At 49.4% G+C, this 70384-nt stretch overlaps 2 protein-coding genes across 2 annotated transcripts; one reads left to right on the top strand and one right to left on the bottom strand.

Moving 5' to 3' along the window:
* Positions 1-15011: 15011 nt before the first annotated feature.
* DHCR24 (24-dehydrocholesterol reductase) lies at positions 15012-45018 on the top strand. The gene is made up of 9 exons (XM_069480041.1): positions 15012-15350; positions 18684-18839; positions 21807-21912; positions 22608-22726; positions 26554-26817; positions 31076-31219; positions 40558-40755; positions 41184-41362; positions 42398-45018. The coding sequence occupies exons 1-9, from the start codon at positions 15120-15122 to the stop codon at positions 42549-42551; spliced, it is 1551 nt and encodes a 516-aa protein (XP_069336142.1). The 5' UTR covers positions 15012-15119; the 3' UTR covers positions 42552-45018.
* A 1720-nt stretch (positions 45019-46738) lies between these two features.
* On the bottom strand, positions 46739-67498 carry CIMAP2 (ciliary microtubule associated protein 2). Its single transcript, XM_069477988.1, has 11 exons — positions 67449-67498; positions 66624-66711; positions 66023-66187; positions 65714-65836; positions 61833-61970; positions 61553-61696; positions 59820-59981; positions 58726-58851; positions 56181-56314; positions 47279-47367; positions 46739-47180 (listed from the first exon to the last, which is right to left on the bottom strand). The coding sequence occupies exons 1-10, from the start codon at positions 67496-67498 to the stop codon at positions 47328-47330; spliced, it is 1170 nt and encodes a 389-aa protein (XP_069334089.1). The 3' UTR covers positions 46739-47180; positions 47279-47327.
* Positions 67499-70384: the final 2886 nt, after the last annotated feature.

Here is a 70384-nt window from a genome sequence, read left to right as displayed (position 1 = left end):
AGATGGAGAAAGCAGATCTACTTCCCAGGGCTGTTCTGAAAACTTAAAGTGAGAACATATGGAAAATTCCTAGGCAGTGCAAGGCACATAGTAACAAATGTTCAGTAAGTGGTAGTTGTTAATAATAACAGTAAAAGGGCGTCCAGACCACGCTGACAAGAGGACTAGAGGTCAAGCCACATGAGGACCAGGTAAGAGCCCTGGCAGTGCCTACCTGAGGAAGAGAGATGTAATAGTCATCTTCAACTATATAGTGTTGCCAAGTCAGGGAGACAGAGAAGACGCATTCTGTGTGGCTCACAAGCTCAGAACCCGGACCGAGGATGCTAGTCTGGGAGTTTCCAACCACAGCAGGTAACTCACGTGGAAGCAGGGTTTGGGGGGAGGTGTTGGGATCCTATTGCTGGAGGTTTCGCTGAGAAGACCCATGCAAGTCATCTAGAAGGAAGGAACCACAGTGATAGCTCTCAAACCTGGATGTGTCAGAATTACCTGGAAATCTTGTTAAAACAGAGGTTGCTGGGCCCACTTCCAGGATCTTTGCTTCATTCTGCCCGCGGTGGGGCCTGAGAATTTGTAACCCTAACTGGTTCCCAGGCGATGCTGACACTGGTGGCCCATAGCCTACACTTTGAAAACCTAGAGCTTAGTAGTTTCCAAATGTAGGGTCCATGCGGTTTGTCTGTGACAATGCTTTCAGAAATTGGGGCAAAGTCAGAAAAATTATGATGTGCAGCAAGCTTTTCATAATGCTCGATATTCAACTGGAAGAATTATCTTTTATTCCAAGACTGGGATCTTCCTACTATTTCTGACATTAAAATTTCCTTTCTGTCGTGGAAAGATGACAACAGTAGATGGTGATTTTTCTGGTGGTTTGTTTCTTAGTGTCTTTCTGTGCCAAAATAACAAGTTGGCAACCCTGTAGTGGGGCTTAATTTTTTTAAAAAAATCTTTGCAGCCATGAATTTCTAAAATCTAGGAAACGCTGCATGTCAGTATGTAAGAGTTTGGACTGAGTGGTTTCTTTAAAAGAGCTCTTCCAGTTCAAACTGAGCGTTCTCGGGTATCTTTTAAAAAAGCATTACACACCATTTTTGCCTGGCTGAATTCTTTCTCTGAACATATTTGACCTTTAATCGATGCTGTGAGTGGTCATTATGGACACGTATTACTATAAAGAGCTGTCAGACGCACGGGCATGCCCTCCAGGAGGCTACTTAAGAAAGGAGGACTGTTTGTTCCTCGTTAAACACCAGGCTGCGTTTCTGCCCGTGTGCAGCTACCCTGCTGCCTCTGCGGTTGACTCTCATGCCATTAGCGCCTCTTCTCCTCGAGTGGGCTTCTTCCTCCACCCACGTTCCAAGAACATCAGGCCATCAAGGTTATTAAATCAGTGCTTTCATTCTGTACATCAATGAAAGTCAATAGTCTGTGACTTTGGGACCATTTATCTCTGCCAAGGAATGAGAGCATAGGCTCCGTAAATGAGCGAAGAGATGGACTCCCTTCTGTCAGGAAATAGTAATGACAGGTATTCGTGGACAGATACTCATGACAGATACATGCCAGAACTTGTCCGGAGCAGTTGAGTAACTTGCCCAAGGGTAACAAAGGGAAGAGCCAGGGTTCAAACCCGGAACTCTGTGGGTGAAATTCGACGGCTAACCACTCCACCTGGCCTGGCCGGTGTTTTCAGCCCAGCCGGTGGGCTGCCGGGAGTCTGATCACTAAATAAGTGGGGATAGATAGATATTATATATATGTTACACTTATTTGCTAATAGTTTTTTTTTTTTTTTTTTTAAAGGAATGTTCTGACTTTGCTAGAAGAAACTGAAATGACCGTTAGTCAAGAATCAAGCTGGGGACAAGCTGACTTCAGGACACTGGCCCTGTGTTGGGCACTGAGCACACAGAGGTTAGGAGACAGCCCTCGCCCCCAGGAAGCTCCCAGCCTGATGCAACCAGCCGCCAGAGAAGAAAGGAAGACTAGGGTGTAGAAGGGAGGAGCAGGAGGCTGCCATTTTTGTTAAAATCCTTTTACTCTTCTCTGGCCTGTTGGACTACATGCTGTATCTTTTATTAAAGTTGAACAAAGCCAAGATGCATTCTGTCTGTGGGTGCCTGATTTGTGACATCTTTCCTAAGAGGTCAAATGTCCAGCACCTGGTTCCACCACTTATTCTCCTTGGACCAGCTCCCTAACGTCTCTGAACACAGATATAACAAGGGCATGTCCCCTTATAGAGTTGTTCGGAGGGTTATACTGAGATGATGGGTGTGTCATGCCTAGTACACAACAGGTGCTCAATACTTATTACTGAGTCTGAAGATTTTCCCACCTTTTTCAGTACTTCCACGGTATTGGACCACTCACAAGGTAATTACCACATTCTACTATGTACTGTTACATTGCATTTAATTATATTATCATATTATATTGAAATGTAAATATAATTAGAACTGTGCGTGTATTAGTTACAACTCTCCAGAGAAACAAGCAATAGGATGGATGAACAGGCAGGTAAGCACATAGATAAGAAGGGATCTATTGTGAGAGTAGGTTCATGCAATTGCAGAGGCTGTGAAGTCCCACGACATGCTGTTTGCAAGCTGGCATGGCTCAGTCCGAGTCTAAGTCTGACAGCCTGAGAGCCACAGGGTGTAACTTTCAGTTTGAGGCTGAAGGCCTGAGAAACTTGTGGAGGGGTGCAATGGTGCAAGCCCCACAATAGGAAAGATGGAGAACCTGAAGTTCTGAGGACCAAGGGCAGGAGAAGAAGAATGTCACAGCTCCAGAAGAGAGAGCAAAGTTGCCTTTCCTCTGCCTTTTTACTCTATCCTGGGTCCTCAACCAACTGGGTGGTGCCCACCCACACTAGTGAGAGAGGATCTTCCTTACTCAGTCTATTATTCAAATGCCAATCCTCTTCTGGAAACACCCTCACAGACATACCCAGAAATAATGCTTTACCAGCTATCTGGGTATCCCTTAACCCAGTCTAGTTGACACCTGAAATTAACCATCACCGTGCCTGATAAATTATATATGCTCAATAAATATTAACTGTTATCATTTTCAGGAGTGGCACTGCTTTTTATGCATATGCATCTTACCTACTAAATTAAGATCCACGGGACAGAGGTCCTGCTGGATGTATTGGTATTTCCTCTCCTGACCTGTGCCCAGCAGTGTTAGGCACATAGTAGTCACTTGACAAATATTTGTGGAAAGGATCATTGCCTATCTTATTTAATTATGAACATGTATGTGATATTCCCAGCATTTTTAGTGAAGGTTGAATTTGTTCTGAAGTTTGTTTGTGCTCATAAACTGCCCTGCTTTATAGTTAGCTGTTTTCATGTCTTCCCCATTGGTCCATGGCCATCCTATCAGCAAGGACTGCGTCTCCATCCTCTAAACCCAGATGAGTTTGTTGCATGTAGTTGAAGCTGGATATGCAGAAAGCATTTACATGAAATTAGTGATGCCTAAGCTTCAGGGCTACTCACTTGAAAAGAATACCTCCCAGAGCCCTGGTTAATTAGTATACTCAATTCAGAGAGTATTAATAGAAATAATTCACTACATGAGAAAATTTGAAATGCTTTGAAACCTTGTAGCTCATAATTGAAAGACACTGAAAAGAGGTTATTCCAAATTTAACAACAATCCTAAAAGGATTTAAATGGCATTAATAATAACTATTTGTATACCTAAAACTGTTCCAAACTATCAATAGTAAAAAAAACAAATTTTAATCAACTATGTTGGGAAAACTGAATTATCATTTTATTCTCTCTGTATAAAATAATATTATAGGTTGGACATGGTGGCTCGCACCTATAATCCCAGCACTTTGGGAGGCCAAGGCAGGAGGATGGCTTGTGGCCAGGAGTTTGAGACCAGCCTGCACAAGACTCCGTTTCTACAAAAAATTAAAAATGTAGCCAGGCATGATGGTGTGTGCCTGTAGTCCGAGCTACTTGGGAGGCTGAGGTGGGAGGATCACTTGAGCCCTGGAGTTCAAGGCTGCAGTGAGCTGTGATCATGCCACTGCACTCTAGCCTGAGTGACAGAGCATGACTCTGTCTCAAAATTAAAAATAATATTATTATTATAAAATTGTTGTAACATGAAGAAATGATAAAAGAGAATGTAGCCCCAAAATGTAGCAAAAAGTGTTAGAGAAGTATATCTGGCAATTTGATAAGAATATCATGTCATTCTAGATTTTGTGATGTCTGTCAACTTTTTAAAATTTGTAATTAGTTGTGTTTTTTCTTATTCAAAATAAGTAATCAAATCAAATCAAACAAGTAATCAAATGCCTCATAATGTTGTCTTCTTTTCCTTTAAGAGGGCATCCCAAATTGTATAAATCTTAGGCTCCACAAAACCTGGAAATGGCTTTGTTGATACTGATTTTTTTTTCTTTTTTTTTTTTTTTTTTTGAGACAGAGTCTCACTCTGTTGCCCAGGCTAGAGTGAGTGCCATGGCGTCAGCCTAGCTCACAGCAACCTCAAACTCCTGAGCTCAAGGGATCCTCCTGTCTCAGCCTCCCGAGTAGCTGGGACTACAGGCATGCGCCACCATGCCCGGCTAATTTTTGTCTATATATATTTTAGTTGTCCATATAATTTCTTTCTATTTTTAGTAGAGATGGGGTCTCGCTCTTGCTCAGGCTGGTCTCGAACTCCTGAGCTCAAACGATCCGCCCACCTCAGCCTCCCAGAGTGCTAGGATTACAGGCGTGAGCCACCGCGCCCGGCCGATACTGATTTTTTAACTGCAAATCTGATTATATCACTCCACAACTTTTAATAGCTCTCCTCGCCTCAAAATAAACTCCAGAATCACTCCCATGGCCTGGCCCCTGCCTGTCTCGCCACTGCTCTCCCCCAAACCTGAAGCACCAGCTCCCTAGCCCTCTTTCTTGTGGTTCCTCCCAGGCCCAAGGCCTTCCTTTGAGGGGGGCTGTTTCCTCCATCTTGACCAATTCTTGGCCCCAGTTGTTGCCTGACTAACGTCTATTCACTTTTTAGGATGCAGATTAAATATCGTTTTTTAGGACAAACCATCCCTCCTACTCTAGATAAGACCATGTGAAAATGAAGATTCTGATTCAGTAGGTCCAGGGTGGTACCTGAGATTCTATATTTCTACCAAGCTCTCAAGTTGCCATAGACTGAATGTTCGTACCCCCCAAAATTCATTTGTTGAAATCCTAATCTACAATGTATGGTATTAGGAGATGGGGACTTTGGTAGGTGACTAGGTCATGAGGGAGGGGCCTTTATGAATGGGATTAATGCCCTTATTTTAAAAACTCAGGAGAGCTCCCTTGTCTCTTCCACCATGTGAGGACACAAAGAGAAGATAGCCAGGAAGTGAGCCCTCACCAGACATCAAATCTGCCAGCACCTTGATGTTGGACTTCCCAGCCTCCAGAACTGTGAGAAATACAATTCTGCTGTTGACAAGCCGCCCAGTCTACAGTATTCTGTTACAACAGCTCACACGGACTAAGATACAGGTGATGGGGATGCGGCCTGTCCAAGGACCACATTCTGAGTATCCAGGCCCTAGACTTCAGCAAGTCCTTGCTTTACTACCCTGTGTTTCTCTACTGTGCAACTTGAGAACTACCTTTGTGATAGCTTGTTCCAGCTGTCTTCCCCTTACACAAGTGGTTCTCAACCAGGCAAGAGTTTACTATCCAGTAGACATTTGGCAATACCTGTAGACATTTCTGGTTGTCACAGCTTGGTGGAGGGTGCTGCTGGCTTCTAGCTACAAAACATCCTATAGTACATAAGACATCCCCACAGCAAAGAATTAACTGGCCAAAAACATCAATAATTCTGAGGTTGCGAAAGCCTCCTCCATGAGGGTAGGAACTAAAACGTCTTATTTTCTGTTTTATCCCCAGAGTCTAGCAGAGTGCCTGGCTCATAGCACAACACAGCCACAAGTCCCTAAGCATGGTGTCCTCCATTGTCCATCCATCCCAGTTGTAAATGTCTCCATGTTCTGCACATTTCCTTCCATGATAAAGGCTGGAAGGTATGAAAAGAGTTCCTAAAATCATAAAGTTCTACACAGAAAAAAAACCAATAACTAACAGGGAAACAAACTAATGCATAGGGACTTTATGACTATTCTGTAGATGTTTAATAGATAGTCAATGATTTATTGATTGATTTCTGAAATGAACGAGTGCTGCACTCAAGAAGATTGGTCAGAAAGTTTGTCGCTGACCTGAGCACAAAGAAGATTGTAGCTGCAAAGAAACTGCGAGAACCGAACCGTCCTTGGGGATGATAGTAAGTGGTGAAACACTCTGGCCCACTGCAGCGCCAAGGACAGAGATGGCAATGCCACTGATTTGTGCTGACTGCCTTTTGATCGCCAAGGCTGGTCAGCCTGGGACATTCACTTCAGCCTCTCTTGTCTAGAAAGCACTGAGAACTGGACATTATGGTGGACTGGAAAAGAAGATTGGCAGCTGAATTTCCTTTGTGGTGGGCTGTTCATATGCCAACTTCTTACATGTGTGATATGAGAGCTACTGGAAGGCCAGATGGAGCAACCAGCTATAATACCTGAAATTCCTGCCACTTAAACAACGAGACAACATAATGGTGGTAAGGCTATGGAGACATTGGTATTCTTACATCCTGTGGGTAGTGTTTTCAGAGAGTGATTTGGCAATAGGTTTTAAAATACAAAAAGTTTATTTCAAGAAAATTTTCTAAGTTTTTTGAAAGTTGTCAGAATCAAAATGGAGTCATTAATGTTAAGAAAATCCTGACACATAGAGCCTGGGAAGGGCATGGAGAGAGGGTCCTCATGCTTGTGTGACTGATAACAAAAAAGACTCTACAAAAATCATAACCTTGCACAAAGGCCATCACAGCCTTCCACATGCAATACTTCTGCAAGGACATCTGCCGAGCACTGCCTGTCCAACCTTGGATTGGTATTACCCTTGTTGTTGAACTTGATAGCCAAAGATAATTATTTCAAAACATTTATGTAATCCTCCCCATTTTTTTCTTTAAAAACATTTGTCTTCCTTTGTCTCCCTGAATACACACAAAGTTTGCTATGACACACACATTCCCATTGCAATGCTCTGTTCCCAAATAAGTGTTACAGATCATTAAATACGAAACGTCCGATTTCCAATCAAGAATGTAGTTTATTATAACTCAAACAAGAAGCGGTACAATTAACCAAAGTATGCACCTAAACTATTGGCACAGTTTTGCCATCTTAACGGTAGATTGTTTAATGCCAGCAGCAAAGAAGCCTGGAGAGCAAGTGGCTATGAAATCGCGAAAGGTGTTTTTCACAACTTCTTGCAAATTGAATATGTTTCCTTCCAAGAAGTGGTCCAAAGCCTGGAAGAAGTGATAGTCAGTTGGTGCAAGGTGTGGTGAATACAGTGGGTGACAGTTTCCAAGTCCAGCCTCTGTGATTTAAGCAGCATTGTTTGTATGACATGTGGTCGAGCATTGTCTTGCAAGAGGATTGGCCTATGTCTATTGACCAATCTCAGCTGTTTAATCCCAAGCATCCTCATCATTTTGTTCAGTCGGTTGCAGTAGACATCTGCTGTTATCGACTAACCAGGTTTCGTGAAGTTATAGTGGATAATACTGGCGCTGGACCACCAAACAGACATCATTAGCTTTTTTTGATGAATATTTGGTTTTGGACTGTTTCAGCACTTCATCTTTATCCAACCATTGTGCCTAATACTTGCGATTGTCAAAAAGAATCCATTTTTCATCACATGCAACAATACAGTATAGAAATGGTTTGCCTTTATGTCATGACAGCAAAGAAAGGCAAGCTTTGAGACGATTTCTCTTCTGATGCTCATTTAATTCATGCAGAACACACCTATCCAGCCTCTTTACCTTGCCAATGTGTTTCAAATGGTCCAATATTGTTGGAATAGTAACGTCAAACCTTGCTGCTAATTCACATGTAGGCTGAGATGGATTCACTTCCACTACAGCTTTCAGCTCGTCATTATCTACCTTGGTCTCAGGTCACCCATGTGGCTCATTTTCAAGATTAAAATCACCAGAATGGAACTTCTCAACCATCAGTATACTGTGCATTCACTAGCCACATCCTTCCCAAACCCTTCGTTGATATTTCGAGCTGTCTGTGCTGCATTTGTTCCATGACAGAACTCATATTCAAAAATAACACGAATTTTTGACTTATTCATGGTTTCACAAAAATTACTCTAAAACAGTTTGAAAGATTATCACAAGCCAAACCATGTGTTTGAAAGACTGAGGGTGTACCTTCATAATAAAAATAAAACAAGAAGTGTCCAAGTAAAGTTTCAGAGATATCGACTGTCAAACTTAGTACTTAAGGAAATCAGACATTCACACTTAATAACCTTAATTTCTTTTAGAGAGCCTCTCTCTGTTTATTATTTAGGCTGACAGTTTGAAAATAAGGATGATAAGAAAAATTCGCTGAAACTTTGCTCATCACAACAAACCTTTGGAAACAACTTAAATAGCCTTCAATAATAGACTGATTGAATGAATTAAGCTACACGTGTACAATTGTGCACACACACCTATATACATATGTACAAGCACACAATGGAATACAAAGAAACCATTGAAAATGTCTATAGCATATTGTTAAATTTTTAAAAAGCAAATTTTAAAAAGCCCATGTAAAGTTGGTCTTATTTTGTAAAATCATATGCAAATGTGCATATGGGCCTAGAGACATGCCTAAAAGGAATGTCATGAAAACTGTGAACTTAGCTCTGCATGATGAGATTTGAGGTGATTCTCTGTACTTTCTCGTACAGTTTGTATTGTTCAGAAGAATATATCCCGTTTCTAGAAGCAATAAAACTATTTTACGTAAAATATGTTATAACTGTTATTAGTCTCTTTTCAAAAAATATCACTCCTTCTAAGACAGCCATGCTTTAGTAAGGGGTAACTCATCAGATGAATTCACTGACATTTTGGAAAGACCACAGCACCCCTACGGGAGGGGATACAGGAAATGGGCTCCCATGGCTTTGTCTACTGCTCACACGCTGATGATGCCCAGTTACCATTTCTTTGCACCAGACCCGATGACCCCCTGACTCATCTTTCCTCCCACTCTGCCCCCAGCACTGATCCTAAACCAACATTCTCTGCTATGCTTGTAAACATCCCCATCCACCCTTGTCATCCAAGCAAAATGGCTAGAAAACATCTTTGAGTCCTCTTCTTTTCCTACCTTCTCCTTCAGTCTCTCTCAAACTTTTCATCTTCTTTCCATTTATACTGGTACTGTCGTAGCTTGTAACTCCTACCTGGCCTCACTTCTGCTCACCACTGATTCATTTTCCTTCCTGCAGTCAGAGTGATTATTTCAAATGGAGGGATAATCATGGCACTCTCTTCTAAAATCTGCCAATAGCTGTTTGAGTCAGGGTTTTCTGTTATGTGCAGCCAAAATCACCATGAATGAGAAAATGAGTGAATGAATCAATGAATGAGTCAATCCACTAGCATAAGAAATCCAATTTCCCCAGAATTGAGGTAGTGTTGCCTCGGAGACTTCAAAACTCCTTCCTGTTCTTGAGAAACTCAAGGCAATAAAATAATAAATTTTTTATTATCTAGAAGTTTGCTTATTATAGTTTTCTGGATAAACTGGGCTTTTAGAGGAAAGCTACACTTTACAAGGGGAAAGAATCCTCTATTAGGACTTATATTAAGACAAAGATAATATTCTTAGAGAAGTTCCAGGGTCAATACACATTTGGTGCGGTCTCCTAAATTTTAGCATGCACAAGAATAACTCAGAGACCTTTTTAAAAGGCAGATTCCTGGGCCCTACCTCTGGGGATTTAAATTTAGTGGGATGTGGTACAGAATAGGCTTCTGCATTTTAGCAAACATTTTGATGCAGTTACTCTGCAAACCATACTTTAAGAAATCCTATTCTAAAACTTCCACTTTATATCTATGGAATAGAACCACAAGAAATGGTTTTTCACACAATAATAAAGGGAGTAAATTCCAATGATGGAAAGATCCAGAAGATGGGAGTCATACCTTGGCATCACTATTCACCAGAATAAGACAATGATCAGGCAAGTCACTTAACCTCTCTGAGTCCAAATGTCCCCACTTATTAAAAATTACACAGATTAATAATTCCCTGCATTGCCACCCCTCAAGATGGTTGTAGAGATCAAATGGTCTCGGTAGTTATATACACAAATAAAAGAAAATGCTATTTGTTAGGACTCTGGTGTTTATCATGTTCCTTAATTTAAAAAAATAACTATTTGTGTTCATTAGGCTTTAAAAAACGCTTTAAGAAAGAAATGGAGACTCACATTTTAGAAAGATTGCAAGGTGGCCAAATTATTAATATAAGAGGGATTTTGCTTAATTTTTAATTAACCTAAAAAGTCATTACCCTGAATGTTCTGTTCCTAAGCATTCTAACTGACTATATTCATGGTTCATCAACTCTGTGAGTAATGTACAATTATGAATAGGTTTCCTGTCAAAGGGAGCTGCTTTGACTCCAGCAAAAATCAGTGGGCCCAAGGTTACAGGTGATTTCATTCATAAGGTCTGCCGGAAAAAATAAAACTATAATGATTGAGAACGGGGCAGTGGTTGCCATGAGCTAGGAGTGGGGGAAGAGTGTGACTACAAAGGGACAGCAGGAGAGAGTTTTTTAGGGTGATGGAACTATTCTGTATCCTCATTGTGGTGGTAGTTACAGGAATCCTTATACATGCTAAAATTCATCAACTGTACATAAAGATAAGCAGTTTTACTCTATGTTAATTAAAAAAAATAGGTCAGGTGTGTTGGGTCACACCTGTAATCCCAGCACTTTGGGAGGCTGAAGGGGGAGGATCACTTAAGGCCAGTTGAAGAGCAGCATGGGCAACATAGCAAGACCCATCTCTACAAAAAAAATTAAAAAATTAGCTAGGTGTGGTTACAGGAGCCTGTAGCCCTAGCTACTCGAGAGGCTTGAGGCAGGAGGATTGCTTGAGCCCAGGAGTTCAACATTCCAGTGAGCTGTGATTGTGCCACTGCACTGCAGCCTGAATGACAGAATGAGATCCTATCTCTAAAAAATAATAAAATAAAATGAATTAATTGTCCCAACTCAAAGTTATTAGGTTCATCTGTGTGGATGTTCCCTGGTCCCCTGGTTCCAAGTGTCGAGAATGAGTACTGGTACCAAGTTGAGCTGATGATGGAGTGATCACAAACACAGAGCAACTTAATGCAAATAGTTTATCACATAAAAGAAAGAGTGAAAGTAAAGGAAGCTACACAAAGGGAAAATATGTTCCAGAGAGAGTAGAATGGCTCAGTCCCCACTTGTGGAGAAAGACGCTGGAGGCTGAGCACATGTTGCCTTTTATAAGCCCACTAGTTTGTCCCGCCTTTCCCCTGGCAGGATTGGCTGCCATTTCTTGCCTTTGAGGGTGATTGACAGGTTGGTGGTCTATAACAGATCACAAGACAGGTTACATAACAGGGTAGGTTATATAACATTTTCCCTTTCTGGGCATGTGTGTTTTCTGGAATGCTCCAAGAATCTCCACCCATGATATGCTAATTAGATGGTAATGAGTTCTGTCAGTTAAAGGTTACTAGGAACTTTTTACTATGTACGTTCCCACCAGGGAACAGTTCCTAGCCGCAATTTGGTTCCTAGCTACAATTTGGTTCCCACTCTCCTCCCCTAGCCACTTCCTTGCCAGCCGTTTACCCTCCTCCAGACCTAACAAGGTGACTGTTTTCCTTGCCTACATAAAAGCAACCCAAAGGATTGGAGTTTGTGGAAAGAGTAAAGAAGAATCACAAATTATGAGGAGGGTAGGCAGGAAGGGAGAATTAAAAAAAAAAAAAAAACAGGAATGTTGAATAAACTATTGTTCTGAGTACTCTTTCATTCCTTTTCTTTTTTCCCAGAGTTTTTTCCTAGAGATCAGTTTTATCTACGTTTAGGGGCTTCCTCCTTCTCCTCCCAAGTGTAAAACTATTCTGAGTAACCAGTAATTTCCTTTGTTTCTCCTACTCAACACTCAAAAACTCAGTTAATTTTTAGGTTGAACTTTTACTTCCCAGATTGCCTTATACCCCAAAAATATTCAGAACAGAAAATAAAGCCCTCTCTAACAGTTTCAACATCTGAATTCAGACAGGACCAGGGAGGCAGTTTCCATATTTTATACTTCAGTTCCCCCCCAACTTTTTTTTTTTTTTTTTGAGACAAGGTCTTTTTCTGTTGCCCAGGCTAGAGTTCAGTGGTGTCATTATTGCTCAATACAACCTCAAACTCCTAGGCTCAAGTGATCCTCCTGCCTCAGCCTCCCAAATAACTTGAGTAGCCCAGCTAATTTTATATTTTTTTAATAGAGACTGGGGTCTTGCTGTGTTGCTCATGCTGGTCTTGAACTCCTGGCCTCAAGCAATCCTCCCACCTAGGCCTCCCAAAGTGCTAGGACTACAGGCATGAGCCACCATGTCCAGGTGGTTCCCCCCTCTTGATTGGAGCTTCTAGAGATGTAATGCAAGACAATTCTGTAATTTTTAATTTTCTAGTAGTTACCTTTAAAAAGTAAATAATGCAGGTGAAATTTATTTTAATACTGTATTTTATTTAGCTCAATATATTAAAATGTTATTTCAATGTGCAATTAATATAAAAATTATTTTTTATTAAGCCAACTTGAAATGTGAGCCAAAATAAACTCTTAGGCCCCTCAACCAACTAAATGGACCCTCTCTTGGTCAAGGGGACTCCACAAAAACCTTAAACCTGAGTTGCCAGCCATGAAGGAAGGAAGGAAGATCAGACACATCTGTAAGACAAAAGTTAAATCACACTTGCAGGTCATCAATTTACTTAACAGATCACGTGATTCTCAGTATATGTCCAGTAACTTCTCTCTGATTAACAGACTTCCTTAACTTAAAACATTCCAAGCCTTTAGACAAAGCTTCATTTCTTTAACCAATTGCAAATCAAAGAAACTTTAAACCTACCTATAACCTGTAATCCCCTGCTTCAAGATGTCCTGTCTTTTCAGGCCAAACCAATGTACACCTTCCACTTACTGATTTATGACTTTACATGTAATTCCTGTCTCCCTAAAATGTATAAAACCAAACTGCAACCCAACCACGGTTGGGCCACTTGCTCAAGGCTTCTTGGGCATGGCTTTCTGGACCATAGTTGCACATATTTGGCTTGGAATAAACCTCTTTATTTTACAGAGTTTGGGTTCTTGTCCATTAACAGGCCATCATATAAGACAGTACAGGTCTAGGCTATTCACTTTTGAAGCCCTGTGCAAACAGCCTCTCACTCTCTGGACTTTGACTGCTATTGAATATTTGAGCCCTTGCCTACAATCTTCATTCATTCATTGGTGAACAAGATGTTGTTTGCCCTAAAGCTCAGTCTGTGGGGGGTGAGAGACACATAAAGAAACAATTATGAAATAACATGAAAGAATGATGACACAGATGCACACGATTTTATGAGCACCTCAAGGGGGAAGAATATGCCATAAATGGAGCTAGCTTCAGGGGTGTGTTATGTTAGCTTTGTGAAGGGGATGGGAAAAGCCATTGCAGAGGTGCCAACTTGAAGAAAAGCACTGAAATGCGGGATGGTGAAGCCTGGAGAATGGCCTAAGAGTGCATGTCATGGGAAAGATGTGTAAAAACAAAATGAAAATCTCAGGGCCACTCCAACTCCTTATGCAAAAGGCAGGTAAAGGCCTCAGGCACCTGTGAAGAACTGGCCCCAGAGATCATTCATTAAGTAAATTCCATGCCGATTTCCCATAAGCAAAGACATGCAAATTGTAATTTTAGGTTCCCAGGCTACATATATCTCCTAAAACTAAAGTTTGTTTGATTCCACACTAATAATGAATTGCAAGTTTATCTTTACAGGTGCAGAACAGGAGACAGACAGGATCAGACATTCTTCCACCTACCCAGGGACAGCTACATAATTGATGCTTCCTTCACTCCCTTTTTCACTTCTAACAGTTGCCTAATCTTATGTAAAATGTAGATTTCTGGGCCTCACAAGAATCTAGCCATTTTGCCTCACTCCTAGTCTTCACAAATCCCCCTTCAGAAGAACAGCCACAGGTGTGTTTGCGGTTCATGTTTTCCCCAGGCACCTCCTCAACTTTGGGTTGATAAACCTTCACTGATTGAGATTTTTGCCTCAGCCACTCATTTGGAAGACAGATGAAGAAAGGAGAGGCAGCTGGAGAGGTGAGCAAGCTCAGACAGAGAAGGGCCTGGTACCTCATTTTTGACTTCTAAAACAAAACATCTTGAAGCTTCCTAACATTTCAGAAGAAATGCAAATGACACTGGATTTAAGCTTTCGCTGGGAACTACCCACCGCCCAGGACTGCTGTGTGGCTCAAATGAATTTACGGAAAGTGTCCCCCAAAAACGAAAAGGTGCCTCTTGAGGCCTTGTGCGCATGGAGTGACATGACCCGCCCAAGCCAAACCCAGGTTTCCACCTTCCCTGGCCTGGGAAACTCCTGCCCAGCTGCAGGGTGACTGACTCAGGGCCTGGGCACCTCCCACTCCTCGGGAGATAACCGGACGCGTGACCGTTTAACGAGCGTCCGGAGGAAACGCCACACAAGGAGGAAACGAAGCGGAGGCCCTGCAGCCCCGAGGGCCGGGAGCCTGGCATTCCGGCGCTGCGCCCGCCGCAGAGCGCCGCTGACCCCACCAGCGCCCCTGCCCCCGGTCAGCCCCTCCTCCCGCGGCGGCGGGGAGAAGAGGGTGGAGCGGCCCGACTCCCACAGCCAATGAAAGCAGCGGATTCCTGGTCCGATCCCCGGCGCGGCTCGCCATTGGTCGCCGCCCGGGTCTCGGCCCACCGAACCTTGGCGACCCAAGCCAATCGCGAGGCGGCGGGCGATTCCCCAGGCTGCTTAGGCGGCGGGCGGCGGGCGCAGAGCGGGCCGGGCGCGGAGCGGACGGCGGTGGCAGGCGACCGGAGCCGTCAGCCCTCCCCGCGCGGCGCGCCGCGGCACCATGGAGCCCGCCGTGTCGCTGGCCGTGTGCGCGCTGCTCTTCCTGCTCTGGGTGCGCCTGAAGGGGCTGGAGTTCGTGCTCATCCACCAGCGCTGGGTGTTCGTGTGCCTCTTCCTCCTGCCGCTCTCGCTTATCTTCGACATCTACTACTACGTGCGCGCCTGGGTGGTGTTCAAGCTCAGCAGCGCGCCGCGCCTGCACGAGCAGCGCGTGCAGGACATCCAGAAGCAGGTGAGGGCGCCGGGCGCGGCCGGGGCCCAGAGGCGCGGGCTCCGGGAGACGCGGCGTGCGCGTGGATAGCGGTACGCCGGCGGCAAAGGGATGCGCGGTGCAGCGGGAAGCCAGGACTTCATCGAGGAGCTGGCGTTGGAGGGGGATTGGAACGAAACAAAAATGTGATGGGGGGGTGGTTCCGGGGAGTTAACAGAATAAGCAAAGGCAGTGGGGAGCAAAACATTGCTCCGATGTTTATGGAGTGCCCGCTGTGCGCAGGGCACGTGCGGGCACCTGCGGGGCTGTAAGGAATCCCAAGACAGGGGAAGGTGTGCAACACTCGGGTAACTCTCACTAGACCCAAGCGTTTTGCAGGAGGAAAGGCTTCCGGGAGGTGGAGCTGGGTCTAGAGATTGGAAACTTGGGTAAATGATTGGGGGAAGGTGTGTCAGGTGAGAGCGAAGGCTGGGAACGTGGAAAGTGCAGGGACGACGGGATGGGGAGAAGGTTGGACAGTCTGTTCGGAGCTAGGTTGGAGAGAGGCCTCGATGCCAGGTTCGAGTTTGGAGTTTATTTTGTAGCAGCAAGGTGCTTTAGCTGCGTTTAGCATAGAGGACTAAAGCGAGAAAGTAGAACCCCAAGAGAAGAGCCTCACAGCCGCTGGTGATGGAGGGCTCACTCCTGGACAAAGATAGTCGGTCCATCTCCCAGTACCTCTGACATCCTCCCTGTGCCAGCACCCACGGAGCCCGCGTTACCCTGCTGCAGCTCACAGAGGAACCTCCTCCACATCCAGGGCTGGCGTGGGCATGGGGCTGGGCAGTCTCTTGGCTCCCTCTGCCCTCCTTATGTTCCTCTCTTACTGGCATCAGGTTGCAGAGAGCTTCTGTTTCCTGCAGCCACCCTACAGTAAGTGTAGCAGCCTCCATATTCTGTTTGCTCTGCGCCGGGTGCTGCGGGCAAGAGCGGGAAGATGGATGCAGAGAGACATTCTTGTGAGAGAGAAGCCCGTAGGCCTGGTGGGAGAATACAGACTCTGGAAGCACGTTGCCCTGCTGCCCTGGGTTTTGCTGGCCACAGTCACACAGCTCCAGAGCCCTGCCTACCCTCCCTCCCCAACTTCACTCTCTTTCCTAGCTCTTTCCACAAGTTCAGATTCTCCACCTACCTGCACGTCTCCTCCATCATCAGACTGTGAGCTCCTGGAAGGCAGGGACTATTATCTGACTCACCTCTGACCCGTGGGGCTTGCTCAAAGCAGCCTAGTGAGTGCTTATTAACCTAAACTAAACCAAAGGCCTCACTGTGGGCAGACATGGGGCCCAGCTGGACTAGCCCACTGCCCTGACCTGCCATGTGCCACACCCTGTGCCATTGATGTCCATTATTTCTAATCCTCACAGCAACCCTGGTAGGCCTTGGCACCTGTTTTACAAATGGGAGAAAATTGAGGTTCAAATTGAGTTATGTGCCCAGAATGACGTAGTTGGTAAATGGGGCTAAAGCCCAGGATATCTTAATCTCAGAGCCCAAACTCCAACATTTCTTCTTTCCCATGCTTCTCCCCACCCAAAATCCTGTAGGTCTGGTTCTACAACACCTGGCTTGTTGTAATAGCTGTCTGACGAGTTGCCCCTTTTCTGGGCCCACCTCACCTCTCTTTGGCCTGCACATAGTCTTCGGATACCTGCCCAAAATCTTGATTGGCTCCCATCCGGATCCAGTCCAATCAGTGTTTCAAGCTTCATGGCTTCCACATTCACTTCATGTGGCCCACCGTCCAGCTTAAATGCAGCAGCACCCCTAATCCACTCCCTCCCAGCTCTGTGTTTGTATCAAGTCCTGGGGCTACAGAGTAGGGCAAGGACAAGACCTGGTTGGTCAGGTAATTCCACCTCTCATCCCTTCACTCCCAGCTTGCAGGAATCTCTTCCTCGATACCTGCCCTTTCCCAGCTCCCTGGCCTCTGCTCATAGGAAAGTCCTTCCCCATGTTGAGCTGTTTGTCCAGCAGTTCCAATGCAGCCTCCTCCAGGAGGCCTGACCAGTATTCAGTAGGACTTTTGGTTGCAAGTTAAAGAAGCTAAATTCAAACACGCTTGAGCAAAAGGGGACTATTAGCCCAGGTTCTGAAAAGTCCAGTAGTAAAACTGGCCCAGGCATGGCTATATCAGGACCCCCTCTTCCCCATCTCCATCTGCCATCTCTTGGCTCTGTTTTCCTCTGGGTTGACTTCATTCCTGGGAGACTCTCTCCCTGTGGAGGCCCCAACAGTTTCTGGCTTATATCCAACCAGCTTAGAAACCCCAGGAAAGAGAGTATGCCTCTCCTGGAACTGGTGTCATTGACTTGAGTTGGGTCATAGGTCCATCCCTGAAGCTGTGGCCAGGAGGATAGAATCAGACCTCAGTTGTGCACCCACCTCCTGGGGCAGGGGAGTAGTATTAGCCTCACTGGACCAAAGGAAGTTGGCATTATTAGAAGCAGATGAAGAGGAAATGGATGGTGGCAGGTCAGAACGACAGATATCTACCTCTGCTGCTCTTATCCATCTCAACAGGAAAGGAGCACTTCCTCCTGTGTTCCTGATTGGCTTGTCATCCCCTGGGCCATTTATTCTCTGTGCTTTGTGCTCTGGTCACTTAGAGATTTTGCAAAAGCTGTTCCTTCCATTGGCTTGGTGGACCTTTCCTGCCCCTTCTCTCCCTCAAAGTGATACATGAATTAACACATGTGAATGCTTACAACAGCGCTTGGCACATAATTAGCCTCAATTAAGTGTCAGCTCTTATTCTGTGGAGTATTACTACAAGCTCATCTATCCCTCCAGGCCTGAAGTCATACAGTCCTGGCTGTGAATCTGGGCTCTGCCATTCACCAGTTGTGTGACATTGGCCAAGTTATTTTGCTTCTGAGTTTTCTCGTCTGCAAAAGGGTGTCATCCTAACTCCCTGGGATTGTTGTGAGAATTAAACAGGACAGTGTACAGTAGGTGCCTAGCATGGTGGGGACACCCAGTAAATGGTACATTCTTATAATTGCTATTATTACCATTATAAAACCTTTTCTGAACTTCACAGTTAGAATTAATATTTTCAAAACACTTTGATCCTGTATTCTAGTTCTTTCTTCATTGTGCCTTGTGGTACAGCAACATGTTGGCTTTTCTGCTGGCCTCAGTAGCCAGGGAGGTGCCAGAGGGTAGGGCCAGCAGGCCTTTCTTTCGATCGAGCCATTCCTTCCAGTGCCTGGACAGAGGCATCCTTGCCAGCTCCCTCTCCCTGAAAGCAGAGCTGCAAACTGCTCTGGGGATCCCAGAGGGGCCAGCTCAGCCTCTGTCCCCTGGTTGCAGGTGCGGGAATGGAAGGAACAGGGCAGCAAGACCTTCATGTGCACAGGGCGCCCCGGCTGGCTCACCGTCTCACTGCGGGTCGGGAAGTACAAGAAGACACACAAAAACATCATGATCAACCTGATGGACATTCTGGAGGTGGACACCAAGAAACAGGTGAGAGCGTCACTGTTCCCTGGTTCTGGAGCACTGCCCCTGGTGCAGGTGACTCAGGGAGATGATTTTAGCCAAGGGCATGCCAGAGTGAACAGGACCAAGGCCCGTGGTCATCACATGAGGCTTTGTCCACCATTGCTGTCCTCTAAAGCCTCACAGCCACCAGGGGGAGAGATGGGTCATAGCCCCATCTCACAAGAGGGCAAACTGAGAGCTCAGGGGGACCCTTTGGTTGTCTGCAGTTCCATAGGAAGTCAGGGATGGGGGGATTATGGGCACAAATGAGAGGCAAAAGGAAACCCAACAACCCATCCCTGGTAAGGAAACTTGCTGGTGAAAACTGGGCTACAAAGGTGGCTGGCAGGTGTGGGCCTTGTTACAAGCTTCCTGGAGATCCTCTTGTTTAGTAGCCTTAGGAATGTGCATAGTCTTTGGCCCATCTAGTAATTAACTACTTCTTGAAACTTGGTGTAAGGAGAAAGGAAATAGTCTTCAATGTAATTAAAGAGCCAACACAGATTATATCACAGCTTTATCTCTAAAGAACAACACATACCCAATAATCAGGGAGTCGTTAAGTATGGTGTATCTGCTTTCTGTCACTGTGAATTAGTTTGGATCTAGAGTTCTATATAACTGGGATCATACAGTACTCTTTTTTTGTCTAGCTTCTTTCACTCAGCATAATTATTTTGAGAGTCATCCGTGTTGATGCATGTGTCAATAGTGCATTCTGTTTCACTGCTGAGGAGTGTTCCACTGTGTGGATACATTGCAGTTTATCCATTCACCTGCTGATGGACAGTTTGGCTGTCTAATTTGGGGTCTATTACAAATAAAGTGGAACATTGTGAACAGTCTGTTTGTGGACATATGCTTTCCTCTCTCTTGGGCAAGTACTTAGGAGTGGAATGACTAGATCATATGGTAGGTGTACATTTAACTTTTTAAGAAACTGCCAAATTGGTTTTCAAGCAGTTGTACCATTTTACCCACCAGTAGTATGAGCGTTTTAGTTGTTCCATATCATCATAAACTTGGCATGGTTAGTCTTCTTAGTTTTAGCCATTCCAATAGGTGTGTAATAGTTTCTCACTGTGGTTTTGATTTGCATTTCCTTAGTAACTAATGATTATGCACATTTTATGTGCATACTTGCCATTTATATATCTGGAAACAAGTCCTTCATCAGATAAATGATTTGCAAATATTTTCTCCCAGTCTGTGGCTTGTCTTTTGAAAATCAAAGTTCTTAATAAGTCCAAGTTATTAATTTCTCCTTTTACACATTGTGTTTTTGATGTCTTATTTAAGAAATCCTTGCCTGATCCAACGTCACAAAGGTTTTCTTCTAGGTTTTCTTCAAGTTGTTCCACAGCTGAGCTCACTGTGGCACTGTTTACTTTTAAAATTCTTTTTTCTCTCTCTGTTTCATTTTGGATAGTTTCTGTTGCTGTGTATTTAAGTTCACTAATCTTTTCTTCTACAATTTCTAATTTGCTGTTAGTCCCATCCAGTGTGTCTTTCATTTGAGACTTTGTGGTTTTCATTTCTAGAAGTTTGATTTGGGTCTTTTTAATTTGTTTTTAATACCTCTATTTAAATTTTTGAATATATAGAATACAGTTATAACAACTGTTTGATGTTCCTGTTTGCTAATTCTAACATCTGTGTCAGTGCTGGTCTGTTTTCCTTGATTGATTTTTCTCCTCATTATGGGTCAAATCTTCCTGCCTCTTTGCATGTCTGGTACACTTTGATTGGATTGTGACATTGAGACATTCTGGCATTTTACCTTGTTGGGTGCTGAGTGTTTTTGTATTCCTGTATTTTTGACTTTTGTTCTAGGAGGCAGCTAAGTTATTTGGAATGGTTTGGTCTGTTCGGTCTTGATTGTTTTAGGTGAGACCAGGACAGCATTTAATCTCGGGTTAATTATTTCCTACTGCTGAGGCAAGAGCGTCCTGAGTACTAGAAAAATCATGAGGTTTTTCCAGTCTGACTTATGGGCACTGACACTATCTCCTGCCCTGTGTGAGCCCGTGGTGCTATTACCTGTTACCTTCTCTCGTGGTTTTTTTCCCCTGACTTTAGCCTCAGATAATAGCTTCATGTGTGTGCACCAACCAGTACTTCATTGAATATTCAAGGGACAGCCTTTGCAGTTTGCTGAAGTTTTCTCTCTATGCAACTCTCTCCTCTCCAGTACTCTGTCCTACATACTCTACTCACCTTGCTCTTTTGGGGCTTTCATCTCTATCTCCTCAACTCAGGGAGCCCATGGGCTACACCTGGGTTCCCCTTCCTGCACGCCTAACTGTGGGCCATTAGCTGGGCATCCATAAAGCTCACCTTGTTTGTCTCCTGCCTCTCAGGGATCACTCACTTTGCTTATGTCCCCTGTAGTGAAAACTCTTGTTTCATATATTTTGTCTGGGGTTTTTTGTGTGTTTTTTTTCCATTTCAGGCAGCAGGATAAATCTGGTCCCTGTTGCTCTATCTCAGCTAGAAGTAGAAGTCCATGTGCTTTAAAAATCATGTTTTCCAAGAATATTTAATGAACAGAAAATAGCAATATAGATATGTATGAAAAAAACAAAGTAAATACATTCCAGTATTAACATTGTAACTCTGAAAAACTAGGATGGATGATTTTTGTTTTCTTCTTCATTTTTGCTGTATCTTCCAAGTAAATGAGTATTTCTTCTATAATCTAGAAAAAAATAAACTAAGCATTAAATGTAAAGATATTTGAAGGGATGAGGTTAAACACTAACTCAGAGCTAGAAGTTGCATTTGCTGTAATCAAAGGCAGGTAGTGTTCCAGAAAGAGCCTGTAAAGACTGTATAGGATTCCCTGCGTTGAGTGTTTGGGAAGGTTTGAGATGACACCTTCTGTGTGCAGCAGTCCCCTCCTAGGCCTGGCAGCCTCCTTGTGACCCAGGGTCTCTTTTGTTCTGTCAACAGATTGTCCGTGTGGAGCCCCTGGTGTCCATGGGTCAGGTGACCGCCCTGCTGACCTCCATTGGCTGGACCCTGCCTGTGTTGCCTGAGCTCGATGACCTCACAGTGGGTGAGGACTCCATGTTAACGGGCAGGAGGAGTCAGGTGGTCCTAGGATCAGAGCCCTGGGCCTTGGCCACCTTCCATCTGGTCTAGGAATCACCGCTATTCCATCTGTGACAGAAGCTACCCTGTCTCTTACTTGCCTGCTCCAATGGCAGGGTGTTCACTGCCCACTGCTCCGTTTCTGAGCAGCTCAAGTTATCAGACAGCACTTTTTAATCTGTGGCCTGAATCTGCTCCCCTGTGTCCATTGCTCCAATTCTACTCTCAGGAACACACAGAATAAGTCTAATCTCTCTTTTCTGCCATAGGATTCATGGCCCCCAAAGTCTTTTCTTTTCCAGGGAAACACCTTCAGAACACAACTTAATGCCACCCCATCAACATGCCATTTCATTAAAGTCTTTCTTCAAATAAATGCATGCAGGTTTCTAGGTTGAGGTGGTCAGAGGTGAGGGTTCGAGCACCCTTGCCGGGGTCTGCCCATCCATCCCCTGCCTCTGAAGATGCCCTCCCCGTCTACGCCCCTCCTTCTCTCTCCTGCCCTCTAGCGTCACAGAGGTGGGAAATCTACCCTCAGGCAGCAGCCCCATTTCTGCCAGCCTGTCATGCCTCCGTTGTACTAAGAGGTCCCCCCAGCTCCAAGACACCCCCCACCCTCTACCCCACAGCACTCCCTGGCTAACAGGTGTGTCTCTGCAGGGGGCTTGATCATGGGCACAGGCATAGAGTCATCATCTCACAAGTATGGCCTGTTCCAACACATCTGCACCGCCTACGAGCTGGTCCTGGCCGATGGCAGCTTTGTGCGATGCACGCCGGTGAGTTGAGAGGTGGGGGACGGCCATGCTAGCCTGCTCTGGCTCTCCGGGGGTGCTTCATTTCAAATACACCTATTCAGTCTGGGTCTGTATCTTTAATAATTTAAAAAATTTATGTAGGCCCTTATGTGTGTTCAGGCAGTGTTGTAAATGTTTTATATATACTAAGGCATTTGATCCTTCCACAACATGATGAGGTAGGTACTATTATATCCTCATTTTATGTATAGGAAACTACAGCACAGAGAAGTTAATAACTTGCCCTAGGTCACACAGCTAGTAAATCCCACACAGGCTGGACTCTCGTAATCAGGCTCCCAGATCCTTGCCCTTAGCCATTCATTACACCATACTGCCTCTCTGGAGAAAGTCAGGCCTCAGCATCAAAGCTCTTCATCAGATTTTGTAATGTACAGTCATGTGTCACTTAATGACATGGACATATTCTGAGAAATACATCCTTAGGCAGTGTCATCATTGTGTGAACATCAGAGTGTGCTTACAGAAACCTAGATGGTGTAGCCTATCGCTCCCAGGCTGCACACCTGTGCAGCATGTTACTGTACTGAATACTGTAGGACTTGTAACAATGGTAAGTATTTGTGTATCTAAACATATCGAAACATACAAAAGGTACAGTAAAAATATGGTACAAAGGGTTTTAAAAATGGGGCCCAGGCATTATGGCTCACACCTATAATCCCAGCAGTTTGGGAGGCAGAGGTGGGCGGATCGCTTGAGGCCAGCAGTTCGAGATCAGTCTGAGCAACATAGTAAGATTCTGTCTCTACAAAATAAAATAAAATAAAAAATGGTCCACCTGTATAGGGCACTTACAGTATGGAATGGAGCTGGTAGGACTGGAAGTTGCTCCGAGTGAGTCAGTGAGTGAGTGTCAAGTGAATGCGAAGGCCTAGGACATTATTAAACGCTGCTGTATACTTGACAAATACTGTACACTTAGGCTACACTAAACTTACGAAAACTATTTTTCTTTCTTTAATAAAGTAGGCTTAGCTTACCGTAACTTTTTTACTTTATAAGCTTTTTATTTTTTTAACTCTTTTATAACACTTAGCTTAAAACACAAACACGTTGTATACCTGTACAGAAAATATTTTCTTTCTTTATATCTTTATTCTGAAAGCTTTTCTCTATCAAAAAAATATTTAATTTTTTTGCTTTTTAAACTTTTTTGTTAAAAACTAAGACACAAACACACACATGAGCCCAGGCCTACACAGAGTTAGGATCATCAATATCACTGTCTTCCACCTCCACATCTTGTCCCGCCGGAAGGTCTTCAGGGGTAGTACTACAGATGGAGCCGTCACCTCCTATGATAACAATGCCCTTTTCTGGAATACCTCCCAAGGGGCCTGCCTGAGGCCGTTTTACAGTTAACTTTTTTTTAATAAGTAGAAGGAGTACACTCTAAAATAACAATTAAAAGTATAGCATAGTAAATACATGAACCAGCAACAGAGTCCTTTATTATCATTATCAAGTATTATATATTGTACAGAATTGTATGTGCGATCATTTTATATGACTAGCAGTGCAGTAGGCTTGTTTACAATAGCATCACCACACACGAGCAATTCGTTGTGCTGTGACCTTACGATGGCTGTGACATCACAAGGCGATAGGAATTTTTCAGTTCCACTATAACCTGATGGGACCACCGTCATATATGCGGTTCATCACTGACCAAAATGGTATTATGTGGTTATTAACCCAACTAACTAACAGGGAGGGGCTCTCTAAAAGAAAAGATACTTATCTGGAAATAGAGCATTGTAATGGGAATTCCCGTACCATGGTAAACTACGTGCATATTCAAAGAAGACAAAGGTTTTTAAAGGAAAAAGTAGGAGAATTACATACTTGTTTTGAGATAATCATCCATGGCTACAAAGATCAATAACAAGGATGATGCCTCTCCAGCCTTGGACAGATGTCCTTGCAGAAGTATTTTTTATGCAAGATTGCAATGGCCTTTGTGCAAGGTTGTGGTTTTTGTAGAGTCGCTTTTGTTATCATACATGTAAGTGTAGGGAGCGCCCTGACTTCATGGCCTTCTCCGGCTCTGTTTATCGGGGTTTTCTTAGCAGTGATGCATCCATTTGAGGCTGACAGCTTCACACAGTGCATGACTCTATAACTAAAAGTGATTAACAGGGCGGTTTTAGAAAAATAAAAGACAATTCTACCACCCAAGCTGGGACACAAACATTTAAGGCATTTTATCTGAGGAGTGGGGCAGTATTGAAACTTTAAGCCACCTGAGATCTGTCGTAGCATGTGTCAGGAGCCCCTGGGATGGGAGGGACAGTCTGGTCCTTTTGAAGTGGATATTTGAGAGACCCACCACAGTGGCTGCTGTAGACAAACTACTGCACTGCTAGTCATATGAAAGCGTTGCACATATAATTATGCACAGTACGTGATACTTGGTAACAAAGGACTGTGTTATTAGTTTATGTGTTTACTATCCTGTACTTTCAATCACTATTTTAGAGTGTACTCTTTCTACTTATTAAAAAAAAAAGTTAGCTGGCCTCACAGAAGAAAGTCCAGGGAGGGGGCTCCCAGCTTGGGAGCTCTGGTCCTGAACGAGAGAGATCCGTGTCAGGAGTGACATCAGCTCAGCACATTTCCCTGAACACGTGCCTGGGCCCTGTCTTCTAAGGAGACAAACATTTGTGCCTTAGCTCCCTTCTCTGAGGCCCAAGTTCCTGACCTGACAAATGTCGGGAGGAGTAAGCAGGTGTGCAAGGCTGTATGGGAACCTCCTCGAGTAGAGCCAGGCACAGAGCGGGCGCCTCGTAATTATTGCCATGATCCGAACAGTGTGATTAGCTGGTGGCCAAGAGTGGGGCTTGGTGAGTCCAGTTCTGCTATTCCAGAGGCTTCTACCGGCCTGCTGCAGGGCTTCCTGCTCCGCTCCCCCGCCCTGCTGCATCCACCATGCCTGCCACCAAGGGCGTGCGGGTTTAGCAGAGACTGCACAGGGCTGTCCTCTTGGTAAAGGCAAGAAAAGGCTGGACGTTTTCAAAAAGAGCTTTATTCGAACCAAAGCTTTATTAGAATTAGAATGGCCAAAGGAAAAGTCAGTTGTCTGTCTCAGAGACAGATGTGAAAACTAGAAAATGATGAAGTTAGGTACAGGTTTCTGGAGTCACAAGAGGTGTTGTAGGAAGAACACTAGATCAGGGGTTAGATGATCTTGTGTGAACCCCAGCGTGGCTGAGCTGGCTTTCTGGGAAGCCTTGGGTGAGTCGTGTTCCCTCTTGGAAACTCACTTTCCTAACCTGTCATAAGTGGGTATTAATGCTCTCCCTGGGCTTTGTAGGGGGTGGGTCCCACAAGCTAATGGACCGGGAAAGGCTTTGTAAATTTTAGTAATGGCCCAGAAAGGAGGCATCTTAATGTTCCCTGGCTACCCTGACTCAGAGTAAGGGTTCAGCCCTTTTTTAGCCTGGCCTTGGACCCCTGCTCCTTAGTCCCCCATCGTGGGTCTTTGGGCAGAGCTGGTCATGACTGCTTCCTGGGTGGCCTCTGGTTCGGGGCTGTGCCCAGACGGAAGCAGGAGGATGCTCTCTCGGTGGGTGAGCGCCCCTGAGACAGAGGGCAATATTAGGTAAATGTCATGTGGAAGCTGCAGAGAGAAAACTAGAGCCCAGAAAGTACAGTTTGTAGAGTTCACTGCCTGGGTTTACACAAGATAGCGACAGATCGGGGATTTAGCCAGGCCCTGGTTCTTTGCTCCCACGACGTGGGGTCCAGGGCTCCAGCTCTCAACGTGTGTCAATTCTGTCCCTCAGACCGAAAACTCAGACCTGTTCTACGCTGTGCCCTGGTCCTGTGGGACCCTGGGCTTCCTGGTGGCTGCTGAGATCCGCATCATCCCTGCCAAGAAGTATGTCAAGCTGCGGTTTGAGCCGGTGCGGGGCCTGGAGGCCATCTGTGAAAAATTCACCCAAGAGTCCCAGCAGCCGGAGAACCACTTCATTGAAGGGCTGCTCTACTCCCTGGATGAGGCTGTCATCATGACGGGCGTCATGACAGACGAGGCAGAGCCCAGCAAGGTAGGCCGGGGATGAGGAAGGCCTGGCGGGGACTGAGCCCGTTGCCCCACCCGGGCCCTGGCAGCCAGCTGTTCGAGGCAGCTCCCTGGCCAGCCCACCTGGGTACAGGCAACAGGATCTCCCGTCAGAGACTCGGACAGTGACGAAAGCTTCCATTTACTCTGCCCCTGCCACCCGCCAGGGACGTGCTGGTCTTTTGATAGGTGTAATCTTTGGTGCTCACAGCAACCCCATTTCATAGACGAGGAACCCAGGCTCCAAGAGCTAATGTAAACTTCCACGAGGTGATGAAGCCAAGCCCTGGGTAGCTGATTGGATGCTTCAGAATCCGGATTGACACTCCTTCCCCTGACACCGTGTGATTGTTAATAGCACTTTTTCTCCATTTAGAAAGGATTTGTGCTTATTATAAAAGACTTGGAAGGTATAAACAAAAAAAGAGAAAGAAAAGCCTCCAGCTGTAAACATGACCCCAAGCCAGCTGTTGCTGGTGTGTTTGGTATGCAGTCCGCCCTCCACATCTGTGGGTTCCGCATCCGTGGATTCAACCAAGCACAGATTGAAAATATTCGGTGGGGAGAAGTGGATGATTGTGTCTGTGCTGAACATGGACAGACTTTTTTCCTTGCAATTATTTCCTCAACACTGCAGTATAATAACCATTACAGAGCCTGTACATCGTATTAGGTATTATAAGCAATCTAGAGATGGCTCAAAGTGTACAGTAGGGCGTGCGTAGCTTACATGCAAATACTGGGCATTTTACATAAGGGACTGAGCCTCCTCGGATTTGGGGAGGTCGGGGAACCAATCCCCCATGGATGCTGGGAGAAGACGATTTATTTCCTCTTTTTCTGTGCATAGATTTTTAAGTTTTTAAATTCCAAAAGTAGTGCTGGCTCCGTGGCTTAGCTGGTTAAAGCGCCTGTCTAGTAAAGTACAAAAGTAGTATATGACAATGTTGAAATACATAAAGAAAAGGTTAAAGTGCATCTCTTTCCACCCAGGATAACCACTTGTAACATCCTTTGAGACCCATTTCTGTGTGTGTGTACGTGTGTGCGCCCTCATTTCATTCCGTCATATCCCACCGTTGCATGTAAATAATTGGCCTAACTCATCACTTACTGATGAACATTCATGTCGCTCAACTTGTTTTGCTCTAACAAATAAGATTGCATTGAAGATTGGAGATTCTCTTCTACCCATCCTTGCCCTTTTGTACAAACATCTGTGTAGGATCTAGTAAAAAATAGAATTTCTGACCCAAGGCTTTGAGCACATTAACTATTGATAGATACAACTAAACAGCCCTCCGGGAGAGCCGTGCATACACCTGCTCACAGCGGCGGCGTGCGAGAACGCCTTTTCCCCTGCGTTCTTGCCAACACTGGATAGTATCACTCTTTCATTTTTGCCAATCTGATAGGGTTAAAAATAGTATCTCGTTTTATTTTGCAGTTCTTGGATCACTTGTGAGGCTGAGCATCTCTTTGCAGAGTTTTTGGTTGGTTTGTCTTTAAATGTGATCGCCCCGTTCAAATGTGTCCTTTCTTGTTTAGTGTGATAAGCATTTCTCCATGTCGTTACATTGCCTCCATAAAGTATAATTAGTAGATCGAAGGGTAGACATCTCTTAAGGCTCTTATCTATACCTATGTACTTAAAACATTTTAAAATTGGAAGGGGCTAGAAAATCATCTGGTACAACCCCCTCTCCATGTAAGGAAAAGGGGGCCAGGGAGGGAAAGAGACTCCTGAGGACACATAGCGAGGACAGAGCAGATTTAAATTCGGTCTCTGACTCCTGGTTCAGTCAGGTCCCCTGCTTATCAGCCCCGAGAACTTAGCATCATCCACAAACATTACTTCCTGTGGGACACTGTTGAGTGCTGGGGGACAGGGTCCTGGAGCAGTGGTGGCAGCAGCACTGGACACTGAGCCCAAATACTCAGGCCCTGGCCCTGCTTGACCTGGGCCAAAGCCTAGTCACCCTGTGTCATCTAGCACCTGGTCACCTAGCAAGGACGTCTAGACCAGAGGTCTGCTCTAAGGTGTTCCCTTAGAGGCTGTCAGCAGTAGTAAGGCCAAGGGAGGGTCCCAGGGGAGTCACCGCCCCCACTGTACCCAAAGCTGCTCTTCTATCATGCATTTGATGTATCTGATGCCACCTAAGGTTATGGTTGAGCAGAGGGTTTGTACAGGTTTTAAAATGCTCGAACATGTGACTTGATTTCCTTATTTCCCAAGGAGAAAACCAAGGCCCAGAGGGCCGTACCCAGAGGCTCTCCTGGCACCAGTGGCAGAGGGGCTGGGCTCCAAGGCCATGAATATTTGCTGGGTGCCCCAAAGAGCAAGACCTTGAGACCCAGTGGGAACAGGGCTGGGACAGGAGAGTGGTAGATGCCATAAGACATGTGGACGTTTTATTTTAGGAGCCTTTCTTGCAAACATTCCTGTTTGGAACGCTGCTCAGCACTGTGTCCATATGTGCCAAGTGCTGTGAGGGGCCCTCTGCTGGCACTGGCCACTGGCTCACCGCGACTCTGGGAGGAGTAGCCTGCCCCCATCGTACAGGGCAGGCCCAGAGACAGGAAGTGGCGCTATCAAGGTGTGAGGGCTGGACTGGAGCTCATTCGGCTACCTGGCCGCCTCAGCTGGCGCGTGCCCGGGAGAGACGCACATCTGGGTTCTTTATCATATCCTGGGCATTTCTGGCACGAATGGCTCCTGATGCAGGTACTGCCAAGTCTCACCTTCATTATGTAGCTGGTGCCACGGCCAGGTGTGCGCCAGGCCTCACCTGGGGTTAGATCAGGTTGCCCTGTTTCCTGTTGGGTTTCACCTTCCCTCGCATTAGCAGGCAGAGGCCAGTGTGGGGTGTCTTTTGCCCCACCCCTTACTGTCACACCGAAACTGATTTGGGTGAACAGGCTCTTTAGCCCAGTTTCCCAGCCCACCACGGCCCCCCGTTTCCTCTCTGCAGAGAAGATGACCAGCAGTGTGGTCTCGCACAGGAGGGGCTGCAGACAGGCTGCAGGTGCTGGAGGCCAGGGGTGGAGGGCAGGGGTCCCTGGCTCCAGGGTGGATGGAGCAGGCTGGCAAAGGGATGGGGTGGGGGCTGTGCCCACTGTGGGGCAGGTGCTGTGCCAGGCACCTTGTACACTATCTCCTTTAGTCTTTCCAACACTCCAGCTGGGGTAGCAATGTCTCCATTTTTCCTGTACGGAAAATGAGGCTCAGAGATTCTAAGTAACCAACCTGCCCAAGATCAGCCTAGTGTGTTGTAAGTGGAAAAAGCAAATGGGCAAACTATGTACAGGATGGTCCCATTTTTATAAAATCAGTGTGCGTGTGTGTGTGTGTGTGTGTGTGAGATTTCTAATAAGCACAAAAACTCCTACAAAGTATGTATTTTTATTGTCATTTTGCATGTGAAGAGACAGGCTCAGAGAGTGACCTGCCTAAGGTCACAGAGCTAATGGGGACTGGGCCAAGGTTTGGCCCAGCCGCCCAACCCTGGAGCCTGTGCTGTTTCCAGGATGCCCCCTGCCTCTCCCCGAGAACATCTGCCCAGACTTGTTCTGTGGATGAGGAAGCTGAGGCCCAGAGAGGCTAAGTCATCCCAGGGCACACAGCACATCGAGTCCTGACCGTTTAGGACTAGAGAAGACACCGGCTCAATATAAGACTTGGGCAGTGGAGACCAGGGGGTCCAGTGCCAGGGAGGCGTGTGGGTTTATTCTTGTGAGCTTCCTCCAGATGACGAGGGCTGCCAGGGGAATTGCTGTGCCAGAGGGGTGTGGAGCTCGGCCCAGGGACAGTAGGGAAAGTGCCATGGCCAAGCAGCATTGTGGGCCTGGGTGGCAGTGGGGGGGTGACCCACACTCAGTGTTTGTGCCAACACTGCCTCATGGAGGGCAGGAGTCAGGGAATTCCCCTGCGTGGAGCACGGCATGGTGGCAGACACTTAAACATTTGTGCTTTTGTCTGTCATCGAGAAGGAGCACCAGGCTAGGCTGGGGTTGCTGTTTGGCCCTGGCACGCCACTTAACCTCTTTGAGCTTCTGCGCTGTCTGCTGGAAAATACCCACTGGCGTAACCTTACTCAGCTTTTAAGAGTCACAAAGGTGGTAACAGACATGAAAGAGCTTTGAAAAGGCCAGGAGTGCTGAACAGAAGCCGGGTATCGCTGTTACGCCCTGATGGCATCGGGCGCTTGTCTGTGGGCTGATGACAATGCCCTCTGTCATTTCAGCTGAATAGCATTGGCAATTACTACAAGCCGTGGTTCTTCAAGCACGTGGAGAATTACCTGAAGACAAACCGAGAGGGCCTGGAGTACATTCCCTTGAGACACTACTACCACCGCCACACGCGCAGCATCTTCTGGGAGCTCCAGGTGAGGCTTGGGTTTCCCGTAGTCCGGGCTCCTCCTGGCCAGCCAGGTAGGGCACCAGGGCGGTGAACACTGTAGCCACTCTCGTCTCTCCCTTAAGGGAAGAGAGTGGCTTTGTCCTGAGGGGACTGGACGCCTTCTCAAGCAGCAACACAGTCGTTTCCTTACCAAGCATTTGCTTCGTGCTGGGGCGTGAGCCACTGGGTGGGTACTTGTTCTGTCCTTGAGGAACGGTAGCCCCGCCAAGCAGACGGATCCCTGCACTATAAAGGGCGTGGGACCCAGAGGAGGAAGTGGCTAGTTCTTCCTAGGGTTCAAGGTAGCAGTCAAGCTTGGCCTTGAAAAGTGAGCAAGAATCTGCTATTGTCTGTCTGGGGGGGTGGATGAATGGGAAGCAGTGACATTTTAAATAGGTGACAGGGGGTGGGGGGTCAAGAAAGACCCCTGAAGAGATGACTTGTGAGCAGGGACCAGAACACAGGGAGAGCAAGCCACACAGAACTCCGGGGGAGCGTGCCCAGGCAGAGGGACAGCCAGAGCCCACAGCTTGAAATGGGCTAACATAAAATTAACCATCGTACAATGTACAGTTTGGAGGAATTTAGTGCATTCACGATCTTGCACAACTACCACCTCTATCTAGTCCCAAAACACTTTCATCCCCCTAAAGGAAACCGCATCCAGTCAAACAGTAACTCCCGCTCCCCACTGCCTCACCGTGGCACTCACCGGTTTGCTTTCTGTCGCTGCGAATTTACCTATTCTGGATGTTGCATATAAATGGAGTCATGCAGTGTGTGCCTTTTGTGACTGGCTTCTTTCACATAGCATAATATTTCCATGCATCAATATTTCATTTCTTTTTATGGCTGAATAGCACTCCATTGTATGGATAGACTGCATTTTGTTTTTCCACTCATCTGTTGTCGGATGTGTGGGTTGTTTCAACCTTTTGGCTACTGTGAACAGTCCTGCTATGAACATTTAGGTACAAGTATTTGTTTGAATCCTTGTTTTCAGTTCTTTGGGATATAGGAGCGGAATTGCCTGGGTCGTATGCTGATTCTACATCTAACTTACTGAGGAACCACCAAGCTGGTTTCCACAGAGGCCACGCCGTTTTATTTTCCCACCAGCAGTGTACAAGTCTTCCAGTTTTTCTACGTCCTCACCAACACTTGTTATTTTCTGGTTTTTAAATTATTATTATAGCTATCCTAGTGGGTGTGCGGTGGTATCTCACTGTGGTTTGGATTTGCATTTTCCTAATAACTAATGATGTCGAGCATCTTGTTGCATGCTTGTTAGCCAGTTGTATATCTTCTATCAGGAAGTGTCTATTCAAGTCTTTTGCCCTCTTTTTAAATTGGGTTGTTTGTCTTTGTTGTTGAGATGTAAGAGTTCTTTATATATTCCGGATACTAGATCCGTATCAGATACATGATTTGCAAATATTTTCTCCTATTCTTTATGTTTCTTTTCACTGTCTTGGTAATGGCCTTTGACGCCCCGAGGTTTTTAATTTAGGTGAAGGCCCGTTTATCTGTTTTCCCTTTTGTTATTTGTGCATTCAGTGTCCCATCTGAGAATCTGTTGCCAAATCCAAGGTCATGAAGATTTACCCCTGTGTTTTCTTCTAAGAGTATTATGGTTCTAGCTCTGGTATTTAGGTTGGTGATCCATTTTGAGTTGATTTTCATGTATGCTGTGAGGTAGGAGTCAAACCCCATTCTTTTGCATAGAGCTGTCCAGTTGCCAGCAGGGCTGCGTGTTGGAAAACAGCAAGAAGGCTGCTGGCCAGAGCCGTAGCGGGGAATGAGGGCAGACGGCCGCCAGAGGCTAGATCTCCTGCCTGCTTGTAGGTCAGGAAGGACTTTATATTTTCTTCTAAGTGGGGCAGGAAACTGGTGAGGGCTTTGAGCAGACAAGTGACATGGCCTAACGTTTGCTTTGAAAGAATAACTTTGACAGCTAGATGGAGAGTGGGTGGCGGTGGGGGTGGGTAAGAGTGGAAGAGAGGAGAAAGATTTCTGTTGTCCAAGGCGGCAGCTGTGGAGGAGAGAAGTGTCAGATCTGAGAGATGCTGTGAAGGATGAACCAACCAACAGACATTTCCAGACAGATTGGCCGTGGGTGTGATCCAAGGCTCACGCCCAAGAACTGGGTGAACAGAGGCGTCCTTGACAACCGTGGGAGACGTGGGGGAGGGGCCTGGGAAAGGGAATCAGAAGTTTGGTCTGGGACATGTCAGCTTGAGATGCCTTCCAGACGTCCATCCGGTGGCAGGCAGTGCTGGCTACACGTGTTAGGACTTAAGGGGTGCAGCAGAGGCTGGGGCTGCACACACAAACGTGGGCAGCGGCAGCAACAGAGAAATGTCATTTAAAGCCATGGAGGTAGATGAGTGAGGGTGGACAGAAAAGAAAAGAGGTATGAGCACAGCCCTGGGACACCTGCAGGTTAGGGGAAGAGGAGCCAGCTAAAGAGAGGAGAAGATGCCACCAGGCAGAGCCAGGGAGCAAGCCAGGAGAATGCGGGATCCCAGAAGCCATGGGAAGACTGTTTCAAGAAGGAAAATGAACAGCTGCATCAAATGCTGCTGAGGGAGATGAGGACAGAGATCGACCTTGGGCCTTAGCCATGGAAAGGTCACTGTTGACTGATCAGCCAGTAAACCCTGACCACAGAGTTGGCGAGAGAACGGGAGACGAGGAAGGGAGTCGGTGAGAACAAGCCTGAGAGCCTCTCTAGAGGGAAGCAGAGGGGCAGGGCGCTAGCTGGAGAGGGTGTAGGACCAAGACAAGATATTTTGTTTGTGCGATTATTTTCAGACGGGAGAGATGACAGCATGTTTACGTGTTATGAGAATGATCCAGGGGAGAGGGAGTATTTAGAGGGTGGAGTTTTGAGCAGGGGAGAGAGGCGGCTGCTGTGCTCAGGTGGGGAGCTTGCCTTTTGATGGAGGCGTGGAAGGTCTGTCCGTCGGCAGGAGGGAAGCCGTATAAATGGGTACAGTTGCTGCAAATGGGAGGTGGGGAGTTCTCTTCTGATTTCTCAATGAGATAGGAAAAAGAAGCAAGGATTTCAGCTGAAGTGAGGCGGGAGAGGATGTTGACGGTTTGAGGAGAGAGGAGATGTAAAATTGTCTCTTGGATAGTGGGAAGTGAATGAACTGGGGAAATACCATAGCAGTGCCAGGCAGCTCCCAGCCTGCCTAGGATTCCTGATCATGAATTTACAGCGAGACCACCGTGCGGTGGTGGGTTGTCACACACGCAGCTGGGCAGTGTGGTGAGTGGGCAGGCGTGAGGAACCAAGGGCCTGGTTCTGGTGAAACCTAAGCCAGCCACGGAGGGCAGGGGCTCCCAGGGGCTGACAAGACGCTGACAGGGCAGACTGTGTGCCCCAGGGGAGGAAGCACGAAAGTCGAAAGTCGGGGTGAGGGGACATGGTGTTAAAGAGCGTGGGGATGGGCACAGGGCAAACGCCCACCATTAAAACTACAGAGACAATGAATGTGTACAAAAGGACAAAGGGGGCTGGTGGTGGCTCACGCCTGTAATCCCAGCACTCTGAGAGGTGGAAGTGGGGGGATCGCTTGAGATCGGGAGTTCAAGACCAGCCTAAGCAAGAATGAGACCCCGTCGCTACAAAAAATAGAAAACTTAGCTGGGCACAGTGGTGCACGCCTGTAATCCCAGCTACTCAGGAGGCTGAGGCAGGTGGATTGATTGAGCCCCCGAAGTTTGAGGTTGCAGTGAGCTATGATGATGCCACTGCATTCTAGCCCAGGAGACAGAGCGAGACCCTGTCTCAAATAAAAATAAAAAAGGACAAAGGGACAAAGGCTAGGTATTGGCAAACATTTTTATAGAGCCAAAGGGCAAATATTTTAGATGTCACTAGTCACACGGTCTGTCACAGACTCACCTCTGCCACATGAACGGCCACAGACAATACATAAATGAACAGGTGTGACCAGATCCAGCAAGACCTTATTTACAGAAACAGGCAGCCGGCCATATTCGGGCCACAGGCTGGCCTCGCCTCGCAGACTGGCTCCCCACTGGCAGGCAGTGCCAGCCACTGCTCTAAGCGATGACGTGGGAGTCAGTGGCCAAGGGCACGTGAAAGATTCAGCCACAGGAAAATGAAGAGAGGATTTTCAGGAGCCGGGAGGACCATCCCTGTGGGCATTAGGTCACAAATGTTAAACCTGAAGGATATCTAGGCTCGGGTGAGGGAACCATGGGTGGGGGTGGTGAGGGGGATTCCAGCAATCCAGGATCCAGGCAAAACTGGGCGTTGTGTGGGCCGGGGATCGGGTGGGGGAAGGTCTTGGGCATGTGCTTCAAAGTTGCTGGGGTTGGTTTTTAGCCCTGGGGGTAGAACAGAGATGGAGGCAGTAACTCCAGGGGGCCTGGCCTGCCAGGAGGACCCTCCCTCACCTCCATCTGTCGCACTGGCAGGAGGGTTGCCGGGGAGAACGTGATGCACTGGAGCGGGCTGTGGGGGACAGCCAGGTTCCAGCTGAGAACAAGGAGAGGCACAGCACGTCCAGGGAAGAGTGAGGACGGAGGGGCTTTGCTGGGGTCAGACCATGAGAGCCCAGGGAACCCTGGAAGGTGAGAGCAGTGGCAGATGGGGTCAGGTTACCAGGTGCCGCATTGCTGCAGGAGGTCATGAGCGCAGGTAACGAGGCACCTGGAAGTCCTTGGTGACTAAAAGAAACCGGACATGAGGCATGACAGAACCACAGCTCGTGGGCTCTCGGGTGGAGGTTTCTGGCCAGTTGTGATGTTGGGACAGGTCTCGGGCAGAATGTGGTGGGCGGCGGTCAGGGTTGCAGGAGCAGGGCATGGGGGTCTCACTGTAGCCTGGGGGCTCTGGGTTCCCTCATACCCAGGAGTCCTACTTTGGGCAATGTCAAGGCCCAGAGCAGGTGGCGTGGGCAGTTTTGGCAAAGGCAGAAGACACCATGAGTGCCTCTCCATCCCTGCCAAGAGCAGCGGCAGGTGTGGAGGTGGTTTTGTCAAGAGCAAGGATACTTAAGAGAGAAAAACAAAAAGGAGCCAGCAAGGGACCCTGAGAGTGAGCATCAGAGAGACAACAGCCGCCACTAACGCCAGCCACTCCTAAGGGGTGGATGCTGTGCCGGACACTTCACGTGCCTTATCTTAATGTTCCCAGCAAGGCTGTGAGGGAGCGACTAGTGTTATTTCCGTTTCCGTTTAGGTTATCCCAAGTCATAACAGCTCAGTAAGAGAGAGTGTATCTCTCTCGAAGAGGGTTGAAACAGCCAGCATTTGTTACCTCCCGGTATCTAAGAGTCACGGACTTGGGAGTGACCGATCTGGGCGGTCCTGGCTCAGGGTCTGTCCTGTTGTGGGCTGGGCAGTGGCCCTCTGGAGGCTGCAGGACCTGCCTCCATTCCTCGCCATGCGGGTTCCTCGAATGTCCCCACAACAAAGCACTGGCTTCCCCCAGAGCAAGTGAGAGACCAAGAAGTCTGTAGTGCCTTTTGTGACCCAGTCAAGTCATACTGGTCACTTCCAGCATATTCTCTGTTAGAACTGAGTCGCCAAGTGCAGCCCACACTCAGGGAAGGAGCAATGAGGACCAGCAAAGACTCTAGGGATGTGTTTTAAAATCACCACACACAGCCAGGATTCAAAATGAGACTTGTCTTATATTTTTGTGCTGTTAAATAAATCCTGGCCTACACTGCCTTTAGTTAAAGGAAGAATCTGGAAGGATGGGGGTTTTAAGCCTGTATTTGCATGTAGAAGTTTATTCCAGAGTGCAGGAGTAGGGAAGCAAGACAGGGAAAGGGAGAAGTCACAACAAAACCCTGGAAGCCCTCTGGGGCTGTGTCACCTTGAGGCCAGGGGCACCCGCCCCAGCAGCCATCATTGTGCAACGGACCTTGGACAAGGCAGCTCCCTCTGCCAAGGGCAGTCCTCCCCGCGTGCAGTCCTCCCTGCGTGCAGTCCTCCCCGCGTGCCAGCCTCCGACACTCCCCACCGCTGGGGAGCAGGCGCCTCTCTGGAGGAGGCATCTGGGCAGAGTGCAGCAGCATCCGCTAGCGTGGAATCGCAGAAGCCAGGACATGTCTAGAAAGGAGGAATAAACAACTTCAAATGCTTGCTTTTCCCCTGCCCTGCAATAACTCCTCCTCCTGGCAGATGGCCTTGCGCCCAGGTTCCCTCTGCCGCGTGGAGCCCTTGAACAAACCAAGTGTAACCGGGCCTGGGTGCTGAGCCCCTTAACAGCTGCCTTCTGTCACACCCGTGCCAGGCCTGGCTGGTCCAGTCACGTCCCCTCACCAGCTCGCGGGCTCAGGGCCAGCGGGCTGCTTTGCAGGGCCCAGTGCGAAAAGCAGGCAAAAGTGCTGTCAATGGCACTAAATTATAACGTTTTTTCCTTTCTCCCGTGGTCTCTCTGTTGTCATAAATATTTCTAATTTAATGTTCTACTTAAGGAAGAACTAAAAATCTAAATTACTAGCATGAATTTTACTGTTCATTTTTAAAAATGCAAACATAAGAGCATTTAACTCCTTGTGCGTGTATAGTCCCTGGTTCCTTTAAGAGTGGCGGCGTAAAGCTAACCTGACTGTTGTTTCCCTTTCTTGCTGCATGCAGGATCTGCCTCTGGCTCGCTGGTGAGGGAGGGCGGGAAGAAAGGGAGAGGGGCCAGAGAAGCCTCTCCTGCCCTTTCCTTTGCCTCATTTGCAGTGGAAGCAGTCAGCTAATACAGGGCGTTACCACCAGTGAGGAGGGATGTGAGCAGAGCCCTTGGCATTGGTGTTTCTTAGAAGGCTGTTGCCCCAGCTCTGCCTCAGGGGGTGGGAGCCCTGCAGCCGGGCAGCGCAGAGGCCACCAGTGGCAGGCTGGACACGGGCAAAGGGCAAAGTCGGCTGGACAGCAGGGATCAAGGGAGGAAGAGGCTGCAGTCAGGGCCCTTGGAGTGACTGGCCTCAGCGTGTGGCAGGGCCAGGGCCAGGAGTAGAGCCAGGGACTAGGGACCCAAGGTCACCAAGGGACGGACGGAGGATGAGTGATGGGTGGACAGAGGGAAAGCAGAAGGGCAGAGCACATGTTTAATAAAACTGGAATTTTCTGAGGCTGGGACCAGGAAAGAAGTGATTTTAGCTGATACATTTGGCTAACAATTAACTATTTTTAGGGGGGAAAAAATGCAAGTGGCTTTTAAACCTAGGAGAGGTGATGCAGTCTCACAAAACAAAGCTATCTTCACCTATCAGAGTGAACAACAGAGATCTAGAAGTTTGATAACACACCACGCAGGCCAGGGCATAGGGAAACCACCTTCTCCCCCGTTGTCTGGGAGAGTATAACATGGTACAAGCTCTTGAAACAGTATCCGTTAGAACTGCACACACCATTTGAACCAGAATTTTCCACCTCTAGGAATTGATCTTACTGACACATACATATGGGCGAAAACACAAAGGATATTCATTGGAATAATCTGGAAGTAATCTAAATGTCCATCCATACAATAGCGCAGGGGTCAGCAAACATCCTATGGAAAGGCCAGACAGGAAACAGTCCAGGTCTTGTGCACTGTAAGGTCTCTCTAGTAGCCCGACAGCAGCCACAGACAGTATGTAAAGGAAGACGAAACCGGAGGGCAGGGCAGACCTGGGGACCCCTGCAGCACCGGTTGGGCACCCTTGACAGGGGACGGGGAGGAGGTGAGGTGGGAGGGGAATGCAGTAGGGCCAGGGAGTGAGAGGAGGCCTGACCTTCATACTGCTGGAATCTCTGCTGTGGGCGTGTAGTTTCTCCAGAGATAACCAAGGAAACAGCTCCTGTTGTGTGCCAGGCATTGGCGCAGCAGCTAGGATCTAGCAGAAGGAAGCAGACAGGTCCCTCCCCCGTGGGAGTGGAGGGGGAGGGTCACTCAGCCTTCAGGGCTTCCGTGTGTGGCTGCCACCCTGGCCCCTAGGCTGATGTGGACCCTTTCATGAGCTGCCTCTGCCTCTCTTTGTCCCAGCTGTCCCTGTGCCGTAGTACAGTGGCCTGTGTCTCCCACACCTGAGGAAGCATTTTTTTTTGGAGACAGAGTGTCGCTTTGTTGCCCGGGCTAGAGTGAGTGCCATGGCGTCAGCCTAGCTCACAGCAACCTCAAACTCCTGGGCTCAAGCGATCCTACTGCCTCAGCCTCCCAAGTAGCTGGGACTACAGGCATGCGCCACCATGCCCGGCTAATTTTTTCTATATATATTTTAGTTGGCCAGATAATTTCTTTCTATTTTTAGTAGAGACGGGGTCTCGCTGTTGCTCAGGCTGGTCTCGAACTCCTGACCTCGAGCAATCCACCCGCCTCGGCCTCCCAGAGTGCTAGGATTACAGGCGTGAGCCACCGCGCCCGGCCTGAGGCAGCATTTTAAGGACAGAGACCTTGTCTCAATTATCTTGGTTCCCCAGCACCCAGCACAGAACCTGGGACCCGACCTCACAGGCACCTTGCCATCGTGTGACAAATGGAAGAATGCCCTTGGCTTCAGGGGCTCTGGGAGCTATGAGAATGAATGCTGGTGACCCTCAGGAAGATGGCAGGACTTGGAGCAGGGGGGAAGGCTGTGAGCCAGGGCCAAAGTCTTCTCTGCTGCGGGTGGGCAGGATTGCCCCCCCGGGAGCCGTGGCGGAGCTGGCGGGGGACCGAGGCCATCCTAGCAAAGCAGCAGAGGGAGCAGCTCCTCCGTCCGGCAGTTTGGGGCTTGGAAGGGGGCAGGCGCTTCCAGGGAGACTGAGTCGGGGGAGGCAGGCAAGCGGTCTAGCTGTGAGCAAGGGCTGCTGTAAACCAACAGGCTCTTTGTCGAACCTGAGGCAGACTTCACCGCCCTGGCCGTGTGACCTCAGGGAAATGGCCTAAGTTCTCTGAGCGTCCCTCCTCCGTTCAGCAGCATTCATTTCTCGAACATTTATGGAATGCCTGCCCTGCGCCAGCCACTCCGGCCTCAACAGCTAGAACAGGCATGACAGCCACCTGATCATTTTGCTCCAGGCCCTGGCTGAGTGTCGGCCTTTTGGTGTCTCATTATCAGGAGCGAGTCTCCTTTACAGATAAGGAAACTGAGTTCAGAGAAGTTCAGTGACTAGCCCAAGGTCATGACAGATGGTAAATGCCAGAGCTGAGACTCAAACGTAGATCCAACTGGTAAAGTCCTAGGTCCCACGGTGCCCCCTCCAAATAGGGGAACTACACCCTGTCGGGCTCATGTCGAGCACAGAACAAGCACCTGATCCCTCGCGCACGGAGACATCAGCCCCTGTTGGTTCCTTCTCTCCGTCCCCACCCTTGTCTCCCAGGACATCATCCCCTTCGGCAACAACCCGATCTTCCGCTACCTCTTTGGGTGGATGGTACCTCCCAAGATCTCCCTCCTGAAGCTGACCCAGGGAGAGACCCTGCGCAAGCTGTACGAGCAGCACCACGTGGTGCAGGACATGCTGGTGCCCATGAAGTGCCTGCCGCGGGCCCTGAACACCTTCCACAACGACATCCACGTGAGCAGGGGCAGGGCAGGGAGGGAGCACCAGGCACGTTCCCGCGGAGTCGACGGTCTTCTCCTCTGAACTGTGTGACCAACCTCGGTCACACATGCCCTCTGGGTCTCGGTTTTCCCAGCTATAAAATGAGGGTCTTGTCCCTATGTCCACTGAGGCCTCGGCCCGTTCAGCGATGGCCCCGATGGGAGGCAAGTCACAGGGCCTGGTAACGAGCACTCCCGTGACCTGCTCCAACTGCACCCTTCGGCGTGGTGGAGTCGGCTGTTCTCAGCCAGGCTGGGAGGGTGGGGAGTGGAGCTGTGAGCAGCCAGAGGGGTCCCTGGAGAATGCTGCAAACCTCCCTGTGGGTGGGTGAGAGTGGGCCAGCCATGAGCCTGTCACCTGTTGGAGAAAAAGCTCCAATATCCCCTCCCTGGTCTACCCAGGTCTACCCCATCTGGCTGTGCCCATTCATCCTGCCCAGCCAGCCGGGCCTGGTGCACCCCAAGGGAGACGAGACCGAGCTCTACGTCGACATCGGGGCGTACGGGGAGCCACGCGTGAAACACTTTGAAGCCAGGTCCTGCATGAGGCAGTTGGAGAAGTTCGTCCGGAGCGTGCACGGGTGAGTGGCCCAGGGTGTGGTGGGGTCCGTCTGGCTGAGGGCCCCAGGGGAATGAGGCCCGCTCTGGGCTGAGAACCAGGATGCCCAGCCTTGCTTAGGGACCCTGTGGCTGTGGCCTCTGACTCGGGAGGCGGGTGTGGCAGGTGGTCGGGGTAGACCTGCAGGACCGCCTGCCTCTCCACCTGCACCCCTCCTCCAGCGAGCACGTCGGTGCCCTCCCAGCTGCTCAAGCCGGAAAGCCGGGAGTCACCCCCCTTCCCCACGGGGCAGATGGTGGGTGTGCGCTTACGTGTGTTCAGGGCTCCTGCTCTAGATCGAACAGCCAAAGCTAAGGAGGGAGGGATTCCTGACTGTGACAACCACGGAGAGACCCTGGACAGAGCATTGCTCAGAAAACAGCCTGGAACCAACTCCTGATGAACTAACATGCACAAATCTCAAAATAATTGTGCTGACTGAAGGAAGCCAGGAGAAAAGAGTACTGTATGATTCCACTGATAGAAAATTCCAGAAAACACACATGAATCTGTAGTGACAGAAAGCACATCAGTGGTTGCCCGTGGGTGGCAGAGGAATAACAAAGCATCACAAGAAAAGTTTCGGGATGACGGATACAGCCGCCATCTGGACCATGGTGACGGTTCTTTGGTTGCATACATACGTCAAGCTTACCCCGTTGTACATTTTAAATATGTGCAGTTTATTGATGCCAATAAAAGATAGAAAACATCCCCGCCGTCCCATCAGGGGAGGCCGCGGTGTCTTGGGCCGAGCACAGGGCCAGAAGCCGAGCAGTCTGAGCTCTACTCCTGACTCTGACTCTGCCGCCCAGCCACCTCGCCCCCAGCCCCAGGTCCCCACCCGCACCAGCCGCCTCACCAGGTTGTGAGGGGGATTAAACAAGAAAAGTCCTCCTAAAGCACTTCTGAGCTGCAAAGCACGCTGCCTGTAGGGGCAGTTGGGTTTCTCTCACGCCCCTTCCTTTCCCTGCACCCCCTGTACCTCCCTGCGTCCTCACCCCGTTATCCTCTGCAGGTTCCAGATGCTGTACGCCGACTGCTACATGAACCGGGAGGAGTTCTGGGAGATGTTCGATGGCTCCTTGTACCACGAGCTGCGGGAGAAGCTCGGCTGCCAGGACGCCTTCCCCGAGGTGTACGACAAGATCTGCAAGGCCGCCAGGCACTGAGCTGGGGCCGCCTGGAAAGACAGACACGTGTGGGCGGACAGGCATCCTCCCTTCACTCTAGCTTGGCTGCTTTCCCAGATCCACACTTTCCAAAAGAAACCCCTCCAGAAACCGCACCCAGACAGCCCAGCGCCTTCCTCCGGCTTCAGGGGCAGCCCAGTGGGGCGGAAAGAACAGTTTAGCACTTATAAGCTGTGGGACCCTGGGGGAGTCCCTTGGCCCCTCTCAGCCCGGGGTCTTCATCTGTGAAAGGGGACAGTAATACTGGCCTGTGGGTTGTCAGCATCCCAGTCAAGCGCCTGTCACCCCGACAGTGCTGGGTAAGTGGTGGCTGTTACTCTGGCTTCCCGTTCAGCATTACATCTGACAAAGTGCTTTGGAGTCAGCAGATGAGTCTGAAAGGCTCCATATTAGGTCACCTGTGCCCAGGCTTGGCTGGAATGATGACGGGATGCCCTGGGGCGGGCAGGCCCAAGCCATGCTGTGCCAAAACCAGGCCCGATTCCAAAGTTCTCTCTGCCATCCTTGGTGACATTCTGCCCTTCCTCATTCACACCTGGCTTGCAGGCCCACCCCAGCCACCGCTGGGTCCACTCAGAGAGCACTGAGTTCCTGGAGGAGGCATTTCAGGGCTGAATCCTGTCCCAGCTTTGGCCTGGGATGCCCAGGTGGAGAAAGTGGCCTCCGCTCTGAATCGGATCCAGGGACCTGGGCTCATTCTTCCTGGCTTGCCAACCCTCCCAGCCTCCTCTTGTCCCCAGAAGCCACGTAGTCATGGTGGGAGTGGGTCCGTGCTGCTCTGAGGGGGGGCTGGAGTGGCCCACATCAAGTGGGAAAATGGAGTCCACCACCATTGTGTTCCCATGAGGTTCTCACTGCAGGGCTGAAAGGAAAGAGCATCAGCTTGATTTCTGCAACCACTCATCCCCCTTTTGTTCTTTCTCCCACCAACACCCTTCCCCCAGCTGTAGTTAATTTCAGTGCCTTACAAATCCTAAGCTCAGAGAAAAGTTAGCTCGTTTCTGTTCCAGAGGGAAGGGAATCTCCCTGGGCCCTCCCCCTCTTGTTATCAAAGCTTGATTGTTTATGCAACTCCATCTTAAGAACTGCCCGGCCTCAGATGCAACCAGAATCTGAGAAGGAATCGTGTCATGCAGGGAAGCTGGAATCAGGGAGCCAGCCAGGCGCAGCTGCAGCGTGCGAGTCAGGAGACCTGGGTTTCAGCCCCGCCCCACTGGCAGCGAGCCGCCATGGTGGGCAGGTCGCTTGTCCCTCTGAGCTGCAGTTTCCTCATCTGTCACACCAGTACAGACAAGACCTCCATGGAGCCCTGCTGACTGTCCCAGGCTGTCCTGTGGTTGCAAAACCCATGAAAAGCCTCATTGTGTTGAAAGTCAGAGAACAAATACATGATCCAGGTGGACATTCGGGGTTGTCCGTCATTCAAGGTCCTTCCTTCAGCCCCAAGGCCAGCTCCCATCTCATTTTCAGAAAGGTTCATCTCTGGCTTGCAGGCAAGTGTCAGTCTTGTCACTCCAGGTGCCAGAGTCCTCTTGGAATCACGCTTCTGCTGAAGGATGCTCATGGATTCCCCCCAGGGCTTGGCACACTGCAGAGTCCTGGCCTGGTCCTGTGAGGGCTGGTGCATCCATGGCACTCAAAAGGCAAAGGAACTGCCCTTACCCACTGGGCCGCCGGAGGGGGTAGAAGAAAAAAAATGGACCTCATTGTCTAGTTTGCAAAGCACGGAAATTCTGGCATTAGCTCACGCGGGCCCCTGTGCTTCCTGCTCAGTGCGAAACTGATGATTCTACTCGCTGTAGATGAATGGTTAGCATGAGCTAGGTTAATCCAGCCGCTGAAGTGCCACCATTTCGCCAGTGGAGCCTAAGTCCCTGGGACTGTGGCCAGAGATGCCAGCAGCCTCTGTCGCCCTTAGTCCCATAACCAAAATCCAGGCTTTCCCAGACCTCGCCCATAATCTGGGGCTTGGAAGGGAAAGTATTTTGGAACCACAGCAGCCTCAGGTTAATGTTGCTCCGCTGGCCTGGAAAGAGGCCGCCCCTCCAGCATGATGAGCTGAGTCGGCAGCTTCTGCTCGTAGCCAGTCCTGTCGCTGTCCATCCACACGGTGACTGGGTGCAGTTACATTTGGTGCCAGGGGGCAGTGCATGTGGAAAGAAAGTACCAGAGTAGACCTCTCCCCTCCAGAGCCCCGAGTTTCTTGGCTGCATGACGGTTTTCTGTGAAATCAGAATTGTAGCCAGTTTCTTTGGCGGGAAGGATGAAGAATGGGGAGGGGGGAGGGGAATGGGTGTGGCAGTGTGTGGCGTGTGATTCTCATTTTTTCCTTTGGTCATGGGGACCAAGGAGAAAGGCATGAATATCCCCTCTCAGGCTCTTGCAGCCACAGGCACACGTCCCAGTGGCTGTGAGGCTGCTGCTTCTGTAAAAATAAAAGTATGGCTTGGAAGCTAGCCTTTGTCATTTCTTGCTCCGGGGACCACAGTGTGGAGTTGGACCTGGGCTTGGGTGCAGGCTGTGCCACTCCGCAGCTCAGCTGCCCTCTTGGAACCAGCGTGCCCATGGGCAACGGCTGAAAGAACATGGGGGAATGACAAGCTTATTCCTATTACTGTCGCAGTGTGATCCAGAGTAGGTGTCACAGGATCCCTCTATCTGCAAGGTGGACGACGGACCCATGAGACACGACGGCTCAGGTCAGCCTGCGGGCCATGCTTTTTAAGGCACCAGACATGGTTGTCAGGAGCTCTGGGCTTTGTCACTTGGTTGTGACCAACTAATCTTAGCAAGTTAGTTAATCCTATTGAGACTATTGTTCTTATCTATGAACTGGAGAAAACTACTAGCTGTCCCTTAAAATGCATTCTTCCCTTCTTTGTACGCACAGCTAGACCACATTTCCCAGCATCCCTTGCAGTCCGGTGTGTTGAGTTTTCTCTGATGGAATGTGAACAGAAGTGGTCAAAACCTGTGAGGTCTCCTGGCTCTTTCACTGAATGCAAATGACAAGCAGGCCATAGATAATAGGAGAGCCTTAAGTTGGAGGAAACCTGGATCCCTGAGTCACTGTGTGGAGGAGAAATGCCCCACCACCCTGAAACCTACCCTAGGCTGTTAAGAGAGCAAAAAATAAACTATTGTTGAAACACTACATATCTGGAACTATTAGAGCAATTTAACTCACCCTAACTACATGGACCTTTTTTTATTATTGTATTGAATTTGTAGATCAATTTGGAGAAAAGTGACCTCTTAATATTGAGTCCTTTTTTGGGTTTTGTTTAGCCAACTTGAAATATGCTCAGAAATACTGAATCCTTTGACCCATGAACATGGTGTATCTCCCTCTTATATGTCTTTCTTTAATGTCTTAGCAGTATTTTATTGCTTTCAATGTACAGATCTTGTACATCTTGAACTCCTGGCCTCAAGCAATCCTCCTGCCTCAGCCTCCCAAAGTGTTAGGATTACAGGCGTGAGCCACTGCACCTGGCCAGATATTGTGCATCTTTAGTCAAATTTATACCCAAGTATTTCATATTTTTGATGCTATTATAGATGGTATTTTAAATTTTCAATTTTTGATTATGTGTTGCTAGTATATGGAAATAGTTGGCTTTGGTTTTTTTATCCTATTTCCTGAAAACTTGCTAAACTGACTTCTTAGAGCTAGTTGCTTTTTTGAAAATTCAGTAGGATTTTTTAAATAGATGTCCATGCTGCCTGTGAATAAAGATGGTCTTACTTCCTCCAAAACGGTTGTTCTGACACGAGTGAGAAGTAGCTGCTTTCTCTAAGACATTCACACTCTGAAGAAAGTGTTTGAAGTATTTTTTATTATTATGTAAGTTTTGTGGCTGAGACTGTGGTGCCCAGGTCTCCTCTTCCCTAGGGACAACCCACCCAAACTCTCACTGACACGAACAGCGAGGGAAGGAGCCCAGGATGCTGTGACCAGGCTGCACAGACCCCCCCGGGCTGGACAGGGTGCCCACAGGGCTGACTCTGCGGAGGGAGCCCATGTCCCCAACAGCTGGACACTGCCTGGAGGTCAGCAGTCTCCTCAAAGCATGAGGCTTTGCTGAGCTTCCAGAAGTGTCCTAAGATGGAGATAGGATGTTCCTGGAAAATCCTAGAATTGCCAAATATGCTACACTCTGCCACCCCTTTTTGGACTTTAATGACCAAGGAGCCAAGCACTCGCATTAGAATAGACAGGCTTCCAAGAGTGTCAACCACATTCCACCCCTTCAGTCCCTCTGCTGGGCCCCCATGGTCGTGTCACTGGCTGAGTCCAGTTCTCAGGATATTTGATCTCTTGTAACAGAAGATATCTGGCCCCAGGTGTCCCAGCAGGCATTGTGACCTCCAGGTATACAGCTCCAGCCAAGGTGGTCCCAGCACATCTCTCCCCTCTCCTAGGCATTCTCACGTGTCCTTTCTCTAAGACGCCCCCGTTCCCACTCCCATCCCCAGATTTGTCTTCAGGCCTTGGGCCTCCAGTCACCGCAGGCTGTCCTTCACCTGCGGCTTTAAGGAGTAGGATCTGAATTGTAATCCACCGTTGGAGGGCACTTCCCTTTAGTAAAAGGTGTGATCCTTTCCCTTTGAAAAGACAGAGAGAAAGAAAAAATGGAAGTAATCCCTCAGAAGGGAGCGGGCTCCCTGTCCCTGAGGGACACCCACAGGGGATGAACAGGCACCTGTGGCCTGTGCTCCACAGGGGATCCTACACTGGGTGAGAGGTGAAAATCAGTGACCTCTAGACCTCTTCCAACAAAACAGCCTGGTTCTAAGGGGGAGACCCGGCCAATATGCACCTAGTTCAGCTCATTAGAGAACCCAAGCTAGTTTGCAAGAAATTCAAGTAAAAAAATCATAGCGCCTGAAGAATTTTCTAGCCCAACCCTGAGAAGGAGACAGAGGACCAGGGTGAGAGGTGGGAACTTACCTGAGGTCACCTGCAGGCCAGAGTCGCACCCAGAGCTCCTGACCTCAGTCCTGTGTCCCCTCATGCTCTGACTCTTTCCGAGGTGTGGAACCCCGAGGACCCTGGTCCCCATCCCAGAAACCACTGGAAAATGGCACTTCCTAGAGCCCCTTGCTGTGTGTGTCCAACAGCAGCCACCAGCCCTTACGCTACGCATTTTACGCACTTGTGTATTGCCTGCCTTCCCCACCAGGTGTGCACGCCACGAAGGCAGCACCTGGATTTCTTTACTGGTACTTCCCCCATCACCTGTGCTTAGCAAATACCTTCAAAGGAATGAAGGTGGGAGGGAGGGAGGGCTCAGCAGGCAAAGGGGCCTCTCCCGCCATCCAGCGGGTCTTGGTGTCTCTGTCTCCTCACTCCTCCCGTGAGCCGTCCCTGGCCCGGCCCAGAGCCCCTCTGTCATCAGGACTGTCAGGACAGCGTCCTTTCCTCTGCCCCCAGCCCACTCCCCCACCCCACAATGCCACAGAGTAAGTTCTTACAACACAAGAGTTACTTCCCATTAAAATCCTGCTGAGTGGGAGAAAATATTTGTAAGACGCACATCTGATAAAGGACTGATGCCTAGGATATCTAAAGAACTCTCAGAACTTAATATAAGAAAACAAGCAACCCATTTTTCAAAATGTGCAAAAGATTTGAAAACATGAACTTGTTGGAGCCTCAAACAGGCCTCAACAGGACTTTTCAAACAGGTTGAAAAGTCCAGGCTGAGCTGACTGAGGCCACCATGCAGACCACCTGGCTATAGCAGCGTCCAGACTGCCCACGGGGACATGGGCTATACATGCTGAGGTCATTTGGGGAACAAAGTGTGCAACAGGAAGGTCAAGTGACTTGTCCTTGACCCAGCTTGTCAGCAACAGAACCCAGTCTCTCCCCAGTCCAGGGCCCATGTTTTAGGGTCTACCATAATGTTTCATAACCCCCTAAGGGCTCCCTACCTGAGCAACTGGTAATTCAGACAAGAGGAAGCCAAGGTGAGTCCCACCCTAATATTACATCCCAAGTGGCCCTTTCCACAGATTTCCTTCTGTGTCGACTGTACTTTGAAGCAAGCTTACTAGCTGCTGATTTGCAGTACGGATGTAGACTCAAAGGAGCTGGCAAAAAGGCCAAACTCCCACTTCAAGACTGCGGATCCCACTCCCATTCACCTTGCTCACCTCCAGGCGCTGCTGGCAGCCTACAACCTCCTTTCTGGGTAGACGTGGGCATTTCTCTCCGCTCTCCACACTCCCACAGCTCTGGCTGAGCCCTCCGTCATGTACCTGACGCTGAACCAGTCCCTCCCCTCCGCCCCTTTTGCCCAGGACTGTCTGACAGCAGGACCCCTGGCCCCCAGCAAATGTCCACTAAATTTAATTGAATCACAACCCTTTGCCTCCCCTGCCACCTGCACCCATCCAAGACCCACCTTTCTCCCTGGGCTTGGGTGATCCCCCTTTGGCCCATGGAAGGAGCATGTTCCCACCTCGCAACAGAATCTGCCACTTCTCCCTTGCTCATCAGCCCAGAAATATGCTCAAGTCTCCACCCCTACCCATCCCCACCAAAAATAAAGGAAGGAATTTAGAGGAAAAGGAAGGAATGAGGAAGGGAGAGTGGAAAGGAGGGAGAGAGTGCTGGAGGAAGGGAGGACAGAAGGGAAGAAGGAAGAGTGAGAGGAAGGAAGGAAGGGAGGGAGGGTGGGAGGATGGGAAGGAATAAATATGGCCCTCTCTTGCTGTCCCAATGGCAGCCACCTGACTTCCATGTTGCATAGTAAGTGTGCAGGGGATTGAGGGGAGGAGGAGGGGAACTCCACATGCCGAGCTTCCTAAGTCATCCTTCTTGCCCAAATTTCCAGATCTCTCACCAATTCAGCATATGCACAAAAGTCCAGGAGGTGAGGGCAGGTGCGGTGAGGACAGGAGGATGGAGCATGGGGAAGGCCAACTCTGCCTCGGCTTTCCTGGGTTCAAAGAGACTTCCCTCCTGCTCTCATCTTCCAGAAAGCTTCTGGGGAAAGAGTGGGGAAAGCATTTTGGATGTAGAGAGAGAAGTCCTGGGTCCCACCTTCCCTCACCCCTCTTCTCCAGCTGCCCTGTAACTGTGGGGAAGGGGGTGAGTGCCCCTCATGAAGCTGGAGCCACTCTGGGGGAGAACCGCTGTCTGGTTGTCTCCTGCAATGTCCCAGGACCCCAGAATGGTGCCTGGCACATAGTAAGTGCATAATCAGTTTTTGAGGAATGCATGCACCAACACCATTGATGAACAGTGACTTTGGAAAATCACTTTCTCTCACTCAACTACCCTTTGAAGTTATCACATAGAATAAGTACATACAAAATCACTTTGTCCATTTTAAATACACTCCAAGAATACAAGAATTTATTATGGACATTTATGATTTTAATTTTAGATTTCTGGACAAGGAATATGGCTTTTAGTTTATTTTTTTCCTTTTTTTTTTTTTTTTTTTTTTGCTTCTCCTGTCCCCATCGGCTTTTAGTTTAAAATATTAAAAAGGCAGTATGCATGCTGAAGTATTCAAGAAGAAGTATACTGATGTCTGCCATTTCCTTTGAACTTTCTCAAAAATAAAAGACAAGGCCAGGCACAGTGGTTCACAGTGCTATAATTCCAGCACTTTGGGAGGTCAAGGCAGGAAGATTGCTGGAGCCCAGGTGTTCAAGACCAGCCTGAGCAACATAGCAATACAGCAAGGCCTCGTCTCTACAAAAACTTTTTAAAAAATTAGCCAGGTGTGGTAGCATGCACTTGTAGTCCAGCTACTCAGGAGGCTGAGGCAGGAGGATTGCTTGAGCCTAGGACTTTAAGCTTGCAATGAACTATGATGATGCCACTGCAGTCTAGCCTGGGAAACAGAGTGAGACCATGTCTAAATAAATAAATAAATAAACACACACTCAGAAATCATAAAGGAGACCTTACAATTGATACCACAGAAATACAAAGGATCGTTAGCTACTATTATGAACAAGTATATGCTACCAAATTGGAAAACCTAGAGGAAATGGATAAATTCCTGGATAAATAAAACCTACCAAAATTGAACCATGAAGACACAAAAAACCTGAACAGACCAATAATGAGTAATGAAACTGAATCAGTAGTAAAAGTATCCCAACAAAGAAAAGCCCAGGACCAGATGGATTCACTGCCAAATCCTACCAAACTCATAAAGAAGGACACTCAAACTATTCTCAAACTATTCCAAAAAAGTGAAGAGCAGGGAATTCTTCCTAACCCATTCTATGGGTACAGCATTATCTTGATATCAAAACCAGATAAGCACACAACAAAAAAGAAAACAGTCCAGTATCTCTGATGAACACAGATGCAAAAATTCTCAACAAAATACTAGCAAGTGAATCTAACAACACATCAAAGAGATAACATGCCATGATCAAGTGGGATTTATCCCAGGGATTCAAGGAGTGTTCAACGCAAGCAAATCAGTAAAAGTGATACATCACAGCAACAGAATGAAGGACAGAAATCATATGATCATTTCAATAAATGCAGAAAGAGCATTTGATAAAATTCAACATCCCTTCATAATATAAGCCCTCAACAAATTAGGCATAGAAGGAACAAACCTCAACATAATAAAGGCCATATATGATAAAGCCAAATCTAACATCATATTGAATGGGGAAGGCTGAAAGCCTTTCCTCTAAGAACTAACACAAGACCAGGATATGCCCATTTTCAACATTCTTATTCAACATAGTACTGGAGGTCCCAGCCAGAGAAATCAGGCAAGAGAAAGAAACAAAAAGCAATCACATTGGAAAAAAGAAAGTCAAACTATCCCTCTTTACAGATGACATGATCTTATATGTAGAAAAACCTAAAGACTCCAAAAAACTCTTAGAACTGATAAATTCAGTAAAGTTACAGAATACAAAATTGACATACAAAAATCAACATTGTTTTTATACACCAATAACTAGCTGAAAAAGAAATCAAGAAAGCAATCCCACTTACAATAGCTGCCAAAAAATAATAATAAAATACCTGGGAATAAAGTTAACCAAGGAGGTGAAAGGCCTCTACAAGGAAAACTACAAAACACTGATGAAAGAAATTGAAGAGGACACAAACAAATGGAAAGACATCCCATGCTCATGGACTGGAAGAATTAATATTGTTAAAATGACCATACTACCCAAAGCAATGTATAGATTCAATGCAATCCCTATCAAAATGCCAATGACATTCTTCACAGAAACAGAAAAAAACAATCCTAAAATTTATATGGAATCACAAGAGACCTTTAATAGCTAAAGCAATGAATGCTAAGAAGAAAAGCTGGGGGCATCACACTATGTAACCAAAACAGCATGGTATTGGCATAAAAACAGACACATAGACCAATGGAACAGAATAGAGAGCCCAGAAATAAATCCACATATTTATAGCCAACCAATTTTTGATAAATGTACCAAGAACACACAGTGGGGAAAAGACATCCTCTAATATACGGTGCTGGGCAAACTGGATATCCATATACAGAAGGAAGAAACTATACTATCTCTAACCGTATACAAAAATCAACTCAAGATGGATTAAAGACTTAAATATTAAGACCTGAAACCTTAAAACTACTAAAAGAAAACATAGGGGAAATGCTTTAGAACATTGGTCTAGGCAAAGATTTTATGGCTGCGACTTCAAAAGCACACGCAACAGAAACAAAAAATAGACAAATGGGACTATATCAGACTAAAGCTTCTATACAACAAAAGAAACAAGCAACAGAGCAAAGAGAACCTGTAGAATAGGAGAAAATATTTTTAAACTATTCATCAGATAAGGACTAATAACCAGAATATTCAAGGTACTCAACAGCAAAAACCCACAATTAATCCCAATAAAAAGTAGGCAAAGGAGATAAACAGACATTTCTTAGAAGAAAATACAAATAGTCAACAGGTATATGAAAAAAATGTTCAAATCACTAATCATCAAGGAAATGTAAAACAAAACCACAGTAAGATATCATCTCACCCCAGTTAGAATGGCTATCATCAAAAAGACAAAAAAATAATGCTGACAAGAATGCAGAGAAAAGGGAACTCTTAGACACTGTTGGTGAGAACGTAAATTAGTACAGCCATTATAGAAGACAGTATGGAGCTTTCTTTAAAAACTAAAAATAGAACTACCATACGATCCAGCAATCCCACCCCTAGGTATTTATCCAAAGGAAATGAAATCAGTATGTCAAAGAGATGCCTGAACTCCCATGTTTATTGCAGCACTATTCACAATAAGCAAGATACGGAATCAACCTAAGTGCCCATCAGTGGATGAATGGATAGAGAAAATATGGTATAGAAACACAATGGAATATTATTTGGCCATAAATAGAATGAAATCCTGTCATTTGCAGCAACATGGATAGAAATAGAGGTCATTATTTTAAGTGAAATAAGCCAGACCCAGAAAGACAAATACTGCATGTTCTTACTCACATATGGAAGCTAAGAAAGTTGATATCCTCGAGGTAGAATAGAGTGATGGTTACCAGAGGCTGGGAAGGGGGAGGGGGATGAGGAGAGGCTGATTAGTGGGTATAAACATACAGCTGGAAGGAAACAGTTCTAGTGCTCAATAGCACAGTAGGGAGACTACAGTTAATAATTTATTGTGTATTTCAAAATAGCTAGAAAAGAAGATTTGAAATGTTCCCAACTCAAAGAAATGATAAATGGTGATGGCTACCCCAAATACCCTGATTTGATCATTACACACTGTACAAGTGTCAAAATATCATATGTACCCCATGTGATGTGCAGTTGTGATGTGTCAACAGAAAAATAGACAAAGAAAGGGAGAGGAAGTTACAAAGGATGTTACCGTGTTTTTGGGAAACAGACAGTACAGGGAGGCATGAGCAGGGCTGAGAAGCCTGAAGAGCAGGCTGCCTGCAGTAGGGGAAGCCAACGAGACCCTCCTGCCACAAAACCTCAGAAAGGCCCAGGAGACGGAGGCACCAGTATCTCAGAAACAAGTGCGAGACCAAGTTGCAAACGAGAGGGAAAACTAGACAAGACGCCCCACCAACTGCTCGCCCACCCAGGAGACTGGAGGTTTAGTTTGCGAAGAGATTCCAGACAGGAGGGGGTGTGGGGTTGGGGGAGGAGGCCGGCACAGTGGATGGAGGAAGACAGGCCCCACGGTGAGAAGAGAAAGAGCAGGAGGAAGTCCATACGCCTAAGAGAAGGACAGAGACCACCAGCCTCCTTCCCTAAACACCAGCAGCCACACCTACCCCCAGCCAGGATGGAGGATTCTCTCCTAGAAAAGCTGAATGATCCCTGAGAAAACACCCAGAAACACCGGCATTTGAGGGTCTGCCAATGGGAAGACCAGATCCCCAGCCAGTCGATCCCAGTGAAGCCACTGATTGACAGGTCCCACCCGGACTCACGGCATATTTTAGTGCTTTCCTCTTAAATACAAACAAACCGGTGAAAGAAAAAAAGGAAATTGGAAGAATTGGAAACAACGTAGGGGACAAAAGAACTTGAGGGAAACCGCAACTCACACCCTTAGATAAAAGAACATGCTACATAGATGACACAGAACTGGGTGCTATTAAAAGGGAAAAAAAGAAGCTAACCACAACAAAAAACAGCTGTTGGAAATTAAAAAATATGATAGCCAAAATTTTAAAAGGCAATAGTAGGGTAGATAAGGACAAGGAAATTTTACCAGAAAGTAGAAGAGGAAAGGCAGAGATGGAAAATAAGAAAAAGGGGGGGAAAAAGTAAGCAAACTAGAGTGCCAAACAAGGACATCGAACATTCACCTAAAAGATTCCTGAAAGGGAGAAGAGAGAACACAGAGAGGAATCGTCAAAGACAAAAACTCATACAAGATTTTCCCAGAATAGAAGGTGCTGAGTCTCCAGATGAAAGGAACCCAGTGAGTACCCAACACAATGGATGAAAACAGATTCACATTAAGACCCATCAGAATTTGAGGGACAAAGAGAAGATCCTAAAAGCTTCCAGAAAGGAAAATGCAGGTCACATACAAAGGACCAAAAACCAGAATGGCGACAGATTTCTCAACAACCACACTTGAAGCTAGGAGGCTATGGAGCTAAGCCTTCGAAATTCCAAGGGAAAAAATTATTTCCACCTAGAATTTTATTTCCAACCAAACTATTGATCAGATATGCAGGTGGGAAATACAAGAAACATTTTCAGGCCGGGCATGGTGGCTCATGTCTCTAATCCCAGCACCTTGGAAGGCCGAGGCAGGAGGATCACTTGAGCCCAGGAGTTCCAGACCAGCCTGAGCAACACAGTGAGACCTCATCTCTACAGAAAATAGAAAAATTAGCCAGGTGTGATGGCATGTGCCTTTAGTATCAGACACTCAGGAGGCTGAGACAGCAGGATCACTGGAGCCCGGGAGTTGCAGTAAGCTATGCTGATGCCACTGCACTGTGGCCCAGGCAAAAGAGCAAGATCTCATCCAAAAAAAAAAAAACAAAGAAACATTTTCAGTCTATCAAAAATATTACCTCCTATCGCCCTTTCTCAGGAATCCCCCAGAACAAGGGAGTAAATCAAGAAAGAAGAAAATACAGGACTACTCTGATAAAAAATAAAACATTTTGGGCCAGGCCTGGTGGCTCACACCTGTAATCCCAGTACTTTAGGAGGCTGAGGCAGGAGGATTGCTCGAGGCCAAGAGTTCAAGACCAACCTGGGCAACACAGCAAAACCTCATCTCTACAAAAAATTTAAAAATTAGCCAGGCATGGTGGCACATGCCTGTAGTTTCGCTTGAGCCCAGGAGTTTGAAGCTTCAGTGAGCTATGATCACACCACTGCGCTCCAGCCTGGGCACAGAGCAAGATGCTACCTCAAAAAAAAAATAAAATTTTTTAAAAATTACATTTTAAAGCTAGTTTTCCCTGAGCAATCTGGTCCCCAGAAGCTGGTCCTCATGTCCTCACCATAATTTCCAAAAACCAAAATGCTCAATTCTAAAGGGCATGTTTATTCACATTTCAACATTCTGAAATTGAGATTATATTGCTACTGATGGTCTCCTAGTAAATAAAATATGGCGGCAGCTAGCACTTGCAAGCTGTTTTATAGTTTGCCACAGTATTTCATGCACCTTTCCTTTCTTAGGCTTCATGGCAACTTCCTGAAAAGAGTTCACCAAACCCACTATGAACACCAAGAATGAGTGCCTTCCATGTGGTGAAGCCACCCAGGGCAGAGCCCAGACCAGGTGTGTTGTGGGTGGAGGCTTTAGCATTGATTGAGTACCTTTTCCTTACTGAGAGTTTTCAACAGATCATTTCATTTGGGTCTTCTCAGACATCTGCTCTTTTGACAGCTGAAGGAAATGAGGCTCAGAGAGGTTAAGCAACAGGCCCCACCTCACACAGCCAGCAGGTGCCAGAGCCAGGATCTGAACTTGAGCGTCTCTCCACTGCCTCCACAGTTTGGCTGGCATTCTGGGCAGCAGCTGTGTTCCCATGGGAACCAAGCATGGGGAACCCCCAGCCCACCCCAGAGTAAGCCCTTCCCTGCCCTTGCCCCCTCTCCTGGAGCATCAGTTGCACTCACTGCATGATCATGTCCCGGGCCAGGTTCGAGAGGTAGCGTTTGGATTCACCCAGGAACAGGGACCGGTAGCGCTGCCGTCTGTCCTTTGTCTCCATCAGCCAGGTGTTAAGGTAGCGGCCCACACCTACCGGATTCTGCACCAGGGAGAGGATGGCAGGACATCAGCAAACCTGGCCTGGGGACTTGACCTTGGCCTTCTCCCCTCCCCCTAGACTCTTCTCTACTCCATCTGTTATGAGTTGAACTGTGTCCCCCAAAAAGATATATTGAAGTCCTAACCCCAGTACCTAGGAATGTGATCTTATTTGGAAATGGGGTTGTTGTAGACGTAGTTAGTTAAGATGAGGTCATACTGGAGTAAGGTGAGTCCTTAATCCAACATGACTGGTGTCCTTCGAAGAGACACACAGAAGGAACACGGCCATCTGAGGGAGGCAGAGGTTGCCGCGATGCATCTACAGGCCAAGGGATGTCAAGGGTGCCAGCCACCAGCAGAAGCCACAAAGAGGCAAGGAAGGATCCTCCCCCACGACTTTCAGAGGGAGCATGGATGCGCAGACACCTAGATTTGGGACTTCTAGCCTTCAGAACTGTAAAAGAATACATTTCCGTTGCTTTAAGCCACCTAGTTTGTGGTCCTCTGTTGCGGCAGCCCCAGGAAGGGAACACACCATCCCGCCCAGATATCTGGGTTGTGGATGATACAAGAGGCACCAACAGAGAGGTTCAGAAAGAAGATGTAGGCCGGGCGCGGTGGCTCACGCCTGTAATCCTAGCACTCTGGGAGGCCAAGGCGGGTGGATCGCTCAAGGTCAGGAGTTCGAGACCAGCCTGAGCAAGAGTGAGAACCCGTCTCTACTAAAAATAGAAAGAAATTATATGGACAACTGAAATATATATATACAAAAAATTAGCCGGGCATAGTGGCGCATGCCTGTAGTCCCAGCTACTCGAGAGGCTGAGGCAGGAGGATCGCTTAAGCCCAGGAGTTTGAGGTTGCTGTGAGCTAGGCTAACGCCACGGCACTCACTCTAGCCCGGGCAACAGAGTGAGACTCTGTCTCAAAAAAAAAAAAAAAAAAAAGAAGATGTAACTGGCTCAAGGTGACACGGGGCAGAAGAAAGGCAGGACATGAACCCAGCTATCTGTGGAAACAGTGCCAAGCGGTGGGCTGGGAGATGTTAGGACCCAGAGACTAGTCCCACGTGAGGCGGAACTTGCCTCCCACACAGGAGGGGCCTGTTCCGTGAGGGTGTGTGCAGAGGGGCTTCCTGCCCTGTGGGAGCCCTGGCTGCACATCAGTCCGTCCCCTTCGGAGTGGCCGGCCCTGTGGTAGCAGCATGGTCACTTGGCTCTGGTCTAAACATTCTACTTGGGGTCCCCGAGTGAAGACCATCTGCCCTGCAGGAGGTGCAGGCTGGGGGTGAGGGAAGGAAGGATTGTTCCTCAGCAGGATGGGTCAGTCGGGGCTGGGCACACTGAGGACCCTGCCATCACTTGGGCAGCTGAGGAGGTGGGGTGGCTGGCCTGCTCCCCTGGGAGGAGGAAGAGCTCAGAGGTGGGGGTGCGGGGTGGGCAGTGGGAAAGAGCAGGACAGGAAGACAGGGACATTACAAGCAAGCCATTCCCAGGGAAACCACGAGAGACCTTGAAAGCAGAAAGCTGCTCAAAACCAGGCAAAACTAACCTGTGCTGCTGGGGGTCAGGCCAGGGGCTACTGGTAGGGGGCGGGGCTGTGCAGGGGCTCCTGAGTGCTGGAAACAGGAGCTCCTGAAGGCGCGAGGGGGTGGTTACACAGGTGAGGCCATTTGTAACAATTTATGGAGCTGTGCGCTTAGAATTCACGTCCCTTTCTATACAGTTATTGGACCCTAATAAAAGGTGTGTTTATAAACTGAAGGGTGGAGTAAGAAACAGACTGAGGTCAATGCCCAAGGCCACTGTCAATTCAGGAGACAGGCACACACCCCCAGGAGCTTAGCTGCTTTACAAAACACTAACAAACAAAAGGGCGTCACCCACTCCGGGATGGCTGCTTCTGGGGAGGGGGACGGTAGCAGGAGAGGGAGGGGCCAGAGGAGGCCTTGCTCAGCGGGGATGAGCTATGGGCCAACTTCACCAGCTGTGAGGCCCCAACGCAAACACAAAGAGAGAACAGAGAACCGGCTCTCTGGGAAGACAAGAGAATGGCTGCAGAGAGATGACTCTTAGCTCACTGGTTCTCAAAGTGTGGTCCTGGGAACCTACTAGAAATGCAAATTGCCGGGTCCCACCCCAGGACTGCTGTATCAGAAGCTCTGGCACCGGCCCAGTGACCTGTGCTTTAACAAGCCCTGCAGGTGATGCTAATACCTGCTCACCTACGCTTGAGAACCCGTGCCTCTGCAAAATAAGACAGTAGGAGTGCCTGTCAGGTCTTTTGGGGAAAAAGGAAGGGTAGCATCAGTCGGAGCATCAGCCCCCAGGGAACAAGGAGGGTTCGGGCTGCCTGTAGAGGCAGGAGAGTGTTTCCTGCCCATGTATCCCCCATTCCAGACCCACTCACCCAGCTCCCCAAAACATTCTGGCAGGCCTTTGTGCCGGACCGCTTGGAGGCCAGCAGGAATGGCGGCTGGTTGGTGTGTTTGGGTTCCTCCTCCGGTGGAAGCCAGAAGCCAGGGCCAGATGTGGCCTAGGGGTGAGGAATGAAGGCTGGAAGCTGGGAGGCCCTGGCAGTGCTCAGCCTGGCGCCAGGGCAGGGGAGGGCTCCTGGCAGCGGACCTCACCTGCCCAGCAGCCCTGGGCCCTGAGCCAAGGACGGTGGGAGGTGCCCAGCTGCCTCCCAGCAGAGGGGCCATGCAGTGCCCTCAAGGCCCATGTCCCCTGCCCCACTCCAACCGCCACCCAGAAGCCTGACACCTCGTTTTAGGTTCCCAAGGGCCCTCACGGTCTGGTACGGTCCAGAGAGATGTTCCATATCCCAGCCTGGGGGGTGGAAGCTGCACAGGCCTTGCGGCCAGAGGAGCTGGGTTTCAATCCCAGCCCCTTCTCCCCCTTTCGGGGGGGCACCTGGGCAAATCCCCTCCCAGATCCGGACTTTGGTTTCCTTTTGTGAAATGCAAACGATAGTGCGGGGGCGGGGCAAAGCGGGCAGGAGAGCGCCTAGCAGGCACTCAGGAAATGCTGCTCCCATTTCTTCTTTCTGGACTCTGCTCCTTCCCATACACTTAGGGGTGGACCCTGCTCGGAGGCCTGACGGAAGCCCAGGGCCTGCTCGGACCACACCCGCCTCTCCTACTCGCCTTGACACCAAGGCAGAGCCCACTGCGCCCTTGGACGGAGCATGCTCGGCCTGCTCCAGTGTCCCCTCCCCCTTTCCCCAGCGCCCTGAGGGCCAGCGTGGAGATGGACACTGGCTGGGCCCTCCCCAGGGGAGGCTCTGAGTACACAAGCTCGTCTCATTCTCACGGCGACCTCACTGTCCTCACAGCACACGGTGTACACCGAGGCCCAGGGAGTGACAGGGCCTCACCCAGGTGACTGGTATGTGCAAGGCCAGGACTGGAAACCAGGTCGGTCTGATCCCCCTCAAAACAGCCACCCCACCCACCCCCGCCCCGGCGGGCCAGAGCGGAAGGACGGCCACGGGGGCACACTGACCAGCGTTCGGGGGCACTGGCTAAGGGTGGCCCAGTAAATCCTCTCCGAAGGGGTTTTCGGGTTGCGGGGAGCTTTGGAAAAAACCCCGCGCTTCTTATTGTGACGTGAGTTAAGTTCGTCTATGAAGCTCTTGAAATTCATCAGCTCCCTGGGCTTTTTTTTCTGGGAATCAGAGAGGAAGAGATCTGTTATGCCAGCAAAATCACGAGCCCCCTCTGTCAACCCTCACCCACAACCAGCGAGAAGTAAGTGCCACCAGCAACGCGGTATCACTCACCGCCCTGCTGTGCACTGGGGGCGAGGCCAGCCTCAAGGCAGCCCCCCAGCAGCCGGTGGACACGGGGTTAGGCTCTCGCACCTGCCACGCGCCACACCCTACACCCAGCTCATCCTCATCCATTCCTTCTTTCTTTCAGTGACCCGTGACATTTATCGAGTCAGGCATTGTTCTAAGCAGGAACGGTCCTTCAAATATTTAAAAGGCAGCAGGAGTGACTGGAGGAGCAGAGAGGGTTTGGGGGGCAGGGAAGCTACTGTGTGTGACACTACAGTGGCGGACACATGTCACACACTTGTCCACACCCACAGAACGCACAGCGCCCAGAGTGAACCCTAAGGTAAACTACGGACTCCGAGTGATCATGGCGTGTCGTGTAGGTTCAGCGACTGGAACAAAGGTCCCCGTCTGCAGGGGGACGTTGAGAGAGGGCAGGCTGTGTGTCATGGGGGCAGGGGAGGGGTGTATGGGGATTCTCTGCATTTTCCACTCAGTTTTGCTGTGAACCTGAAACTGCGCTTTTAAAAAGCCTATGAAAACAGACAAAAACAGCGTGGCCTGGGCCCTGGCGGCAGTGCCTGTGGAGGGTCCGACCCCTGCCGTGCTGAGCAGGACAGGGGGAGGCCCGGGAGGTCCCGGGGAGCACTGGGGGTTCCACAGTCTTTTCACATTAACCACCAACCCTCCTGGGGCCTTTGCCACAGCACTTGTCACCTGCTAACACTCGCCTAGAATTGCTTTCACTCACTGGGGGTTGTGTTTCTTGTCCCATTAGAATGTAAGTTCCACAGGGCTGATTTCCCTGTGCCTGGACTCCTACCTGGCCTAATTGTACACACGGAGTGAACGCACCGTGCAAACAAAATAAACAGGTAATTAGACAAATACTCACTCAATTCCAATTGCTATAATCATGAAGAAACAAAGCACAGCATGCTATGAAAGCGCCTAACAGAAACTTGCAGTGGGCAGGAAAGGAGGCGTCAAGCTAAAATTCTACCTCAGTTTCCCCTCCTGGCCCTCATTAGCAGAGCACTGGCACTAAGCCAGCCAGCTGAGGCGGGTCTGTGATGCCTGTGAAATGTTTCCCACATGGCAGGACACCCAGCCCTGTGCCGTTGCGTCCCCGCAGGCCTCGTGGCCAGTCTCCCGCCCAGCCCTGGCACTGTGGCCCACCACACCCCCTGTGCAGTTCACGCCCCTGCAGAGGACAGGGAACTACGAAGCCAGACAGATGCGCTGGGGTTCAAACCCTGGCTCTGGCCCCTACCCACTGTGTGGCCGGCCTCGGTTTCCTCCCAGGGAGCCCCAACCCGCCCTGGCTGTGAGGGTGAGGTGAGTGGGGTGTAGGAAGGGCCCCCTGCAGCACCTGGCACATAGGGTGGTGTCCCCAGTGTTAACTAGGGAGGCCTGTCATCCTGCCGGGGAAAGAACCCCACACCTCCCAGGTACACACCTGCACAGAGTGATGTCCGTAAGGCAGCGGCTTGCTTCGGTCACCAGAGAAAGTGTCATAGGGGCCGCGGGTGCCGACGGATCGCTCCAGGTATGCCTCGATGCCACTTTTTAAGAAGTAGGTGCCAGGTCCCAGACCACTCCCCTAGAGCACAGCAGAGGCGATGAGGCCTCAGGAGAGCTGCCGAGGCAGGCCCACCGCCCTGTCGGGCCTCGGTTTCCCCGTCTGCCCGGGGAGCCTCCCTCCAGGCAGGCACGGCCTGGCCAGGTGAGGGGGATACCTGATGAGCCAAGGGGGGCGGCTTGTTGGTCATCCTGCACATGAGGCCCTCGGAATGGGACCGCTTCCAGGCGTTCTCCTCCAGCTTCGTGTAGGGGTTGCCCTTCTCCCCGTAGTTCCCGGGGCCTGGATAGTAGTTCTGTGGGGTGGCGGAGGGAGCATGAGGACCGTCAGTCCCACTCCTCATGCTGAGGCACCTGGGGGAAAGACACCTGGGACCGCCATCCCCAAGAGGGGAACGGGGTTTGCAGGGTGTCACCCACCCCCAGCACGCAGCACCATGGCTCACACCTTCTCCCCCAGGTTCAGCCTCCTCTCCAGGGCCCCGCCGGCCTATCCAAGTTAAGACTAACTACTTCCTCGCCACACCCCACTCTTCAGCCAACGCGGGCTCCTTGCTGCTCCCCAGGCGTGTGCCACTCCGCCCAACCTCCTGGGCTCGCTTGGGCCACCACCTGAATGAGTGCCCCTCCTGCCCTCTTTGCCTTGGAAAACTCCATGAATCCCGCAAAGCCAGCACAGACGTCCTCTCTCCTGGGAATGAAACCCCCTTCCCCATCACCTCAGACAGGTGCCGACTTCGGCGACCTCGACAGTTCCATCCTTTCTGCCCTGCATGGTGGCCCTAGGTGACGTGAATGGCTTTCTCACTGTGCGTGAGCAGTGCTGTGACATGAAGGACTTTCGGCCCTGGGTTCAGATCCCGCCTCTGCTGCTTCCTAGCTGAGTGGCTTTGGGCCTTCTGGGCTTCGTGGTCCATATTGGTAACATGGCATAGCAATGCTTTTCACCAGCGTAATGACAATGAAGTAACGTGAAGTCTCCTGCGTGGTGCCCGGCACACGGTGGGCACCAACACGTAAGTCGGGGGGGGTGGGGGCTGACCGTCTCGGAGAGTAGAAGGAGAGGTTTAAATCACAGCTGAAATGGCCATCTGGGACTGGACTGCCGGGGCAGGAGTGTGGTCTTTGCAGGGGCAGTGAGGAGAGCCACCCACAGTGTAGGTGGGTGGGCGTGTCGCGATCCTCGGCTAGACACCTGCCAGGACGCTTGCCGCTGCTCTGCACCTTGCAGCCACACGGGGTCGCTGCCGCTCCACAGATGGCTCAGCCGCGCCCACCCTGGGCCCTGAAACCTGGCCCTGGGGAAGCAGGGCGCTGAGGGGCCAAGGACCTCTGCTCGGGGGAGTCAGGCCAGTGCGGGCATCAGATTCCTTCACCCCCGAGGAATGGCACCACATGTCGCCTCCTTCCAGGGTTCCCACGTGTGTTCTGGAGAAAACCGCCAAGGGTAGCTGGGCCCCTGCATCGTGTTAGGACCCCCACTAGCCTTAACACCGCGGTCCTAGGGGTGACCTGATGAGATCAAGTCCAACTCCAAAATCTACGAGCTTTCTGAGCCCCCACTGTGTGCCAGGCACTGCGGAAGGCCCTGGGCTGGGTGGGCAGTGGGCAGCCCAGGTCCTGGGAAGGTTGAGAAATGAGGGTCAAGACAAGCGGGGAGAGTGGCCCTGCTCAGGGAGCCCACAAACCACGGTGAGCGCAATGCCCGACACTTGGCATAGTCTCGTTTCTTCCTTAAAACCTTCAAGTTCAAAGGGTTAGTGCCACATTTGGGCTGATGTGAAAGCCTATGACTTTAACTAGAATGTTATGTTGTCAGAGCTTTGGGGACGCAAGAAGGAATGATTCATTCGGCAGGGGGGTGGTGTGGGAATGGAGGAATCATCACTTGTAAGATTTTTTTTTTAAGCTGGGCCTTAAAAAATGAGAAGGATCCCCAAAGATGGGTGTGGGGGACGGTGGGAAGGTCGCCCAGGCAGAAGGAGCAAAGGCAGGAAGAAGAGGGACCGTGTCAGACTTGTCCCCCCAACGGCCCTGCCATTGGCTGGGCTGAGCTTTGACGTTCGACCCTGTCCTCCACAGAGAGTCAAGGAACAAAACCCAAGAGCGAAGGGAGCCAAGCCTGTGGGTGAAGCGCAGTGTTGTATGTTGGACACCTCGGATTCAAATCCTGCTTCTGCCGCTCCGTGGCTCTCTGACCCTGGGCGATGGGTTACTTAGCCTCTCTGTGTTCCAGTTTTCTCATCTGTGGAGTGGCCATAATGACAGTGCCTACTTCACAGGGCTGTAGTGAAGATTAATTAGTAAGTGCTATGCTAAGTGTCTGCTATTATTACTTTAGATTTGAAGGTAATGACTCATGTTTAGATGCCTCCAGGCCTCCTCTCTCCCTAAGCTACAGTTACGGCTTCTGCTTGTCCCTTGAACGTGGCAAGGAGTCATTTCCAGCCTTTGTAGAGGGTTGCACAGTGGTGAGGTGTGGGAGCAAGGCCTTGGCTTGGGGTTGGACATCCCCACGATTGGATCCCAGTTTGCCTGCTCGCCAGCTGTGCTGCCTGGCACAAGTTGCACATCCTCTCTGAGCCTCCAGGGAATCATCTGGAGTGGTTGCAAAGAATTAGAATGTTTTGGAGCACTTGGCACTTAGTAGGCATGCGTGCACTTATGCAGTACACAAATACTCACTGTGTTCCTACTATGTGCCAGGCACTGCTAGAACTTCAGAATGTCTTAGTGAATGAACCAGGCAGACCTGGTCCATCCTCAGGGGCTGCTGTCCAGTGGGGGAGAAACAACACACAATCACATTTGGGACTCCTAGGAAGGGAGTTGTCCCCTAGTGGGGCTCAGGAAGGCTTCTGGAAGCTGGGAGCTGCAGGATGAGTAGCCGTGCCTCAGGCAAACTGGCTGCTGGGGGAGGAAGGGCATTCCCAGCAGAGGGAACAGCAGGAGCAAAGCCCCGGCTGAGACAGCATGGTACATCTGAGGAGCTGGGAGAAGGACAACGGTGTCCAGTGCAGAGAGTTCAAGGCCAAGGCAGAGGAGGGGCACCCAACAAACACAGCGCTGGTTCCTTTGGTAGGGGGGTGACTGCTTCCTTCTCCCTCACGACCTCTCTGAGCGTGAGCCTCACTCAGTGTCCTCCTCACATGGGATGATCACCCCACAATGCTGTCACCCCCACCTCTCACCACCATCCCCTCCTACCACGATGCCCCAACCCTGGCCCTCAGGAGCAAGGTGTGCCCCTAAAAATGTCAATCGGGTCCTGCCCCTGTCAAACCCTCCACTGTCCTCTGACAACACTTGGAATAACACTCGAAGGCCCCACTTTGGCTGCACAGCCCTCCCGCCCCAGCCATTCACTCCTCTGCCCTCTCACCTCCCCTTGCCCTCACCCACTCCCCCCGGCCACCCCAGCCTCCTGCCTGCTGGTCTGATTCGACAAGCATGTTCCCGCTGCCTGGAATGCTCTACCACAGATAGGAGTCTCCATTGCTCATGACCTGCAGGTTTGCTCAAATGTCACCTCCTCCTAGAGGCCTTCCCTGACTACTCTATATATCACACCCCATCACTGTCTATCTCTTCTCTGTCTCATCTGTCCTCACAGCCCTGACTATACATGTATTTCCTTCTTTCTACTGTTGTAGAAAGCCACTAGGATGTCCGCTTCATGAGGACAGGGACCTTGTCTTCAAGAGTGCTGGATCCTCAAGGCCTAGGACAGTGCATGGTACTTAGAAGGTGCACTGCTTCCTGGCTGGCTGGCTGGCTGGATATAAGAATGGATGAATTTGTTGAGGACCTAATGTATGCTGGGCTCTGTGCTGAGGACCCAGAGATGAACCAGACCCAACCCTGCCAGAGTATAAGACAGCCAGCCGGCCCGGGGCTATGGGGACCCGGGGAGAGCCTGGCTGAGCCCGGGGAGGAGAGAGGCACAAGGGAGGGTGTTTCCAGCACCACCCAGGCTGCATGCTCTGCAGACAGAGGGGCAGGGCGGAAGGGACCCTGCTCCACGTGTGAGAACACCTACCCCGATGAGTCCTCGGAAGCGAATCTCCCCAGAGCTGAGCAGCCCCCGGGTGCTACACGGTTTCTGCTTCAGCTGTTCTAAGAAGTCTTTGACGTTGTAGTAGCCGGGCCCCAGCTTTTGCTCCTGCAAAAGAGAAGAGAGCAGAAGGTGAAAACTTAAAACTCGGGAATGTCCACGCAGGGAGAAGTCCAGGGGAGGACGGTGTTCCTTAAAGGATGAGCTTGAGCTCCGCCTGGCCCTGGGGGGGACACTGAAGGCCACCCTGGAGCAGCTGCAATGGACAGGAAGACCCGGCCCCAGAGGCCTCACCTGCTGCCGCTTCTCTCTCAGGATGGCCTGGTACTGGAAGTGGGGCAGCCGGGTCAGCCGGGTGGCTTCCTGGGCCTTGGCCCAGCCTGTGCCCACCTCCTTCTTTAGCTTCTTCCTGCTGAAGCAGGTCTCCTGGGAGCCGTAGGTTCCAGGTCCTATGTGGGACTGAGTCAGAGCACGGTCAGGGCTGTGCCAGCTGCACCCACCCGGTCCACCCCCAGAGCAGGTCCTCACCAGGCCGCCAACCTGACCTGGGGGCGGGAGCCATCCCCCTCTGTGGGCCCCACTCCCAGCACCAAGCCTGGCACGAGAGGGCTGGGCACTCAAGGTGCAATCATGACATTCTCCATCACTGGCCCCCTCACACTTCCGGGAGTACAACAGCTCATTCCAGAACACACAGCTGGTCAGTGCGAGAGCTAGAAATGGCACAGTCCTGCATTTGTCACATACATCAGAAACCCCGACGGGCCAAGCTCTGTGCCAGGGACTGCAGGCATGGGGGCCCCTGACACAGCTCAGCTCGTCCATCATGGTGGGTGACTCCAAGGGGCAGTGGCCAGACCCCATGGGAGGAGTCAGGGAAGCTGTGCAAACTCACCAGTTCCACGGAATAATGACTGGAGTATGGGGCCTCTGTGAAGGTGCTGTACTTCTTGCGGCTGGGATAAACAGCAGAGACGTCAAACCTAGGGAGGGACGGAGGCCCAGTGAGAGCCCAGTGCCTGGCCCCTGGCCCTGGCTTGGGCAGCTGTGGGACATGAGGGATTTGGCTTCCCAGAGATGACCTTGGAGCTGGTCCATGGTGGATAAGCAGCAGGGAAGCAGAGCTCCCCTCCCCCACCCCACCCCCTCCTCCTCCCAGATGCATTTTTTTCACAATCCTTATCTTATCACTACCCAACATTTTATATATATTTTTATTACCCACCCCCTCTGCCCTCTCCCACAAGAGTGCAAACTCCATGAGTACAGGGTTTTGCTGCTTTGTTCACTGCTGCAGCCCCAGATCCTAGAACTGTGCCTGGCACAGAGTAGGTGATATATAGATACGTGGACATATGTAGGTACAGGTACCTATCTACCTATCTATCTATAGAGGAAGAAAGACACCAGGGCTGAAATCCCACCCACGACTTTTTAGCTGAGTGACCTACTATGGACCAGATCACGTGGCCTCTCTAAACCTGGCACATAGTAGGTGCTCTTGAAATGGTTTTAAGGAACTTAGTAAAGATGGTAATAGAGCTCTGGGCAGGGAAGGGCAACAGGTGTGAGCAGAGAAAAGCCCAGACCCCTCCCCATGTTCCCTCCGGCTCTCCCTTAAACCCCCCCACACCAGCCCACCCCCCACCCCGGCCTGTGCAGGTGGGCGTTGTCTCCCCCAGGCAGGCCAAGGGTGGCTCAGAGCGCAGACAGTCCCCACCTGTGGCTCTGCACCCCGAAGGGTGCCCCGCTGAACCACTTGGTGGCCATGGCGCCAGCCGGCCCACAGCCAGGTCCCGGGGAGTCTGGTCGCCCCGGGGGCGCCGCCGCTGCCACGGCAACCCGGGCCTTGTGATTCGCCGGCGAGACCCGGCCACGCCTCGGCCCCGCGGCCCCGCAGGCGCCCCCTGGCTTTCCCGCTCATCCATGCACGTTTTCAGAGCTTCCTCGCCAGAGAGCCTTCCCGGGCCCCTGCAGATTTCATGGCCCCTCTTGGTGTTTAATATGGATGCCATTTGGTCGGGTTTTAGAGTCATTTATTGAGGAACTGTTTCTGATTTCTCTCTTTATCCTAGGGCCCTGCACGGGGTCTGGGAGAGCTGATGAGAAAGTGAGGGCCACAAGAGGGCACGACTTGGGCAAAGGGCATCCCAGCTCCTTCTCCACTTTGGGGAGGGAAGGAGGGGGTGTGGGAAGGAGGGCCGGAGCGTTGGGCGGGGGTGGGCAGGGCTAAAGAGAGGAGCAAGGGGTTGCAGGGACAGTCAGGACTCAGCCGGTCCCCCCGACACCCTGAACCCACTCTGGGCGGGCACTGTGCAGAGTGCCTGGGACCCAGACTTGGTCTCTGCCCTGACAGTAGCGGGGGAAACAATGACCACACAGTGTGGTCAGGCCTATGAGAGAGGGAGGCCTCTGACCCAGGCTGTGGGTGGGTAGGTCAGGGAAGCCCTCCTGGGGCAGAATTCCAAAGTCAACACTGAAGCCTGTGTAGGACTTGCCAAGGGAAGAAAGGAATTGAGGGTATGTACCCCCAAATGGCATGCCCTCTCTTCCGTCCTCCCTTACCCCCACCAGTGCCCCAGATCACACAATAAGACAGATTGTCTATCTTCCATGATCACCTTTCATCCTTCCAAGGGCCTTAGGCAAAGGCAGGGCAGAAATCTACACCCATTCCATGGTGACAAGATTGAAGCCAGAGAGAGCTACGACTTGCCCAGGGTCCCTCATTCAGTCTGTGCCAAAGCTGGAGGCATAGTGGGTCTCCTTCCAGGCCCCATTCAATGCCCTTATGACACCCCAAGCTAGTATTTAAATAAAAAGTGTGGCTCCCCAGCACAGCCGAGACCTGGACCCTTGGGCTCTAGGCCGTGCCCACGGCTGGAAGAGCGTCCACACTGTATCCCTGAACTAATGGTCAGAGGCAGGAATACACATAGACCAGACAGGTTGGGTCATCTAAGGACAGATTCTGCCCTTTCCCAGCCTTGGGACCTTAAGCAAGTCACTTCCTTCTTTGAATCTCAGCAGTCTTACCTGTAAAATGAAACTAATAATCTCTGTCTCCCCAGACTGCTGTGAGGATTAAATGACCTCATTTAGGTAACACTCCTGGCACACAGCAGGAGCTCAATAAAAGGTCATTCCCAGCCCTTGGGAAGGGAACTTACTGAAGCCCAAGGACAGAGACCGAGTCTCATTCACTCTTGGGGCAGTATCTGGCACATACATAGTAAATGTTCAGGAAATATTTGCTGAATGACAAGTGAATCTTACATGAATCTAGTCCAACTTACCAGTGACACACAAATCCTCAAAGAAATGTCCTAATCCTGGTTCTGCCACTTCCTAGCTGATGGTCTTGGGCAAGTTACCCTGGCCAAGCTTCAATTTCCCCATCTGTGACATGCATGTAGGACTCTAGCTTCCTGGAGGAGCTGTTTTGAAGTGTCAGTGAGGGGCAGATGTGTACACTATGGAGTCCTGTGCATGGGGGAGGCCCTTCGGCCAGCTCAGGTATTCTCAGGGTGGCCAGACCTACCTGCAGCGGCATTCTTCGCTTCTGGCCTGAGCCGCTTGGCTCCAGGACTCTTGGAGGAGTGACCAGAGGAACTAAGCCAAGGCACTGGGCCGGGAGTCCTGGCTGCCAGGCAGGCCGGAACAGGCCAGGTGAGCCAGCTCTGCAGCAGGGCAGCCTGCCCTGGTCAGCCCGAAGGTTCCCCGGCACGGCATTGTCCTGCTCCTAGCAACTCACTCATTCCTTCTTGTAGGTGCCCCTGTAGCCCGCCTTCCACTGCCATGGTACACAAGAGGAAAACTCAGGCTCAGACAGGGAAAATAACTTGCTCTGGTCCCATCTAGTGAGGCATAGGGTCGCACAGCAGATATGGGACTTGTAATGACATTTTGAGAGCTCGCTGGCTGTGAGAGTGTCTAACCCATCCGGGTTCTGGAGCCATCTGTTATGTCAGTGGAGTCAAGTCAAGCTTGTCAGCCAGGATTCAGGCCCCTGTGATAGGGCCACGGCCGCTGCCTTCAGCGCTCACCTGCCACCTCTGCCCTACGCTCTGTGAGCTCCAGCCGCACGGGGCTGCTCTGCCCCTAGGACACACCCTGCACGGGTGAACCCCTGGCCTTTTCATGCCTTTCCTGCTGCTGATACATGCCCCACACCTACTTTCCCCACCCAGCTGCTGCTCATCTTCTCAGAGTCAGAGCAAAAGCCAAACCCACACGCTAGGATGGCTATTATCAAAATAAATAAATAACACGTATTGGTGAGGATGTGGAAAAATTAGAACCTTCGTGCATTGCTGGTGGGAAAGTAAAATGGTCCAGTTGCCATGGAAAACATTATGGCAGTTTCTCAAAGAATGTTGTTTTAATTTACCTTTTTATTGCTAAAGTCAAATATTTCCCCAAGTTTATCAATTGGCTCAATTTCTTCTTTTGAAAGTGCTGGTCTGTTTTTCAAGAGGAAGCAACAGAGGAGCCCAGGCCGAGGTGGACAAGGAGTGAGAGAGACTCCAAAATGCAGACCTGCTCCGCGGCCCAGGCATGAGAGGACCAGACGCCCCCATGGCCCAGCAGCCAGGCTCGGGGGACAGGGCACTCCAGTCTGGGAGGAACAGCGGCCAGAGCAAGAACAGGGAGCAC

This window comes from Eulemur rufifrons, chromosome 8 (genome assembly GCF_041146395.1).
Source record: "Eulemur rufifrons isolate Redbay chromosome 8, OSU_ERuf_1, whole genome shotgun sequence".
NCBI classification, from domain to species: domain Eukaryota; kingdom Metazoa; phylum Chordata; class Mammalia; order Primates; family Lemuridae; genus Eulemur; species Eulemur rufifrons.
This window is presented reverse-complemented; position numbering and strand designations above follow the sequence as displayed.

Coding starts and splice junctions, on each gene's coding strand:
- DHCR24 (XM_069480041.1), top strand. CDS start 15,120: ATGGAGCCCGCCGTGTCGCTGGCCGTGTGCGCGCTGCTCTTCCTGCTC. Junction 22,727..26,553: donor GCTTTGTGCGATGCACGCCG/GTGAGTTGAGAG, acceptor TCTGTCCCTCAG/ACCGAAAACTCAGACCTGTT. Junction 41,363..42,397: donor TTCGTCCGGAGCGTGCACGG/GTGAGTGGCCCA, acceptor TATCCTCTGCAG/GTTCCAGATGCTGTACGCCG.
- CIMAP2 (XM_069477988.1), bottom strand. CDS start 67,498: ATGGCCACCAAGTGGTTCAGCGGGGCACCCTTCGGGGTGCAGAGCCAC. Junction 61,971..65,713: donor GCTTCCGAGGACTCATCGGG/GTAGGTGTTCTC, acceptor GCCACCCCACAG/AACTACTATCCAGGCCCCGG. Junction 61,697..61,832: donor CGCCCCCCTTGGCTCATCAG/GTATCCCCCTCA, acceptor GCTGTGCTCTAG/GGGAGTGGTCTGGGACCTGG.